The sequence below is a fragment of the Erigeron canadensis genome, chromosome 3 (assembly GCF_010389155.1).
Source record: "Erigeron canadensis isolate Cc75 chromosome 3, C_canadensis_v1, whole genome shotgun sequence".
In the NCBI taxonomy this organism is placed as follows: domain Eukaryota; kingdom Viridiplantae; phylum Streptophyta; class Magnoliopsida; order Asterales; family Asteraceae; genus Erigeron; species Erigeron canadensis.
This window is the reverse complement of record NC_057763.1, coordinates 305317-377015: the sequence shown is the minus strand read 5'-3', so window position 1 is coordinate 377015 and position 71699 is coordinate 305317. Positions and strand designations below refer to the sequence as shown.

Genomic DNA, 71699 nt, shown 5'->3' with positions numbered 1-71699 from the left:
CCCATTTGAACAAACTCTAAGAGAGGTATAAGCCGGAGTGCGTTAGCCTTCTAAAAGGACGGGTTTTTAATTGCGTCCATCACAAACCTTTGCCCTTGCACTCCTTTGTGCGTTCAAATGGAGCTACCGAGCTCTCTTGTGTTGTTAAGACTATACAAATGCTTTTATTAAATATTATGTTATGAAGATTTGCATGAGTCTTCGTACATAAACTTTTGATTTACATCAAATGCATTACCCATTCAAAGTTAAGTCATTGCCACCTACTTCGCTTAGAGCACTTGCCAGGTACTATTTGACCCTACGTGAGACCGTAGGCAGATGGTATCTCTTCAGGGTAAATTACCGACCCGTTGTGAGACCATAGGCGGACTATTTACATGTTCTAAATTGAGCGACTTAAAACGAGTTAAGACGGTGAGACCTTGACCCGTGGCATAAGATGGAACAAAACATGTTTACAAAACACTTAAACACCTCTAAGCGTTGTTGTAAGTTCCATAACTCTAAGAGTTGCATTAGATATGCAATTACTAATCGTTACTTACCATTTTGAATATCATCATTTCTAGCAGATCAACTGATGAAATGGTGGTATGTCATATTGGATCCTAGCCTTAATGAAATTAATTGTTAAAAGTATTTAACATGGGTAAATTACATTTCTTAAGGATTAATTATCGAAAATACCGATAATTGAACTTGAATCTGTTTTGTAAATGACAATAAATCTTTCACAAAACATACACCAATCGACTTTCAGGTCGATGCTAGAAAGGGAAAACTTTCTGAAACCAATTTCAATGGCTATTTTGTCAATAGAGAATTGTTCTAAGAGTTGAAAGGAAAACCGGTGTCATTGAAACTTAGATGCCGCTATACCTGATGCGAGTGCCACTGCTTAGCAGTTGGAAACATAAAATACTCGGTACAATAGACATATTGAGGTTGCTTATTTGATGCTAGAAGCATGACTCTCGAGCTTCAAAAAGCAATTCGAATTACACAATCCGTATGATGTGATCAGAGAACTCAAGTCTATGTACGAAAAATAAGTTGGAGTTGAATTACTTGAGTTAATTGAGTCACTCCATAATTTGAACACGAGTATGGGAAACCGGTGAGTGCTCATGTACTCAAGATGAAGAGTTACTTTGAGCATTTTGAAAGGTTAAACTATGCATATCTTCTGCCGATTGTTATTCGCATAAGGGACTTTGAGAAGTTTGTGCGCAATTACAATTTGCACAACATAGTTGAACTTCATATCATGTTGATTGAGTATGAGAAAAACCTTCCTAAGAAATCTGAGACACCCCAAGTTCTTACGATCAAGGGGGAATGGTTTAGAAAGCAAAACAACCGTAAGCTAAGGGTAAGAACTTTGGTAAGGGAAAACAAGGTGTTTTAGTCTCAAAACCTTAAAAGACCCTTCGGCAAAAGGAGCATACGGCTAAAGACCAAGCTTGTCATCACTATGCTAAAGTGAGACACTGGAAGAGGAATTGTCCTAATTATCTAGCTGAGTTGAACAAGAAGAAGAAGCAAGCTGGTTTAACCAGTTCTTTAAGTATCTTCTTAACTGAATTATAAGTATTGATGAGATTCAAATGATAATTCAATAGCAAAAGAGTCAAGTTTAACTTGGACTCTACCTATCTTTGACATTGTTATCTTGTTTAATTTTTGTCAAGAAACGCATTTAAAGACTTCAAAGTGAAGAGATCTTACAATAAAACGATGAATCATTTGATAAATGCGTGTTTTTGGCATTGTCGTTAGCAAGAAACGCATTGAAAGTCTTCAATGTGAAGAGATCTTACAATCAAATGATATATTATTTGATAAATGCGTGTCTTTCGAATTGTCGTTAGCAAGAAAAGCATGTCTTTTGTTTTCGGCAAGATAACAAGAATACTTCCGCATAAAACCGGAGAGGGCTAAAGAACTACTTGGACTAGTACATACCGATGTATATAGCTCTTTTAGACATATGTCAAGGAAAAGTGCTAGTTACTTCATTATTCTATGAATGATTTCAATCATTATGGTTATGTTTACTTGTTGAAACATAAACATGAAGTTTTTGAAATATTCAAAGAGTTTTAAAGTGAAGTAGGAAATCAACTCGGTAAAACCATCAAGATTCTTCGTTCGGATCGAGATGGAGAATACTTAAGCCAAAAGTTTAAGGATTATCTAAAAGCTTGTGGATTTATCCAAAAGCTTACTCCTATATAATGATATATTTGAGTGGAGAAATCGAACCTTGTTGTACATGGTGAGATTAAAGATAAACCTTGAGACTATCCCATTTCCATTTTGGGATTATGCTCTAGAGATTGTTGTATGCATTCTCAACATGGTTCCAACCAAGAAGGTTGACAAGACACCACATGAATTGTGGCATGAGAGTGTTCCCAAATTGTCTTACTTAAAGGTCTGGGGATGTGAGGCTCCTGTGAATAGAGATACGCCTGACAAACTTGAACCTAGATTTGTTTAGTGCATCTTTGTAAGATACCTAAAGGAAACCATGGGATACTACTTCTACTTTTCTACCGAAAACACTGTCAAAGTTTTCAGATTTTCTAAGTTTCTTGAAAACAAGCTCATATCTCAAGAAGACAGCGGGAGGATTGTTGAACTTGATGAGGTTCAAGAGCAAAATGTGTCAACTTCTGAAAAGACTAGCAATCATCAACTTAGGGGGGGGGATGTTCAAAGAGATGAATCTCTAGATGAACTACAAGTTGAAGATTATGATGAAGCGATTCCAATTTGTAGGTCCTCAAGGACAATACGTGCTTGTGAAAGATTAAATCTTATGATTGAGTATGAAGAACACGTATTAGGAGACTTAAATGAACCTCCTAATTTCAATGCTGCATTATCAGATCCGGAGTCTGACAAAATGGCTTGAAGCTGCGAATGTGGAAATGAAATCCATGAAAGATAATCAAGTTTGGAGCTTGGTTGGTCTTCTACCAAATGGTAGAACTGTTAGGTGTAAATGGATCTTCAAGAAGAAGACCGACATGGATGGAAATGTACACACCTATAAAGCCCGTCTTGTGGCGAAAGGCTATACTCAACTTTTCAGAGTTGACTATGAGGAGACCTTTTCTCCTGTTGCGGACATTAGAGCTATTAGGATCATCTTAGCCATAGTGGCGTACTATGACTTTGAGATATGGCAAATGGATGTCAAAACCACTTTCTTGAATGGCAATCTAGACAAGGAAGTCTATATGGTTCAAGCACAAGATTTTGTCGATCTATAATATCCCGGCAAAGTGTGCAAACTTCAAAGGTCCATTTATGGGTTGAAGCAAGCATCAAGAAGTTGGAACAAAAGGTTTGATGGGGAAATCAAGGAGTTTGATTTTGCTTAAAATCCTTATGAGCCATGTGTGTATATCGCAAGGCTAGTGGGAGTAATGTTACTTGGGTAAAGTAGCATTCATTCTTGGAATCAAAATCTATAGAGATAGAAGTAAACGGTTGTTTAGATTAAGTCAAAGTGCTTATATAGATAAGATCTTGAAGCGTTTCAAGATGGAGAATTCTAAGCGTGTTTTTATATCGAGAAGGACTTAAATTATCTAGCAAGAATGGTGCTTCTACACCTGAAGAGGTGGAGTGTATGCAAAGAGTTCCTTATGCTTCGGCTGTGGGATCTATCTTGTATGCGGAAAGATGCACTAGACCTGACATTGCGTTCACACAAAACATCGTCAGCCGATATTAACAGAATCCAAGTAAGGATCACTGGATTGCTGTGAAGAATATTCTTAAGTACAAGTGTGCTACTAAAGATTTTCTGGTGTATGGTTGAAATCCCGATATAGAATTCAAAGTGAATATATACTGTGATGTTGGATTTCAGACTGATAAATATGATTCAAAATCTCAGTTGGGATACATCTTCGTTCTAAATGAAGGCATGGTGGAATGCTATGAGCTAAAAGCAAACCATAGTTGCTATGTATATGACAGAGTCTGAGTATATTGTCGCCTCAAGGAGCCGCCATGAAAGTAGTTTGGATTAGAAAGTTTATTTTTGGGTTTTAACGTGATGCCCTCAAATAACACACCTATGGATCTGTACTGTGATAATACGAAAGCTATTATCATTGCCAATAAACTTGGAGTTCAGAAAGGTGCCATGCATTATCTTAGACGATATCACTTTGCACGTGAACAAATCGAACTAGGAGAAATTAAGATACTCAAAGTTCACACAGATTATAACTTAGCTAATCCTTTTACAAAGGCATTGGTAAAAGAAAGCTCTATAAGCATGCCGAGGGTAGAGGTCTTAAAATTAGCTAGTTATCTCATGTAAATCTGTGATTGGTATTTGGATAAGGGATGTTAATAAATGAGTGCTTTCATTTCATAATGATTGTGTCCTATATTTGCATGTTTAAATCCATGAATATTTTATATATAGTTAAACTAAGACATATCTGAGAGATTGGTAATATTCTGGTGAATATATGAAGATGGTCCTGCCAAACTCACATGGTATCCATAGAGATGCATATCAGACTTAACCCACTTAACGAATTATCATTTTATGGATCGACGCCATTAAGTGAAATTTGTGAAATGGTTACTTTAGTTATCCTTAGACTTGAGATGCCAGCAGGTTAAGTGTGTATGGATCACATTCTCTTGATTTAGTTCTACGTTATCCTGAATAAGGTAGTAATAAAGGGCTATTTCAGAATTCTTGAGAAATAGCATGACTTGACACTTGTAGTCAAAACAGGATTTGTTCCTTCAATTTGCAACTGAAGAATGATACCATTTAGCGTCCTCATTGATTAATTAAGATGTTTGTACGGCCGTACCCAAATGAACTCCAGAAGTTGTCTCGATTAATTTGATAATCTTGATTAATTGTTAAAATGAGAAACAAAATCGTTATATTATGGAATGACATTGATCCATATCCATAATTAACAAGGGTATCTGAAACAAAGGGATATTAAAGGCTAAATCATTTCAAATGATACTTTAAGAAACTATACTTAAATATTTTCGGGAGCATTGGCGTGTTGCTAGACGCTAACCAATGTTATTGCCTTTATAATAACATGCTCAAGTGGAAGCTGTTGGAATATGATCACGTTATAATAAACGCATGTCCGGAAATTATTTAAGCCTACGGGGTTACACAAAAAATGACACGTAAACTCTATGTAATTAGTTAATGTATTAAAGTAATATATTAATTAATTTGATCATGAAATAATTAATAAACTATTAAAAGATTAATAGTGTTTATTAATTAATTAAAAGAGGAGGTGTAAAAGTGAAATTAGGAATTAGTATTGTTTCCTAATTCCACAAAGAGGGCGAAAATTCTAGAGGCCTTTAGGCCTTAGGATTGCTTGTCCACCAAGGTAAAAACTGTAACATCCCGAACTTTTCATGTTTGACTATTTGACTTTCCGTTAGTTAACGTTAGGTTCGTCAAGTTATGTGTCATATATGTGATTATATGATTTAATGCTTATATGTTTAATGTGAAATGAGTAATATGATGTTTAATGAAAGTAATCAAAGTAAAATTATGTAATTAAGTGCTTGATAGCATGATAAGTCTCCCGGTAAGTGAATTTAAGCTAGAAAAGTTAAGTTTAGAAGTTGAGGGGCCCTAAGTGTAAGTTTAAGAAGTGATGGCCAAGGGTTTAACGGTTAATTAGGCTTCCCTAATTCCCCTACTCTGCATATTACGTGAGTAAGAAACCCCAAGCCGCTCCCTCTTCCCTCTCAAATCGATTCCCCATCCAAATAACTCCGTTTCTAGGTGTTTCGAGCAAGTTTTGTTAAGATCCCTCATCCTCTTGATCATCTACAGGTAATATGGATGATTTCCCTTTGATTTGTGATCATAGGAATCAATTATATTGATCTTATTCCTAGTCTTAGGGTTTGGGTTGGTTTATTTGTAATCCGATTATCGATTTCGAGTCTTTCACGTGATTAATTGAGTGGTTAATGTATGTAAGTAATCCAAGGATCAATTGAAGGTTTCATGGGGTTAATTAAGTCTTAAAAGATGCCTTGAAGTGATCTAGAAAGTTTCAGGTCATGAGGGTTTGAGATGGGTTCGAAACGAAAGAAACACAAAAATCCCGTTTTTGGAAAATCTGAAGCCAGTGAGGCCCACTGGAAGGTGGTGCGACCCACTAAGGGTCAGTTTGGGGTCAGAAAGTTTTCAGTGAGCCCCAGTAACTGTTCTTCACCATTTTCGCTTCGTTTAACTTATGTAATGTATGTTTAATGAATAATAGGTTGTCGAGGACACTTAGAAAGCACTATAAGATACTCTTAACTCGTTGGTAAGCTGTATCAAGGTAAAATACACTACTTTGACATGCTGAGGGTTCAACAAAAGCATGATCTTCATAATTTAACTTCCCTAACGATATCTTGTTGCTTATGGGTATTCGGGGTACACGAGAGGTTGTATGGGCTATGTAATTGACCATTGAGACCTGAAATGCAGTCCCAATGATATGTGATGTGATGTTATCTTATGAAATGTTGTGTAATATCTTCTGATGTAATGAATTATGACACTTGTTGATGATTATTGAAATGTGCATGATTGTATGGCTTGTTCATCTAGTTCACTAGACTCTTTAAGTTGCCATATCACGTGCACGTTTAAGGGCCCAAACGTTAATGTGAATTGATATGATGAGATATATGCTAATGCTTGAGCTATTTTACAGAGATGAAAGTGTTAAGCTTAACCCGTACATGCCTTTGCCAGGGTTGTGCATTTGATGTGGTTGCTTGGGTAGCTCCTTGCAACGAGGTACAACGTGGAGAGTAATACGGGAGGTCTTACCAACCCCACTTGTCTTGTACATACGGATTACTCAGGGATTGGCTTGCCATTCCTTAACGACATTGATGTACTACCGAAAGGTTGTTCATCTAGTCGGGTGTGACTTATGGCTCACTTATAATGATGTATGTGTTGTATGAAATGTAAAAGGTGATTAGGCACATGTAGGGTGATCCATCCTAATATGTTGATGATGATGCTATGATAGGTTTGTATGATAATATGTTGATGTTTGTGCCTTAACGATCGTAATAACTTTCCTATAATGTTTTAAATGGACAAATGCTTTCTAAACCTTGTGTATTCTTAGCTAATTCGTTAGCTAACACTTGTTTTCTTGAAATGTGTTGCTCCCTCAGGTTTAGCAAGCTTATGATCGTCGATGAATAGAGAGCAAGGCATGGGTAAATAGCATTTGAAGATGACTGTAGTTTACCCATAGTGGCTGCTTCTTTTAGACCTTTGAATTATGTTTTGATATTTAAGACTTGTAATGACTATGTGATCGGTTGTTTAATGTTGGGCAACCGATGGATTTCCATTTATAATTGTTTCAATGATATGGCAAGTAACACCCTTAATGAATAAACCAAACTGAATTTACTGGTTTGGACGTTTAAATGTTTGTTCCGCTTTATTTGACACCGTTAGGTGAAAATTTTTCAAAATCCTTATTTTTAAATGATGGGTGTTACAAGTTGGTATCAGAGCAATGGTTTAAGTGAACCAAGAACTATAGGTTTACCATAGAAATTGGACTTAAACCGATAGAGGACATGTAGGGCTTAAGTAGGTATGCTTAGCCATTGAAATGAAACGCTTTAAGACGGTTTTGGGAGTGAGTGAGAGAGTAGGTTAAGGCTTTGTGTATGTGATTTGCTGAAATTTGATGTTACATAGCCTTATTCTCTTTATTCTCGCTTTAACTCTTGCTAACCATCGCCATTGAATTGTAGACAACATGGTTAACACTCGTGCTAATAGTCAACGTGAGAGAGCTACTCCTAGCAATGCTCCAGCCGGTCAGAACGCGTCTGGAAATGGTGATAATCAAAGGCCTGCTCGAAGGCCACTTTCGGGTGTACAGCTCACAAGGTCATAAATTGATCGGGCAAACCGGGTGATTGAATGAGTTCTACCCGAGCTGAAATGCATGAAGAATTAAGGGCTATTCGGGCTCTTTTGTTAAGGAATGAAGAGGAGTTGGTACAAGTGAGAGCTGAAAGGGAAGCTAGCTTGCAGCGGAATGAGCATACTGATGGAAACTATTCCAACCGCTCAAACCGTGCTAAGCCATCTGTTGTAAGGTCGTTGGTTGCTCCTGATAATATGGTTGCTGATGTGAATGGTGTGGAAAATGTAGTGGAGCCTCGTGTTATGGTTACTCCTCGTGTCCATAACTTTAAATATGAAAGCATTAGGAAATGTGGTGCCAAGGAGTTTGATGGCACACTTGATGTAGTGGGTGCCATGGAATGGCTTGCTGATATTGAAATGGTGTTTGCTTTATGCTACTGTCCGGATGATATGAAGGTGTTATGTGCTACTCGTGTGTTAACGAAGAATGCTCACAACTGGTGGAGATCAGCTACTGTTTCATTGACTCCCGAGCTACTTGCTGATGTGCCTTAGGGTACATTCAGGGAAAAGTTTTTGGAAGAATATGTGGGTACTCATGAGTTGAGATTGATTGAGAATGAATTTAGAGCTTTGACCGCTAAGCCTGGTGCCATAGGTGAGTATGCTCGATCATTTACGGAAAAGTTCCAGTTTGTAGGCCGTATGGTACCTAGAGAGATAGATCAGATTGAAGCTTACTGTGATGGTCTTCCTGCTAGTTATCGTGGCCTTCGTAGGCAACATACTACATTGTCTGTTGTTATTAAGGAGTCCAAGAGGTTAGATGATGATTTCAAGTCTGAAAAAGTGGTTGATAAAGCTGATGATAAGAAGTCCGGGTTCAAGAGAAGGTTTAATGGGTCTTCAAATTCAGAAAAACGGTTTAAAGGAGGTTCTTCCTCCCATAAAGCTAAGGATGATAAAAAGATTGCTCCATGGTGTTCAACTTGCAAGACCCCACACAACGGGCCATGTTCTGAGAAGACAAAGAGATGTGACAAGTGTGGCATGACGGGACATGCTACCTTAGTTTGTAAGGATAAGACTCGTTGTTACAAGTGCCAGGAGATGGGTCATTTGATTGCAGAATGTCCCATGAAGAAGAAAGAAGATGAGAAGAAGAAAGACTAGCCCAAAGCTAAGTCTCGTGCCTTTCAGATGACTACCGACCTTGCAAAGGAAAATGATGAGGTGGTAAGCGGTACTTTTCTTGTTAATTCAAAACCTGCTTCTGTTCTTTTTGATTCGGGGGCAAATAGGTCTTTTGTGTCTATTTTCTTGTTTGCTCCTAAGCTTGAAAGAGTTACTACCCCCCTTGATTGTTCTATAGAGGTAGAAATTGCTAACGGTACTATTAGTGACATCCGTGTGGGTTATGATGATTGTTCTATTGAGATTGAAGGTCGTTCCTTTCCGGTCCATTTATTGCCTACTACTCTTGCTGGCTTTGATATAGTGATAGGTATTGACTAGTTGTCTCAAAATGATGCTACCATTATATGTTCTCAAAGGTCGTGCGTTTCTCTACTCCAGATAGTAAGGTCATTTCTGTATATGGAGATAAGAAGAAAGGGAACATAAAGATCATTAATTTGATGAAGGCCCTCAAATGCATTCGACATGATAAGAATCACTTCCTTGCCTATGTTATTGATGCATAAAAGGAGAAGTCTCCTATTTCTAATGTTGATGTGGTTTCTGAATTTTCTGATGTCTTTCCGGATGATCTCCCTGGTATTCCTCCTGACCGTGAGGTCACTTTTCAGATTGATCTTGTACCCGGTGCTACACCTGTTGCAAAAGCACCATATCGTTTGGCTCTTACAGAAATGAAAGAGCTAATTACTCAGCTTCAAGAGCTACTTGACAAAGGTTTTATTCAACCTAGTTCCTCGCCTTGGGGAGCTCCAGTTCTCTTTGTCAAAAAGAAAGATGGTTCCATGTGCATGTACATAGACTACCGTGAGCTGAACAAGCGAACGGTTAAGAATAAGTATCCTCTCCCACGCATTGATGATCTCTTTGATCAGCTCCATGGTGCTTCTTATTTCTCTAAGATTGATTTACGGTCCGGTTATCATCAATTAAAGGTCAAAAAGGAAGATGTAGCCAAAACAGCTTTTCGTACACGTTATGGGCACTATGAGTTTCTTGTCATGCCATTTGGGTTGACAAATGCTCCATCCGCTTTTATGGATTTAATGAATCGGGTATGTCGCCCATTCTTAGATCATTTTGTGATTATCTTCATTGATGATATCCTGATTTATTTTAAGTCTAAAGAAGAGCACCGTGAGCACTTAAGAGCCATTCTTGAGGCTTTAAGGGAAAAGAAGCTTTATGCAAAGTACTCCAAGTGTGAATTCTGGCTTCGAGAAGTTCAATTTCTCGGGCATGTCATCTCTTCTGAAGGTATTAAAGTTGATCCCACGAAGATTGAAGCTGTCTCTAAATGGGAACAACCAAAGACACCTACGCAGATCAAGAGTTTTCTTGGTTTAGCGGGCTATGATAGAAGGTTCATTCAAGATTTCTCCCGTATAGCCAAGCCTATGACCGAATTGACAAAGAAAGGGGTGAAGTTTGTATGGACTGATGCTCAAGAAAAGGCTTTTCAAACGCTAAAGACCAAGTTATGTGAAACCCCAATCCTTGCCTTACCCGAAGGTACCGATGATCTTGCTGTTTATAGTGATGCTTCTATTTCAGGTTTGGGTTGTGTTCTTATGCAAAGGGACAAGGTTATTGCCTATGCTTCACGTCAGTTGAAGCCTCATGAAAAGAACTACCCGACCCATGATCTAGAGTTGGTTGCCGTGGTGTTTGCTTTAAAGTTGTGGAGGCATTATTTATATGGCACAAAGTGTACCTTGTACACTGATCATAAAAGTTTGCAATATGTGTTCTCACAAAAGGAAATGAATGTAAGACAAAGGAGATGGATGGAACTTCTGAAGGATTATGATTGTGAAATTAAGTATCATCCCGGTAAAGCTAATGTGGTGGCGGATGCATTGAGTAGAAAGGTGCAGAATTTCTCTTGTAGATTGATGAGTATGGTTGTATAAGCTAAGTCGGGGTTACTTGATCGTATCAAGGAAGCTCAAGTGAAGGCTTTGATGAAGGATAATATTGACAAGGAAAGTATTGGAAAGAAGAAACGTCTTGCCATGGAAACGAACAGCCGTGGTTTCCGGACATATAAGGGTCGAATTTGGGTACCATTGCTTGATGATAACCGAGAATTGATCCTTGAAGAAGCTCATAGGTAGAGATATTTAATTCACCCCGGTGTTACAAAGATGTATGCAAATTTGAAACCTATTTATTGGTGGCCGGACATTAAAGGAGAAGTTGCACATGATGTATTTTTGGACGACATGTGAAACTTTTTAAAAAGACGACATGTGATGTATTTTTGGAAGAACTACCTGCTGGAATATGAACCAGGATCTACCTTGAAATCCCTTCGAATTAAGAGCTACTTAGTAGGAATGTTCTGAGTAGAAGAAGAAAAATCAGATACACTTTAATGGAGTTAGATATGCTAATGGAAGAAGTCAAGAAACAAATCGATCTCGGGGAAAAAGAACCATGACTTACATTTTGTGACAAATATATAATGACGGGCCCTTGCTATTATCTAGAATTTCAGTGTAACCCTTATACTTTTAAGATTAATGAAGTTAGTTTAATTTTAATTATTTATTTATACATCCTCTAAGGAATATGGTAAAACAATATCGAGTAGTCTATTGTCTACTACATCTAGCTATTTATAATGATACTTTCAACATTATCAAGTAGTTTTTTGTTAAGTTGTTCTACTATTATATAGTAATCAAATTCTCTTAAGGAGGTAATTAGTACTATAATTAAGCACGCTTAATGTTTCTGAATAATAACCAAACCACTCGCGTCCTAGGTATTGCTATTTTTCATTTTCTCATCCGAAGCTAAGTTAAGGACCTACCTTGTATGCAATGTTAGATTCGCCACTACAAACAAGGCTGTAAACGAACTAGTTCACAACAGTTCATGAACCGTTCGGCGGGATGTTCGTTTGAATGACCTCCTACCAAAGGAATTCAATTTAGTCATTGATGCGTGTAATGAGAGGGAAGGAGAGGAGAGAAGAGGGGGGGGGGGGGGGATAATGCAAAGGAGGGTGATAGTGTAGTTTTTTCTCTCCTATATAAATTCCAATGGCATGGAATAAAACTATATCATAACCGCTTATGACTAGTGTGTAGTTTGTAAATTATTAATTTAATAAAAGGTTATTAAAATTTTGAAGGAATATAGTAATGAAAGAAATTACAAATATTGGGATACGTGGTCCATCAATTTGAAGGTTACACTTTTTAGTCTAATTAAAATTATATATATTAAATAGTTTTTAAGAATAAATTTTGCAGTTAAAAAATTGAGGTGAACATTCTCCTTAATTTACTACTCCATCTGTTACATTTTCATTATTGTCCTATTTTGACTAATTAAGTTTTTTTTTTCAATTTTGACCGTAAATATCTTTATTTGTGCTATATATTAGTTTATGAAAGTTATATCAATGAAAAGTACATTTAAAACGCAATCAATTCAATTCATATATGTTATATAACATAAACAAAAATATTTACAGTCAAAATTAAAAGAAACTTAAAAAGTCAAACTAGATAGGAGAAGTTTTTGCCAGCTTCTATCGACATATACATGTAATTATACAATTCATCAATACATGCAGTGAATGTTTTGTGACTGCATGCGCGTTTCTTAATTCAAATTTTAATTACTGACTTGAAGTACTGGTTAACGTACTTACATGTACACGCGTTGAGTAATTAAAGGTCACTAATTGATTAAGTTAATAATAGTTTCATAACGTAGAGACGGCTCCTTGAGGAACACATAACTTATAGTTGCATATTTCCTTAATTAAATAGGGTTTGACATCAATCAAGTATTTAAACCCTAATTAAATATACTATAGCCTATAGCTATAGCTATAGCTATAGCTAGCTTCTTGAAGAACAATAATTAACTTATACATGCAACTTCCATGCATAATCCGGTTCAATAACCACTAAAAAAAGTGTACGTAGAATTTACTCTTCTCAATGGTATAGTAAATAATTATACACGCTGTTTCTTATTCAACTCACATGCCCTTCACCTGGATCCCCGCCGGTCAACCCATCACCATTTCCGGACACCCTATATATATACACACATATAACCCCGCCTTCAAAACTCTAACTACATCCGGCCTTATAATTAATTACATATATCTCTTCAATCAATCTCTTAACAAAAACAACAAGAGCTAGCTAATTATTAACCTCAATTTGGGTATACAATTTTGATCGATTTTTACCATTTAAGTCGCATTCATTAATTGTAAGGATGACCATGAATATAATCTTCATGATTGCGGCCACCATGGCCATCGCCCTAACCATCACCTTCACCTTCACAGATAACACTCATCAAGAAACAACGACGCTCACAGCTGGACCCCCTGGGCCACCAGATGTAGTACTGAACCCATGGCCTAAAAGGGTGAGTAGGTTCTTAGCCGAGAACAAGAACCCAAGAGCCGCGGATCATTGTAAGAAAGATGATGAGATTTGCTACATCCTAGAAGGCGGCAAAAACTTGACTTGTTGCAACAACAAGTGTATGGATTTAAGCGAGGATAAACACAACTGCGGAGCATGCAAGAACAAGTGCAAGTTTACGAGCTCGTGTTGCAGAGGGGAGTGTGTGAACTTGGCTTACGACAAGAGGCATTGTGGGGTGTGCGGTAACAAGTGTATGCCTGGTGGTTATTGCATTTACGGTCTCTGCAATTATGCTTAATCATATCTCTATTTCAGTTCGATCAATTTCATTGGATATATGGATGGATCATGGATGTGTGTTGAGAGGTTCTTAACTATATTAATTTCATGTTTGATATTATATGGATCATATATATACGTTCACTAATTGTTTATATATAGGCATGCATGCATTATGCTATCAATAATTATATATACCTGTTGTTAAGCTTGCAGGTCACACAATGCTGTACAACCTTTTATAATCTAAATTTCGATATGTTGCATATTACTAATTAATTACAATATATGAATCTAATTAATATACCCCGTTTTGAAGTGATCGATAGCGAGCACAGGATACTGTTAATTTCTTTACAATAAGTATTCGAACCGCAAAATAATTAACTACTTCTGGAGTCGATCTGCATGCATTAATTTCGTGTCAATTACTTGATTTATGTTATTTCATGTGTTATCATGCATGTTCTTTAATTCAGATTAATTAGTCGAAGTTTAAATGAAGGATGCACATGCATTTATAATCTAAACATTATTATCGATATATTGATCAATTACAAAACTCCTTATAATTTAAAAGGAAGCCGGCCAGCCTCTGTTATATATTATTGAAAATTACTACGTGTACTTATGAGATATCGATCGAGTGAAATACATGTAATTAACTACTACTCATATATACGTAATTGGTGATAAAATTACGTAGACCCAAGATGAAGGAAGATGTACATACATGTTTTACCTTTATTAATTTCCAGCTGCTAATTAATATTTATAATTAATTAATTAAGAATATCGATCAATCGTTTGCGTAGAAAGTATGGATGAGTAGAAAACTTTTTGTGTTTCAAATTCCAAGTTTCCTATAAAAAGTCGTCTATAAAACACATGCATATATGTGTAGGTAGTTATTTCTTGCAAACCACTTTACTTTTTCGTTTTTTTTTCTTCCTTTTTACTAATTTAAGTTTTATTTTCTTTTCTGTTTTGTACACGTTTTGATTGATTACGTACGTAGTATAATTAATTTCTCTTTGATTCTTTCAAAAGTTAGTTAATTACTTAATTAGCATATACTGTACATGATAAGGAGACCCTTTTGAAGTGTTCGGATCCTACTTTATACATATTTGAGAGTAACCATAAACATAATTTTCCCTTTCTAATTTGATAGGAGTTTAAATTTGACATCTATTTGGCGATTGGCTATCTAATGCGAACTAAGTTAAGATAACGTATAACCTCTTGATATTCGTTGAGTAATTCATATCTTTAAAAAACAAATAACATATACATGGAGCTATTGAAATTGTAATTCACACTTTGCTCGCACAGCTTCTATGTCCTCTTTTTTTTTTTAAATGGCATGTAACATGTTCTAGCAAGATTATAAAAAAATTTAAGTAATTAACACTACTACAAAACTGGACAATACCGACGGAAATTTATGTTGGAAATCCGTCTGGAAAGGCATTTCTGTCGGAAAATTCCGTCAGAAAATTTTATTTCCGACAGAAATTTTCGTCAGAATTGCGTCGGAAACTTTTTAAGAAAAAAATTAATTTCCGTCGGAAAACTAAAATTTAGCAACAAACTTACTGACAGAATATATTACAGTGATAAATTTTCAGACGGATATGTTAGCTACAGATTTTTGACAGATTCCAAAATAAATAATCAAAAAAATATATATATCGATTACAATCCCATTAAACAATAGAACAAAACAAAAATCAACATAAATAAATCTCATTTACAATAATATTCAACCAAATAAATTACATTTACATATAATATATTCATTTATACAATAATATTTACATCAAAACCCATTTATAACAATCTATAAACAATCAAAATTTTGCATCTCTTTTCTTCCATTTAAACCATTTAAATCTTGTAATCAAGGGATTCGGATCTGAAACAAAACAAAACAAAACAAAAAACATGAATTAGACATATTTTTAACACAAAACTAAAACAAATGTATAATAAAAACTTATATAAACAGAAACTAACAAAAAAACTTAAAACATTTTATTAAAAATAGAAATAAAACTAAAACATAATATATAAATATTTATACACATATGTATAGTTGAAAGAAACATAAAATTTGTAAATAAAGAAACAAAAACTAAAAAAAACAAAATCATACAAACAAACCATCTTAGATCTGTTTACCTTTTAGATCTAGATTTGAATCGCCAAGAAGACCAACAAGCAACCCAAGATTTGAACGAAATCTGAGTAGATGCAATGAAACACAAATAAGTCGGCCAAGAAATCGAAACCCTAACCCATTAAAAAACTGATTCGAGAGAAAGAAAAATCCGGCCAAAATCAAGTTTTATATGACAAACACACAAAAACCGAACGGATCTTACCCTTAACATACCCGATCTAGTGATTTTACATGTATATATTTCGGTTTCTTATCCAATTCGTGAAAACCATCACGGATTTCCTATTGTTTCGACGAATCCGTGTACATACATAGATATATATTGTGTTTTTCATAAAGATTTAGCTTTTAACAATCGTTTATTTGTATAGATCTAAGGTATTGCTTCAAAACTTAAAAATTAAAGAGAGAGGGTGGAGGTCGGTTCTAGAGGGAGAGAAGAGAGAGTGAGAGTTGAAGAAGTGTGGGAGAAAGAGTGGTAGGCTAGGGTTTTGTGTGACTAATTTATCCTTAACTTATCTAACCTTGGTCGGGTTTGACTCCGTTTGACTGCTCAAATACGAGAGACTCGAGACTAGTTAAAACGTTTCGTCGACACATTTGATTATATCTTTCAATTACCTTTCAAACGACTATAAATATGACAACATTAGTTAATTAATCATTCATATTGTCAAATTTTAAGTATTTTACAGTTTACTTGGCATTTCTATCGGACACTAGTTACTATCATTAAGCAAATATCAATAATTAAATCATTAGAAAAATCTAATAATAATAATAATAATAATGATAGCGGTAGCGGTAGCGGTAGCGGTAGCGGTAGCCGTAGCGGCCGTAGCGGTAGTAGTAGTAGTAGTAGTAGTAATAAATAATAACAGCTAGGCCTTGCTATCGATCATTCGATCACATCTATATGATACTCGTATGAAAAAAAATAAGATGTGAATGTCAACTTTAATTTTGTTAAAAAACATGCCAATTAGGTGGGCAATTAACTTTTGATCCACTTAAAAATAAGATGTGTCACTATATATGTTTGTTAAAGTATTGACATATAAAATAGATATATATTCAAATAAAATACCACAAAAACTATAGTTTTAATATACTATTAGAAAACCCAAAAGAATAAAAATATGTAACAAATCAAAAAATAACCCATAATTTTAAACTTGAAAGGGATCCAATGTGATAAAATATGAATATTGTTACAAAAAAATAAACATTTTCAATATAATTATTTGAAAACCCGAAAGGAAAAACATATGGAAAAACCAAAACGAATTGATTTAGTATAGTATATAATAATACCAAAACAAATGATTTGGCTAATAATTGGGCCTAATGATAAGCAAATTTCAAAAGCCTCATGTGTATAGTGTTTTTCTAATAATTGAGCCTAATGGGTCCAATATGTTTCTCAATGGTTTGTTTCAGATAACAAACAATCTTTTGGGGCCCAATAGGCCCAATCGAGAAAAAGACGAACACATATGGCTCATTTATGTAAGTAAACTTTGTAATACAAGAGAAAAGATTTCGGTTTAAGGCCCAATAGGCCCATTCGAATGAAAGGCGAATACACACCACCCGTTAGGCCCAAACAAATAATAGAAAAACAAAGTGGGTCCAAATAAGAGAGTTATATGTATACGTGACCCGTTAGGCCCAAACAAATAATAGAAAAACAAAGTGGGTCCGTTAGGCCCAATAATGAAATGAACACTATAAATGAAGCTTAAGAAAGTTAAGAGAGACATACATACATACATACATCCATAATACATACATACATATATATGTATATATATACACACACACATGCGATGACAACGATGCTTAAGGCCCGATAGGCCCATTCGAGTAAAAGACAAACACACGGCCAATAGGCCCAAATAGACGAGTTATATGCATACTAGTCCTGTTAGATCCAGACGAATGAAAGAAAAACATATTGGGCCCAATAGGCCCAATGATGAGAGAAACACTAGAAATGAAGCTGAAAAATATTAAAAGAGATATACATACATACATACATACACATGAGACAACAAACGAGGTATGAACGGGGTCGGGTCCAAAGCCGGGTACAAAACCATTTTTTTAAAGTTTTTTTTCTACGTAATTTGATTTTTGACCACCAAATTGCAAATGATTCAACCGTTGGCCCAAGTGTACCTCATAATTGGTAATTTGTACTGAATTGATAAAAAAATGTTCGACGTAATTGCTAATAAGTCAACTAAAATTGTCTAAAAATTCACTAAATTTTACATTTTACCACACAAATCAATTTTTGGCCACATTATTGCTAATGATTCAACCATTGGACATAATATACATCCGAATTGGTAATATGTAGTGAATTGACAACAACAAAAATCGATGTAATTGCATATAAATCACTTAAAAATAGTTAAAAATGTCAAAAAATTCACTAAAAATTCAATGTTTTACTACTTAATTTGATTTTTGGCCACATAATTGCTAAAGATTCAACATTTAACCCTAATATACCCCACAAATGGTAATATGTAGTGAATTAACAAAAAAAATCGATATAATTGTATACACATCACTTACAAATAGTTAAAAATGTCAAAAAAAAAGAATAAATATTTCCTACGGATTTCTGACAGATTCTTAAACTCCGTCGGAAATCTGTCAGAAATCTTGTTAATTTTCCGACAAATTTCCGACGAATAAAAGATAAATTTTAATTTTTTTAAACTGTAAATATTTCCTACGGCACTATTTTAGTTTTTCCGACAGATTACTTACGGATAGAATAATAAATTTTAAATGTTTTATAAAATAAGTATTTCCGACGGATTTCTGAAGCCTGTCGAACATCTGTCGGAAGTATTTTAGTTTTTCCGACGAAATAAACTGTCCGTCGAAAATCTGTCAAAATTTCCTAACTGAAAATTAAATTGCTTTCTGTTAGTAATTCGTCGGTAATCTGTCACAAAATTCCGAGTATTTTGCCATTTTGTAGTAGTGTAACTGATCTTTAAGAAGCAAAGGATTGAGTTAATTTTGGGTTGGGTTTGTGTCCGCAAATTAAAATAATAAGTACAAAACAAAACTACCTGAAAATAGCCCTAATAACAACAAATAAACTGTTAACCAACATTAGAAATAAAATTAAAAGCTCTAAACAGTCCTAAATATTCAATAAAACAGCATTTCAATAACAGCTAAGTTATAACTATATAATTATTTTGGAAAAAATGAATATAAGATTGTCTGACACCTAAGCTTAGGTGTGGAACGTACCACTCACATACTAATTTTTTAATATTTCATATTTAATGAATAAATGATTGGGTTCTATGACTTTTATTAATTAAAAAAAATTAATATGTGAGTATTCCACACCTAAACTTAGGTACCTAACAGCCTTATATAACCATCATTTACTTTTACCATAATATTCTTTTTCGTGAAAGAAGTTTATTTTGCTATTCCGTAACTATCATTTCTTTTGTTTTCTTGTAAACTAATGTGATACCCTGACGTTGCCAGGGTCCGAAATTTTGGTGTTCACTATGTTAGGTTGTTTCTAAAAACTTTAAACTTTAGTAAAATTATAGGAAAGGCATATTAATATAAACTGGTTGAAAGCACAAAACTTGATAAAAAAAATTTAGTCTAACCATGGCACAAACCGTTTTACGTGAATAAGTAGACTTTGGAGATAATATTGAAAATACTGATATCATAGTTTTACCTGCTGAGTTTAAATTAGCAAGTCTTATATGAAGATGATAAGCTTTAGTGGCTTGAAGTACACCATATGTTTCATAGAAGTTTAATGAGTAGCTTAGCGTACCTTATCATATAAATTTATCTAAAGCTCAACCTCAGAAAGAGTTTTCATAAATATCTAATAAACTTGGACATATGGAGTTATAATCTGGGTTGTCTTTGTACTGGTACAAATTCAGGGGCTCAATACACTTGAAATTAATTCCCCTGCCCAACTAATATCTTTGAAGCTCCCCTGTAAAGAACCAAATAATTTGATTCTATTTGCAAGCCACCATTACAATCTGTGAGTCCACCTACACAAGATGTTAGACGAGAACAAGATATAACAAAAGTATAATAATGATAACAATTATATCAAATAACCCGACTGGCAAGTAATTCTAATCTAGAAGAAGACTAGTTTAGAATTACGATCCAGATGATGGATATGAACAGTAAAGAACAAGTGCTTTAAACTATATAAATACTATGTATAATCAAGTATTATGGCAAAGAGTCAAGATGTATTTTTCCAAGTATTTTATTTATAGTTATAAACAAAATACAAAGGTTGTTGCGGAACAAAGATAATCACACTTGTGAAAATATCTAAACAACCTAGAAATACAAATGATCTAAACAACAAGGAAATACTCGTAAGAATACTTAGAGTATATATCACACGTTGCAATGCCAAAGTTCCAAGCAATTTTGCAAGTGTGAGAAGTCTTATATTTATAGGCAAACATGTCTTGATGACATGGCAAATGCCGTATAAATATGGTTGGGTGTATTTATGGATTTGTAGGGCAAATCCATAACATGTTTGTTTAAGGTAAAGTATGTAAGTTTCTTTGATGTGACTTGACATACTTTATTCTCAACCCTTTGCTAAAACTGTCCCAATCCCAGGTATAAAGTTATTAACCGGGTAAAGGTAGTTTAAAGCCTGTAAAAAGACTTCCTCGTAATCAATGAAAAAGTGTTGTAAATACTTTTTCACTGAGAGCCTTCAGATCTTTAATCAGATGGAATCTTCTCAGAGTTCTGCTTCTCAAAAGTTTCCCTTCTTCAGTTTTCAGTCTTCGACTTCTGAATGAACGTCTTCAGATGTGTTGATTTTGATCTGAGGTGAAGCTTCAGAGAACTAATTCTGAGGGTTGTCTCAGAATTTCTGTACAAGAATTTTCTCTGAGCTTCAATATTTCTGAACAAATTATACTTGGTCGATTTCTGACCTAACAAATTCCCCCTATTTGTTCTGAAATATTACATGCATTTTTAGACTTCTATCTATACATGTTTGTAAGTCTAAAATGCAAGTTTTTGTTTAAGTTATATGAAAATTTTCTAAGGACATCTTATAGATCATTGATGGCTTAGAAATTTAACTTGTGTAAGTTCTAACTTAAACCTATCATCTACTTGTTGTGAATGACTTGCAACATATATATACAGTACAGACTTTGAGAAATGTTACAAGTACATAAAATTAAAGAATATTTACAAGTACATGATATCTTCAGAGTAAAAACTACTTCTTTGTAGCCCTGGAGCCCTCAGGTGCATCAGCAGCTTTCCTCTTCAGAGGGGAATCTTTCTTCCCATACAATCGAACCTCCATCTCATTCTTGGCTTGCAACTTCTGTTGGATCTTCTTTAAGAAAGCACCAATTAAATGAGACTTTGGTTTTGCCCTCAGGATTGGAATCATTTCTTTATGCTCAGAAATCCCGAACTAGTGTACTGAAACCTGAGTGTATTCTGATGGTGCCCTTCCTTCCCTTGAAACCACCATATCAAAAAGCCTCAGACCATCCTCCTTGGTTATTTCAACATCAGTGATTTTGGCAGGATGAGAACGATGCTTCAGATAATGCTCATACTGAGCCATTTCTGCTTTCTTCTGGGCTGCAGCAGCATCTTCAGAAAGTGGTACTAAGGTTGAAAGATCGGCATCTCTAGAACTTTTTCTTGAACTCCTTGGTCCAGTCACCTTGGGCACAGATGGAGGCTTCAGCAATTGTTTCTCAACCTTCAGAACATCAGCCAGAATGTTTTTCTTTTTGTTTTCCATCTCCTTTGCTCTATTTTTCACCAAGTCCTCAATGGACATCTGAAAGGTGAGATGGTCCAGCTTCTGCTCCAAAGGTGAGTAATTTACCCCATACTCATATTCTGTCATATCAGCCAACGCCTTCTGCACTCTTGCATCTCTTTTAATTTTCTGATATCTTTCCAATGAGAGACCAAGAGCTGCAACATCAATATGGTCAAGAGTCCCCATCTTCTGATGTTGTTCTCTTTCTTTCAGCTTGTTTTCTCTGAAGGCAATGAACTGATTTGACACTTGTTTCTGCAAGGTTTTCAACTTGTTTTCATCAGCTTTAGGATCAGTAAGCAGAAAACCTTGCTCATCAACATTCTTTCCAATCACAAGTCCAGAACCCTTTCCCTTGGACTTGGGTTCTTCCACTACTTGAGCCTTGCCTTTCGCCTTGGCAATCTCAGAATCCTTTTTCTTCTAAAGTTCCCCCTCAGCTTCAGATTGCTTCTTGGTTGCTTCAATTAATTCTTGTGAGCTGACAAGCAAACCAATTGGCACTCCACTTCCCCCTTTGGAGATCTCTGCAGGCATCTTTGAGTATAATTCAATTGCCTTTTGCATGTCCTGCAGAGGTTCCCAACTTTGTTGTGTCATACTATCAGAAATCCCCTTCGTCATTGTTGAAAACTGAGCCCTTAACCTGAATGATGAGTTAAGGTTCAGCTTCTCATGCTCGAACACTTCCTTTAGCATTTTTCTGTCAGCTTCAGTAAAAGATGGGGGAGAAGGAGTGGGAGGAACAACAACTGCAGGCTCCTTTCTGAGGATGGTCAGAATGTTATCCAGTTTCTAAGACTGGTCTTGGACAGTTTTTTTGAGAGTGGACACAGAATTCTTAATTTCTTCAACAACCTTGTCCACTCTTTCATTGGCTTTGGTGGTGAAGTCCTCGACCATCTCTTTGACCCTGTCCTCAAATTTAGATGCAATGGCAGTTGTCAGCTGAGCAACCAAATTCTGAGACAACTCCAAATGCACCTTTTCAATCATATCATCAACACTTGGCTTCTTCACCAATTCAGACACCTCTTTTCCGACTGCCAGAACCTCTTGTTTCATAATTTCAACACTAGATGTCAAATTCCCAACAACTGAACTTTGCTCATCTCGTTTGGTCAGTCTGAAAGCTTCTCTGATGGCTGAACTGATCTTATTGCAAGCCATTACAAGTTCATTCAGCTTCCCACCCACCAGTCCTTCATTACCAGCTACCTTGGTGAACTCAGTTCCAAGAAATATCTGAGCACCCTTCAAATCATTCAAGGACCTGGTGTTGGCAGTTAGAGATTTAGACAAGTCCTCCACCTTGAGAAGTAGGCTTTGGACTTCGGTATTATTCTTCTCTAACTGTGCTTCCACACTCAAAGGAGGTGGTGGTTGTACAGAAGCGGAAGCAATAAAGGGCAAGGTACGAAGGCCAGCAAGAGTTCTTTCCAATTGAACATCAGTTGGACACTCAGATTTTGTTTCTAAGTCCAAGTCTTTATCTTGCTCTTCTGGCACATCGTAAGTCCTTTGGGGTGGAACATGTGAAATTTGTGGTGGGAGATATGTTTGTTCATCAAAAATATTTGGATTTTCTGGGGGAGGTTGGACGTTTGTGAGGTTGAAGGTTGGCTCAGAACCAGACGACTGGTTCTCCTCCAATAAGTCCTCATCAAACTCAAAGTCAGCAAGGGAATCAAGATTCCCCTGAAGTGGTTCATCTTCATCCCAGAATGAAGTCAAGACCTCACCCTGATCAGATATGCCCTTGACCTGACCACTGGTGCCAGTTCTAGATGCTGGTTCAACAACTACTTCAAGAGTAGATGCATCGTCACCAGTTATAGAGATAGGCTCTGCCGTAGCATCTTCGCCTGCAATAGTCGATACCGGGGTTGCCTCAGTAATTCTTGTGCTATCTCCAAGAATCCCTTCATCGGCCACAGAAGTTGAAACCTCAGTCTCTCTGGGTATCACCTGAGAAACATCAACAGTTTGTGCAATAGAAGAGTGTAAGATTTGTGAAGTTACAGGGAGTGCACATGTAGACTCAACTTCTAATGTGTGTTGGGCTGACACACTTTGTTCTTCACCATCTCCTCCTAAAGAAGTTTTGAAGATGGTTGCATGTAGGTTTTCACTTTGACTCTGCTCTTCTGGTTCCTTTTGGGAGGTACCAGAAGGGTGTGCTTCGGTGCTAATGTCCTTAGCCTGTGAGGACTTCTTAAATTTTCAACATTTCAACAAGCCCTTTGGAGATCCTGAGGAATCTTTTGGGAGATCCTCAGGTTGGTCATTGGATGGGGGTTGTGACTGGGTGGTTGAGGCTTGTTTGGGTTTAACCAACCTCAATGATTTGTCACCAGGTGCACCGGTGGGTCTCACATTCTTTTGCGACCCGCCCAGTGACCTTTCTGAGTCAGCCGGTCGTGCTGTGTCAGTTTTAGTAAATACCTGAAGCATTGCAGCAGAAAGTTCAGGTTCTGGATCAGATGTAGAAAGCCTTGATAGATCCTTGCAGAACTCTGTGGCTGACGAGAATCTCTGGATCTACAGTCAAGGCAAAAGAAAGAGGGCATTCCTCAAGAAATTTATTGATTCGACCCATGAGAGTTTTGTTTCTGCCATTAAGGGCGGCTTTAAAATTGTTCATACTAAAACGAATGGCCTTGGCTACAAATTTCTCTGGCCAATTTGAACTGGCCTTGACTGCAGGCTTTAGAGTATTATATTCGAAAGTAATGAGAGATTTTGCTTGAGATGGTTGTTTTGTCATGATGAATTGATTTTGGAAAGATGAAGATGAAATGAATGTGATTTAGGGTTAGAGTGTTTGAGAGAATAGAGAATGAGAGAGAATGAATGATTGGGGAGTAAATGAAAAATGAAGTAAATGAAGGAATGATTTCTGGAAAAAGATATTTATATTTTCGAAGGGAATACGAAGGATTTCCAAAGAAAATACAATGAAAATAGTTTTGAATTTTAAACACGATAAAATATAATGATATTTTATTAAAAGTAATTTTGATCGTGTTTGAAATCCGAAATAATTTTCAGTCACACGTCCGCATTTAATGCAACAACGGCTGTGACCCCACATTTTCCAAAAGTATTCAACCTTTTTAATGCAAAAGCAATGATCATTTTTCTTTACGGCGCAACTTGTGTGACACGTTGGCAAAAAGGTATCGTTATACAGTAAAATTACGTGTCCACACACTAACTAAGTATCAACTAAGTAATAAAAGATTCTGATTGACTTCAGATTTTGCTCAATAAATTCTGAGGATGGTCAAGAAGTGCAATCTGAGCCATCTCACTTACAAATATTCTGAAGTCTTTCAAATTCTAAGACATTTCAGACAAAATATTTTCTGAGGCAAAAATTCCCCCTCAGAGAAAAATTTCCTTTACTTGCAAAAATATTTTTGCCAATTCCCCCTGAAATGCTACACAGGATTTAGCATTCCTAACTCACTGATGAGATGTTTAAAAGTTTTTACATCTAAAGGTTTTTTAAACACATCAGCTAGTTGTTTATCAGTGGGAATGAAATGAATTCAATATCACCTTTTATAATATGATCACGAATGAAATAATACCTGAGGTCGATATGCTTGGTTTTGGAGTGCATGACAGGATTGTGAGATATTGTGATGGCACTTGTGTTATCACAAAAGATTGGAGTTCTTGTATACTTAACACCATAATCAGTTAGTTGGTTCTTCATCCATAAAATCTAAGAAAATGACAACCACCTGTGGTACTTTTCCTATCTATCTTACAACCTGCATGATCAGAATCTGAATAGCCCATGAGATCTAGACTTGAGCCTTTAGGATACCAAAGACCTAGTCTGGGGACACCTTTAAGGTATCTAAAAATTCTTTTTACAGCATTCTGATGTGCTTCCCTGGGATCAGATTGAAATCGTGCACAAAGACATGTTGCAAACATTATGTCTGGTCTACTTGCAGTTAAGTAAATTAATGATCCCACCATACCACGATATTTTGTGGGATCGATAGGTTTTCCATGAGGATCTGAGTCCAAAGTTAATGGTGCAGAAATTGGAGTATCTTTGGATGAAACTGAGTCAAATTGATATTTCTTTAATAAGTCTCTGACATATTTTTCTTGATTTATAAAAATACCATCATTGGTTTGTTTTACTTGAAGACCCAAGAAGTATGTCAATTCACCCATCATACTCATTTCATACTAAGAAGACATTATTTTTGAAAACTTGTCACACAATTTTTCATTTGTAGAACCAAACACAATATCATCAACATAAACATGTACAAGTAAGATATCACTTTTCTCATGAAAGATGAATAAAGTGTTATCTATTGCACCCCTTTTAAAACCATTATCTAAAAGATGTCGAGTTAGATTATCATACCAGGCTCTAGGTGCTTGTCTCAGACCATATAAAGCTTTGTTCAGCCTATACACCCAGTGAGGTTTTTCTTTGCTTTCAAATCCTGGTGGTTGATAAACATACACGACTTCTTCCAATTCTCCATTCAGAAATGCACTTTTAACATCCATCTGATAGACTTTGAACTCATGATGAGCTGCGAAAGCTAAGAAAATTCTGATAGCTTCAAGTCTAGCAATTGGTGCAAAAGTCTCATCAAAATCAACTCCTTCTTCTTGTGCATAACCCTTTGCAACAAGTCTTGCCTTGTTTCTGATTACATGGCCATCTTCATCTACCTTGTTACGAAAGACCCATCTTGTCCCAATTGGTTCTTTCTTCAGATTGCTGGGACATGGAACAAGCTCCCAAATATTGTTCCTTTCAAATTGGTTAAGCTCATCTTGCATGGCTTCAACCCAACTTGGATCTTTCAAAGCCTCGTCAATCTTCTTCGGTTCTATCAGTGATAAGAAGCTGACATATAAGCATTGATCGCTTGTGGCTCTTCTGGTCTGAACCCCTCTACTTGGATTGCCAATAACTTGATCAATTGGATGTGATCGTGTCCATTTAGAGTAATGACCAGGATGAACAATGATATCAGTGCAAGAACTCCTCTGGCTTACTTCAGGAGATGGTTCAGAATAAACTATTTCAGTTTCATCATTTTGTAAATCACGATTTGCATCATGAAATTCTTCATTCTGAGGCATTTCAGGGGAGACTGATATCTGAGGAGTAGCAGCACGCACATCTGATCCAATAGTCATTTCTGAAGGTAGTTTGAAAGTGACTGAAGGATAATATGGAGTGTTGCTTTGCTTATTATTAATTGGTTCTGAACTGAGATGATCAGAAACACGTTCAGGTGACTGATCAGATTTATCATTGTGATCAGATTCACCAAAACTGATTGGACATTCTGAGGGTGGTTCAGAGACTGGTTTATTAAAGATTGTAGAATTTGATTCATCAAAGGTAACATGAATTGACTCATCAACCTTTTCAAGTCTTTTGTTATAGACACTAAAGGATTAGCGAATTGTTGAATAACCTAAGAAGTAACCTTCATCAGCCTTGGCATCAAACTTGCCCAATTTGCTGGAATCATTCAGAATGTATATTGGACCTCCAAATACATGGAAATATCCAATATTCGGTTTTCTATTTCTGAGCACTTCATAGGCAGTCTTCTTATGTCTTTTGACATAGACTGAACGATTCTGGGTGTAGCAGGCAGTTGCAACAGCTTCAGCCCAAAAACATTTTGGAAAACCTGATTCATTCAACATACTTCTGGCAGCTTCTATCAGCGTTCGATTCTTTCTTTCTACAACACCATTCTGTTCCGGTGTGTGTGCTGAGGAGAAGTTCTGAGATATGCCAGTGTCAGTGCAGAAGGTTTCCAAAGTGGAATTTCTGAATTCAGTGCCATTGTCACTTCTGAGCTGACGAACTTTTCGCTTATGTTTGAGTTCAATTTATTTGATGAGGGAAATAATTTCAGCAGCAGCTTCACTTTTGGTTCTGAGGAAAATCACCCAACAATGTCTTGAGTATTCATCGATGACCACCAAGGTGTATCTCTTCCCAGCTCTTGTCTGTACGTTCACAGGACCAAATAGATCCATATGAAGCATATGAAGTGGTTCAGTGATGCTGAAATTTTGCTTGGTCTTGAAAGATGCTCTCTTTTTCTTTCCCATTTCACATCCTGGACATGGCTTGTCTTTATTGAAAGACATTGCAGGTATTCCATCAGCAAGTTGTTTTCTTGACAACTTATTTATATTTTTGAAATTGAGATGGGATAGCCTTTTGTGCCATAACCAGTTGGTGTCCTCATCTGCCTTTGTATAGAAACATTGTTCACTAGGTGAACTTTCCATATCAATGACATAAATGTTGCCTTTTCTTGGTGCAACCAGTACTACCTTCCAATCTCTGTTGAATATGGTGCCTTGACTTACATCAAATAAAACCTTAAAGCCATCATCACAAAGTTGGCTGACACTGATCAGGTTATATTTCAAACCATTCACATATGCAACTTTTGTAAATTTAACTTTTCCATTATTCAAAACACCATATCCCTCAGTTTGTCCATTACCATCATTCCCAAAAGTTATTGAGGGCCCCTCTTGTACCCTATATTCCTCCAGCAGGGTTTTGTTACCAGTCATGGTTCTACCAGCAGCACTGTCCAGATACCATATATGCTTCTTTCGGTCTCCCTGCACATACACAAAGATTAGTTCTTCTTGGGAACCCATCTTTTGATGGGTCCACTGGACTCTCCTTGAGAAGCCTCAGATTTCTTTGGTACATAAGGAACAGAAGGATCAAAGGGAATGTCAGTCATGATCTTAGATGAGATAAAAACAGTTGGTTTGATGGGTTCCTTAACCTTTTTCTTCTCAGATTTTTCTTTTACTTGTTTGATTTTCTTTGAAAAAGGTTTTGGGTTTTGTTTAGGATTCATAGGAGTGCTTTCAACATTTTTTAAGCGTGCATTACAACTTTGCACTTGTCTAGCAAATATTTGAAATTGACTTTCAATCCTTAACAAAAGGGATTCTTCTTTAGACATCTGAGCCCTACCAGAATCTGAGGTAGAAGGCTCAATAGGGGAGACATTTTTCTTCTTCTGATGGTTTTTAGAAACCTTAGATGAAGACTAAGGGGAAGGCTTCTTGGTCTCAGCTTTCCTTTCTGAAGCACTGGTCTGACGTGCTTCAGATTTACCCTCAAGTTGTTCCTGGGCTTGTTCAGTTACAATCTTTTGTTTACCAATTTCTTTGAAAGTAATTTCAGGCCTCATTTCTTTAGGAAGAGCATCTAAATCAGTGATAATGGATGCCAAATGGAGATCACTAGATTCATAAGCTACTCTTTGAGTTGCAAAAGTATTTTTGATGGCAGCTTCAGGAAATGGTGACTTCATCCAAGATTTGATTATTTTTTGTTCTTTTTCTAAAATAATCTTTAATTCTTCCTTTTCAAGTTCAAGTTTGGCAACCAGAGATTTGTAACTTTTCAAAGCCAGTTGGACATCTTTTAGTTCCTTAAGCCTAGCCTGACTGGCATTCAGTTCAGAAGTATTTATTTCAAACATTTTAATGCTTTCTGAACGCACAGTTTTAACATAAGAAATATCGGCCTCTATCAGAACTAAAAGGTCCAATTTTTGTTCTTCATCTTTCTCAAAACCAAAAGCACTAACCTTTTTCATGATGATATCCACCCAACGACCAGATTCCACATCAGCTTTCACAACATGACCTTGATCTTCACGAGCCATGAAACACATGTCCCTCACTTCTTCTTCATCATCAGAAGACACATCAGAATCCTCCCACTTTTCTGAGTCTGCCACCATGCAGCTATTCTTGTTGGATTCTTCTTGTGCCATCATTACGATGTGGGCTTTCAGCTTTTTGTACTTAGCTTTGTACCCATCATCATTTTTCTGAAAAATAGAATGGTTAGGGGCATTTTGTGATGAAGAGGGTTGTGATGATCTGCATTCCTTCATGAAATGTCCTTTCTTTCCACATTTAAAACATTTCAAATTGGACATATCAACAGAATTGTTTGAAGAAAATTGTTTGTCATTTCTTTTTGATTTGAATTTAAAACGATTTAACAGTTTTGGCAATCATTGCAACAAGATCATCATCATCATCCTCATCACATTCATGTGATGCATAATCAGAAATACCAATTTTCATTAATTCAACTACTATCTTCTTCACAAAGTCAGAATGATCACTCTCAGAAGATAGTAGGGCAGTGTCTTGGGGTTCAGAATAGTGAACCAAAGCAGAACTGGTAGAAACATGATTTTTGGTATCTTGCTCAGCCACGGCTCTCTCAGCTTTGTTTTCCTCAGTATATCTAAATGCACCATATAAAGAGGCTAAAGTGTGGCTGTGAAGGGTTTTTCCTTGTCTTAACACCATGATCAGATTTTCCCATTTAGAAGGTAAAATATCACAAAATTTTTCTAAAAAAATTTCTTTATCCTTTGAAACACCAAGAGCTTTCAGTTGATTAACCAAATTTGTAAATCTTAAATATGTGTTTGTTAAACTTTCATTTGGTAATGCAAAGAAGGCTTCATACTTTTTATTCAAAGAAACTTTTCTTGTGACAATGGTTTCCTTTGTACCTTCAAACTGAGTTAATAACTCTTCCCACATTAATTTTGAATTTTCAAGTACAACAAGAGTGGGTTTTAAACTTTCAGGGACAGCAAAGAGAATCATGTTTTGTAATTTAGAATCGAGATCAACCAATCTATGGTCTTCTTCTGACCAATGATCTTTCTCTTTGGGTGTTAGTCTAGGGGTCCCATCTTGGTTAAAAACAACAGTTGATGCATTCATGGGTACATATGGACCTTCTAAGAGAATAGAGGTCAAGTGTCTCTCAACCCCAGTGATGTATTTGAGCATGCATGCTTTCCATGTGATAAATGAATCACTATTCCCATTAAACTTAGGGACAGGGTTGTTAGGAAAGTGTACGTGAACACTGGGTTGTGCTGGTGGTGGTGGAGGTGGTGGATTTTGATTGATATTGACATTAGGGTTACCATTTGGGTTTGGTTGTTCGGTTCCAGACATCTTGTAGGAACAAACAGGTATAACAACTTAATGATTTAACCTGGGAGGCTCTGATACCAATTGTAAGTCCACCTACACAAGATGTTAGACGAGAACAAGATATAACAAAAGTATAATAATGATAACAATTATATCAAGTAACCCGACTGGCAAGTAATTCTAATCTAGAAGAAGACTAGTTTAGAATTATGATCCAGATGATGGATATGAACAGTAAAAAACAAGTGCTTTAAACTATATAAATACTATGTATAATCAAGTATTATGGCAAAGAGTCAAGATGTATTTTTCCAAGTATTTTATTTATAGTTATAAACAAAATACAAAGGTTGTTGCGGAACAAAGATAATCACACTTGTGAAAATATCTAAACAACCTAGAAATACAAATGATCTAAACAACAAGGAAATACTCGTAAGAATACTTAGAGTATATATCACACGTTGCAATGCCAAAGTTCCAAGCAATTTTGCAAGTGTGAGAAGTCTTATATTTATAGGCAAACATGTCTTGATGACATGGCAAATGCCGTATAAATATGATTGGGTGTATTTATGGATTTGTAGGGCAAATCCATAACATGTTTGTTTAAGGTAAAGTATGTAAGTTTCTTTGATGTGACTTGACATACTTTATTCCCAACCCTTTGCTAAAACTGTCTCAATCCCAGGTATAAAGTTATTAACCGGGTAAAGGTAGTTTAAAGCCTGTAAAAAGACTTCCTCGTAATCAGTGAAAAAAGTGTTGTAAATACTTTTTCACTGAGAGCCTTCAGATCTTTAATCAGATGGAATCTTCTCAGAGTTCTGCTTCTCAAAAGTTTCCCTTCTTCAGTTTTCAATCTTCGACTTCTGAATGAACATCTTCAGATGTGTTAATCTTGATCTGAGGTTAAGCTTCAGAGAACTAAGTCTGAGGGTTGTCTCAGAATTTCTGTACAAGAATTTTCTCTGAGCTTTAATATTTCTGAACAAATTATACTTGGTCGATTTCTGACCTAACACAATCACTCAACTTGCAAGCACACATCGTCTTTGTTCACGCTTTATTTGGATCCATTTTCAAGGGGATGTTTAACTGCCTCCGATTCGGCGATTTTTCAACTGCTTTGCATTTTTAGTGCCAGGAGCTTTCTTGTCCAAAAAAGTCAAATAAAAATTGGAAATTTGTAATCATAGACACACAAAAAATGGATAAAGAGTTGATGGTCAGTCCAACTAACCGATTTTGATCAATATTCAGATAAAACATCATCCAATCGAACTTGCAATAAGTATACATTTATCAATCTCTACATCAAGTTAAATCCATAAATAGTGGAAATTTGTAATGATATCACTTTTTTTTTCAACTGAAGTTACTGCTGTTTGGTCAACCCAAGCAACCCATTTTTATAAATACCCAAATGATCCATTACTAACTCATCCTGCACAACACACTCCCATTTTGATCATCACCCAAATGACCCATACCAACCAAGCCTGCACAATACACTCACTTATCCAACTGTATTAATAACACCCCATCCCAAATGGGTGAAATTAAAAAGACTAAAAAACGTCAAACAGCATCATTCATTGCCAAATATCTATATGTATACATAATACATTTGCCAAGTAGTTCTATCCATTAAAATTCCATAAAACTAACCTAGTGCATAACACTTAAAAACGTCATTTTGATGCATTAAAACTCTATAAAACTAAAATAGTGCATAACTAATTATCATTATCTAAGTGTTTAACAACACATCGATCCGTCAAAATCGAAAAAATCACGTTTTTTGTTGGATGCATAATTTTGATGAATATGCATACAAGATGGATGCACAAAACAAAAAATATGATTTTCTCGATTTTGATAGGCCAATATGTTGTTAAACACTTAAATAATGATAATTAGTTATACACTATGTTAGTTTTATATATTTTTAATACATCAAAATGTAGTTTTCAAGTGTTCTCACCGGTTCTTATTTTAAAACTGTTCTTATTTGATTGTCCCCCTATATCTATATATATATAGACACACACATAGGGGTGAGTTAAATAAGGAACAAGCAATCAAAAAAGTACAAGGGGATCAATCTGGACCGTTGGATCGGGATATTGGATGGAAAGAAAAGATGCATCTTCGGCAATATCTCCGGATATCTTCATCGGATCTAATCACCACTAATCATCTCCGGTCATCTTCATCTCCAGCAGCAGCGACGACATCTCCGGCAACATCTCAGGCAATCATCAGTTTCGTTTTTCGGTGGATACGGTACGGGTGTTGCTCTCATCCGTTCTAAAGTGGTTGTCACCGGAAACATATGGGAACCATATGGATTTGATGGGCGACGATCCAAGAGATGGTGGCGGTTTGATACGGTATGGGCTTCACCCTTGCTGCCGGCGTCGGCGCCGTGGTTGAGGTGGTCGGAGATGACGGTGGTGGCGGTGGTTGTCTCGCCGGAAAAGAAGGAAGAATAAGGAGGTGATATGAATACGGTATGGGCTTCGCCCTTGCTACCGGCGTCGGCGCCGTGGTTGAGGTGGTCGGAGATGACGGTGGTGGCGGTGGTTGTCTCGCCGGAAAAGAAGGAAGAATAAGGAGGTGATATGAATAAGGTGGCAGGTGATACTCATTCAGGTCGTTATTATGTAAGGCGCAAAAAGAAAAAAAATGGGTCGATGATCCAGGAAGTTTAACTTAAAGAATGGGATGGGTTTGGGCTGGTTATGTTTACTTTAGTTATTATTGTGTCGTATTATTATTACGTGGGTGTTAATTGTAAATTAGGTATGTCTCAATTCTATAAATAAAGCCTACAGGCTATTAGGTTAGGACATTGATTGATTTTGTTATAGCGTATCACGCAAGGGAGCTTTGTTGGGCTCATATACCAGCCAACTATCTATCTATAAATTGTTTAACCGATTTAGGTCGGATTTTGTCGTGAATTCAGTTTCTTTACTTCTGTTCTTATCAATTGGTATCAGAGACGTTCGATCTTCGGATACTGTTCGTAGTACTGTTCATTTGTAACTGTTCATCCATCACTGTTCATCGAGTTTACTGTTCATAAAAAAAACAAGAAATAAAAAAAATAAACAATGGCTCTAAGAAAAGATTATGAAGTTTCTGCAACTACTGAACCAATGAATTTCACCTGGCTACGGCGCAAAGTCAACTAGAAACAGAATCAAGGTTCGCTAGGATGGAGTCGAGTTCAGATGCTAGGTTTTCAAAACTGGAATTAATGTTTGCTGGTATTCAGCAACAATTAGCTGCTTTGGCACCACTGAAGTCTTCTTCTCAACCACCTGAAACTTCTGTAATTAAGCCGTCTGCACCTCCAGTTTTGGAAGCAGAACAACCTGTTTTGTCAGAAGGTGCCGTGTTGAATAGGGAACCGAAATTGGGTGATACTAGTGGATTAAAGGGAGGGTTTTCTGGGTATGAGTATTTTTGGCCAGCTAGAACAGAAGGTTTTCATGTAAGTGGGGATTCATCATTTAACTCTAAAGTGGCCGAGTCAGGGTTTAATTGGCAACGTCCTGAGAGGGTTATGAATGGGTCAGATTATAGGCTACGAAAGTTGAAGATGCCACTTTTTGACGGGAAAGATGTGTATGGTTGGATTTATAAGATGGAGCGATTTTTTGATGTTCAAGGTTTTATTACTCCTGAAGATCGTTTTAAGGTTGCATTACTATGTTTGGAAGGAGAGGCATTGTCTTGGTTTTGTTGGCGAGAAAAAGGTGATCTATTGGTCATTGGGATATGTTAAAGGCGGGTATTTTGGATCGTTTCCAACCTTCTAGGGCTGGTGATTTGTATGAACAACTTTTCAGCCTTCGACATACAGGAACGGCTAGAAGATATGTGGGTGAGTTTGAGCAGTTAGCAGCTCAGATAGATGGGATTGCAGAGCCGGCTTTATTAGGAGCGTTTGTACAAAATTTAAAACCAGAGTTGCGTACAGTGGTGCGGATGTTTCAACCTCGTAGTTTGTCACATGCCATGAAATTGTCAATTATGTATGACGAGGACCGATTAGGTAATGAAATTGTTTTGGGAAAAAGTGGGTTGGCGGCGGGACGGTTTGTCACATCGGGAAAAGTTGCAAGTGGGGGTTTTAAGGGAGGTACTACTGTGTCAACGGATGCTAAAGTTGTTGGTAAAAGTTTGGGTGAGACTAGGGTGCCATTTAAGCAACTTATAGATGTGGAAGTTGCCGATAAACGTGCTAAAGGATTGTGTTATCGATGTGATGGAAGGTTTGGACCAGGGCATCGATGTCCTGAAAAAGGGTTGCGCTGTTTACAAGTTATTATGGAACTAGAGGAGGAGGAATCTGAAGCAAAAGATGAAGAACATGTTCATTTAGATGCAATATCAGTTTTACCTACTTCAATTGTAGGGTTTACTTCGCCTCAAACTATGAAAGTCAAGGGAAAAATCGGTAATTTTGATGTAGTAGTACTAATCGACTGTGGAGCTACACATAACTTGTTATCCATTCGCTTGATTGGCCCGTTACACTTGAAAGTGAAAAAAGGGCGAATAACAGAAGTAGTTTTGGGTAATGGCCGGTCAGATACAAGTGTTGGTTATTGTAAGAGAGTGAGGTTATCTTTTCCAGAGCTTGATGTAGATGAGGATTTCTTTCCTTTAGAGTTGGGCAGTATGGACATAAGTTTGGGAATGAAGTGGTTACAAGGATCAGGTGAGATGAAAGTGAATTAGGGGGCGTTGACTATGTCTTTCCGACATGAAGGCCGTATTGTGACCCTAAGAGGGGAACCCGGATTACGCCGTGGCGAAACTACATTAAGTGCTTTGACTCGAGGAGGCGACGCACTTGCAGAAGGTTATTTAGTGTGTTTGGATGGATTAGAGGTGGCGACAGGTGCTGGTTCACAAGTGCATCCGACTGTAGATGATTTATTGGTTATGTATTCAGATGTTTTTGATATGCCTAATGGATTACCACCTTCACGTGATCATGAGCATGCGATTATTTTAAAGAGTGGATTAGAACCCATTAATGTTCGTCCTTACCGTTATCCTCGGTTTCAAAAGGATGAAATTGAAAAATTGGTGGGTGAGATGTTAGTATCCGGGGTAATTCGAGCTAGTAGTAGTCCTTTCTCTAGTCCGGTTTTATTGGTTAAGAAAAAAGATGGAAGTTGGAGATTTTGTGTGGATTATCGGGCTTTGAACAAAGCTACTGTGTTGGATAAATTTCCAATACCCATGGTTGACGAGTTATTGGATGAGTTACATGGAGCTACTGTCTTCTCTAAATTAGATTTGAAATCAGGCTACCATCAAATTCGTATGAAAGAGTCTGACATTCACAAGACGGCGTTTCGGACTCATGAAGGCCATTATGAGTTTTTAGTTATGCCGTTTGGTTTGACAAACGCGCCATCTACTTTTCAATCTCTCGTGAACAAGGTATTTCGTTCCTATTTACGCAAGTTTGTGTTAGTTTTCTTTGATGATATCTTAGTTTATAGTCACAATTTGAAAGATCATAAACAACATTTATCTCAAGTTTTTCAAAGTTTGCGAGCTGAGGGTTTATATTGTAATCGGAAAAAATGTGTTTTTGGGCAAGATTCGGTGGAATACTTGGGTCATATTGTTACTAATCAGGGAGTTAAAGCGGATCCGGCTAAAATTGAGGCCATGGTAAGTTGGCCAAAACCTTGGAATTTGCGAGAGCTTAGGGGATTTTTGGGTTTAACAGGTTATTATAGAAAGTTTGTGCAGGGTTATGGTAAATTGGCCCGACCACTTACTAATTTGTTGCAAAAAGATGCTTTTAAGTGGTCAGATGAAGCCACTTTGGCTTTTCAAGAATTAAAACGGGTTATGACTAATGTTCCAGTTTTGGCATTACCCGATTTTTCCAAGGAGTTTATAATTGAAACTGATGCATCGGGTAAGGGAATAGGCGCAGTTTTAATACAAGATGGGAGGCCAATTGCATTTTACAGCCATGTGTTGGGTCCTCGTGCTCAATTAAAATCGGTATATGAAAGGGAACTAATGGCAATAGTGTTGGCAATACAAAAGTGGCGACCTTATCTTTTGGGTCGAAAATTTAGTGTGTTAACTGATCAGAAAAGTTTAAAACATTTGTTAGAACAAAGGACTGTGTCGGGTGAACATCAAAAATGGATTGCCAAGTTATCTGGTTATGACTTTGAAATTAAATATAGACCGGGGAAGGAAAATGGAGTGGCGGATGCGTTATCAAGAAGAATAGAAGAAACAGGTTTGTGTATGTTGTCAATTAATACTACTGATTTGGATCCATCTTTGCTATTAATACTTAAGAGTGATCCAGGATTGTTGGATATTATGGACGAATTGAGTAAAGGAGCATCTGGGTATGAAGGTTATAAGGTAAAAGATGGTTTTTTATTTTATAAAGGACGATTGGTATTACCAAAAGGTACACCTTGGATTAAGGCTGGCAATTTTGACACAAACCTGTTAACACGACACGACACGACCTGTTTTTAACAGGTTTTGTGTTTGACCTTAACAGGTTTCGTGTCTTAACAGATCCGGATCTGTTAAGACCTGTTAAGATTCGTGTCTTAACAAGTCCGAACCTGTTAAGACCTGTTAAAACCTGTTAAGGTTTTTAATTAAATATATGTATATATATACATAGAATATAATAAGAATAAAAGGTAAAATAGTAAAATATGTAAAGATGGTACGAATTCAGTATCTTATCTCTCTCTCTCTTTCACTTTTACTTCTCAGTTATCATCCACACATTATTTTTCCATTCTCTCTGTTTTTTTCTTTCTTTTTTTTATCTCTAAAACAGTAAAACATGGTGTATATGTCTAAGAAGATATTTTCACCAAGTCTGATCTTAAGTCCTAACCATCATCCTCATCAGTGTAGATATCGCCACCATTGAAACCAGAGTTTTCTTGATTCATCAGACGACGGAGATACATCAACGTTTTGATTCCGATTGGGAACGACAACGTCAATCATCGCCTTCTACTTGACCGAATCGCTTTCTTTTTCTTTTTTTCTTTTTTGTAGATCTAGGGTTTGTTTCTTCTTTATCTTTATTTCTTTATAGATCTAAGGTTGATTAGTATAAAGCTCCATGTTTGTATAAATCTGTGTTTTCATTTCAAAATAAAAAGAAGTATAATATAGATATAGAGATTAATCGGTATAATATTGGATCTGTGTTTAAATCTCCAGAAAAAAGAAAAGAAAAAGTAAACAGGTCTTTTAACAGGTATTTATCGTGTGAACTGTTAATTTTCGTGTCGTGTTTGTGTTTGGAAAAAATGACACGATAATTTATCGTGTCGTGTTCGTGTTTAAGCCTAACAGGTGTCGTGTCTTAACAGGTCGTGTCGGACCTGTTATGTCAGCCTTACCTTGGATTCAACGTTTGTTCGATGTTGTACATAGGGGCGTAATGGGTGGTCATGAGGGAACTCAATAAATCATTTCAACGGATAGCTAGGGAATTTTATTAGGAAGGGATGAGACGGGATATAAGTCATATGGTAGCTGAATGTGGAATATGTCAGCGTAACAAGTACTCACATCTATCTCCAGCAGGTTTATTACAACCCTTGGCATTACCATTCCAAATTTGGGAAGATTTAACGATGGATTTTGTTGAAGGATTACCTAAGTCAGGAGGGTATAATGTGATTTTGGTGGTTGTCGACAGGTTAAGTAAGGGGGCACATTTTATTGCACTTAAGCATCCGTATACAGCTTCGTCGGTTGCAACAGTTTTCATTAAAGAAGTGATACGTTTGCATGGAATACCGAAGTCTATTATGTCCGATAGGGATAAGGTTTTTGTTAGTCATTTTTGGAGGGAAATTTTTAAACATATGGGTACGGATTTGAGAAGGAGTACGGCTTATCATCCGCAAACGGATGGTCAAACGGAGGTGGTGAATCGAAGCCTTGAAACTTATCTCCGATGTTTTGTCTCAACAAAACCGAAGGAATGGGTGAAATGGTTGCCTTGGTCGGAGTATTGGTATAATACTTCATATCATTCATCTATTGGAATGACTCCATTCAAGGTTATGTATGGTCGTGATCCTCCTAGCATGATACACTATGATAAGGGCAATGCGACAACTTTTGAGGTGGATCGGTTTTAATTGAACGTGATCAGATTCTAACTGATTTGAAATTTCATCTATCGAGAGCTCAGGACTTAATGAAAGCTCGGGTAGATGGAAAAAGGCGAGACTTGGAATTTTCAGTAGGTGAAATGGCATATCTTAAACTTCGGCCATATAGACAGTCATCTGTAGCGTTACGGGTTAATCAAAAGTTATCTCCAAGGTTTTATGGTCCATTTGAAGTGCTGGAAAAAATAGGGAGTGTCGCATATCGTTTAAAGTTACCAACAGATGCATCTATTCATAATGTTTTTCATGTTTCTCAGTTAAAAAAAGTTGTGGGTAATATCAAGGTGGACTCAGTTTTACCAGTCTATGATGGGATCAGCAATTTAGTAAAGCCAAGTGAAGTGTTAGGGGTGCGTATAAAGGAAGGGAATCAGGAGGTGCTGATTGCATGGAAAGGGATGCCTGAAGAAGAAGCCACATGGGAGAATTATGATCATATTTTAGGTCAGTTTCCAAGTTTCAACCTTGAGGACAAGGTAGTTGTTCAAGATGGGGGTAATGATATGAATCAGGTGGCAGGTGATACTCATTCAGGTCATTGTTATGTAAGGCGCAAAAAGAAAAAGAATGGGCCGATGGTCCAGGAAGTTTAAGTTAGAGAATGGGTTGGGTTTGGGTTGGTTATGTTTACTTTAGTTATTATTGTGTCGTATTATTATTACGTGGGCGTTAATTGTAAATTAGGTATGTCTCAATTCTATAAATAAAGCCTACAGGCTATTAGGTTAGGAAATTGATTGATTTTGTTATAGCGTATCACGCAAGGGAGCTTTGCTGGGCTCATATACTAGCCAACTATCTATCTATAAATTGTTTAACCGATTTAGGTCGGATTTTGTCGTGAATTCAGTTTCTTTACTTCTGTTCTTATCAGGAGGTGGTGACGGTCGCTGGAAAAGGAGGTGGTGGCAGCGGCTGTTGTCTCGCCGGAGAAGAAGGAAGAAGAAGGAGGAAGATACTTGATCTGAGCCATCAAAATGCTTGATCGGATGGCCCAGATCAGTCCCCTGGTACTTCCTTTTTTTTACCCCATCCTCAAATTATCTTTCCCCCATATACATATATATATATATACCTGCAATTGTTTATCAACTTTAGTATCAGGAGCATTCATATTCCTTCCATGTGTATTAAAAGCTAACGAACTATAAAAGGCACATAAATTCGCCAAATCCAGATCCAAAGCCCAATCGCTTCATCCGTGAAATCCTCACACAACAATCGTAGCGAAATACAATATTTTGAAAAAAAAAAAGACATACTACCTTACATATAGTATCCTGTTGAAAACTGGAAATACAATGCCATAAAATGCCAACCATAGATCAATGAGATGTGAAAGTTACAATTTCTAGATCAAAAGTTAGCAAGTACTTGTGTATTCGAACGTTAAAAATTAAGCGACCTGATCTAAACTAAATTATACGAACGATAGGGGTACTTTTCATCATCCTATAACTGACAACGTAAAAAATCAAACATCTGAAATAAACTTAGGGATACACATACGTGAAAACTATAAAAAATAAAAAAAAATAAAAAAAAAAGTTGACATACGCATTCAAATTGTAGCTAATGAGTATCGAAAAATCAAAATCCAAAACTTTTGAATGTTTAGAAATTCATTCCACCCATCATATAGTCTACTCATCTTGCTCAGCAAAGCATAAAAAGGACATATTGTTAAACAGTTTCTGTATATTCAAACAAATCTCTTTGAGACATTTCATCGAAAAATGTATCATACGCTGTAAAAAGAATAGCTAACTGAAGCATCTACAAAACACGAGCAGAGAACGCGTTTAGAAACAATTTATATAAGGAAAAAATTTTAATTATCCTAATAACTTACCTAAGTAAAAAGTTTATATATAACATAATTTATAACATCAAAATACTGTTAAAGAAGATATTAACTTACAAAAATAAAAACTCAAAGCAGCAACAGATTTGTTATTAGGAAAGACGCAACCAACAAACCAAGAAAAATAGATGCCCCCTTATATACCCCAAAGATTGATAATATTCAGAAAAAAAAAAAGAGTAAATAATTGAAAGAAATAAAACCTTGTCAAGATCACGATCTTCATCCCTAAAGATGAAAGTGGTGGATGAAGGCGATGACGATGGTGATGAATTTATATTTAGATATAAGAAAGTCGGTAAAAGGATATTTAGATATATGGGACTGAAACAAGAAGCAGATTCTATAAGGGGGAAAAGAAAGACAGTGATACGTGTGAGAGCGAAAAATAAACACACGTTATTAGACATAATTAAAAATTATTTTTTTGTTACAGTAACTATCGACACAAAACATAAAAATGGGAGAAAATGTCACAAATGGTCCCTGTGGTTTGTCACTTTAGCGTTTTGCCCCTTATGTTTTTTTCGTTGTTATTGATCCCTGTCTTTTTCGTTTTCGTTGCCAAAAGCCCCTGGCACTAACTTTCGTCCAAAATGGCCATTAAATCCTTCACGTGCATATCACGTGAGAGCATTCTGGTCCTTTTATCTCTAAAACACTCATCCTCTCTTTACCCTCTCCTTTTTCAGATCTAAACTCAACTTCTTCACCATCATCTCTAACAAACTTAAATATTTAGTTCCAGATCTTCATATCCATATCTAATATACGAAAATCCATATCTAATATACAAAAATCCAATATCTTCATCTTCTTTATTTCTTAAAATCTAATCTCACACACTATTTTATTTAACAGCTACAGTATTCCATATAAATAAACTTACTCACATTTATATATCTATATATATATTATATGAACGAAACCTACTCCAATCCAGACATTAATTTTGTAAAAACCCATTAATCAAAACCCCATTTTTGATATCCATGAGAACTTTGTAGAAGAACAAATTTATATAGAGATTTAAAAAAGAAAGTGTACTATTGGAAACCATTTTTCATAATTTTGTTAGCAGTCGAACTCATCGTATCCATCAGCCCATCAACCTTTGAAGGTCTCATCCCGTCAACCTTTGAAGGTCTCATCGGAAATAGTGAAGGTAACTCCGGCCACCAGTCACGGGATCTATATAAATACATATATAAGAAAAGCCTCTACTGGGTTTTTGATTGATATATAAGAAAAGGGGTATGGGGGATTTTCACAAAGAAAACAAGTGGGATTTTGACACCTTGTGTATGGATTGCAGTTGGCTCGTTCATATACATAAACATATATAGATGAACAATAATAAAATAAAGTTGAGTGAATTGATGCTTATGGAATATATGAATATGATAACTATTATATTAAATAGGGTATGTTTTATTAGATTTTGAGAAGACGAATACATTCGAATTATATATATCAGATTTGAGATTTTATATAGGATATTTGAGTTTTAAGAAATTAGTTTTCACTATTATTATTATTATTATTATTATTATTATTATTATTATTATTATTATTATTATTATTATTATTATTAGTTTATATGATATAAAAATCTGGAGATGGGGAGGAGGATTAGATCTAAAAAAAAGAAGCATTATGATAATGTTTGGCTGGATTTTGGTGGTGGTGGTGGGGGTGGTAGCCAGAAAAAAAGGAGGAGGAAGAGGAAGAAGAATGATGTTTTTTTTTCACAAATAGTCCCTGCAATTACAAAATGGACCAAAATGCCCTCACATGTTATGCACGTGAGTAAGGCTGGCAATTTTGACAAAAACCTGTTAACACGACACGACACGACCTGTTTTTAATAGGTTTTGTGTTTGACCTTAACAGGTTTCGTGTCTTAACAGATCCGGATCTGTTAAGACCTGTTAAGATTCGTGTCTTAACAGGTCCGAACCTGTTAAGACCTGTTAAAACCTGTTAAGGTTTTTAATTAAATATATGTATATATATACATAGATTATAATAAGAATAAAAGGTAAAATAGTAAAATATGTAAAGATGGTACGAATTCAGTATCTTATCCCTCTCTCTCTTTCACTTTTACTTCTCAGTTATCATCCACACATTATTTTTCCATTCCCTCTATTTTTTTCTTTCTTTTTTTTTTATCTCTAAAACAGTAAAACATGGTGTATATGTCTAAGAAGATATTTTCACCAAGTCTGATCTTAAGTCCTAACCATCATCCTCATCAGTGTAGATATCGCCACCATTGAAACCAGAGTTTGCTTGATTCATTAGACGACGGAGATACATCAACGTTTTGATTCCGACTGGGAACGACAACGTCAATCATCGCCTTCTACTTGACCGAATCGCTTTCTTTTTCTTTTTTTTCTTTTTTGTAGATCTAGGGTTTGTTTCTTCTTTATCTTTATTTCTTTATAGATCTAAGGTTGATTAGTATAGAGCTCCATGTTTGTATAAATCTGTGTTTTCATTTCAAAATAAAAAGAAGTATAATATAGATATAGAGATTAATCGGTATAATATTGGATCTGTGTTTAAATCTCTAGAAAAAAGAAAAGAAAAAGTAAACAGGGCTTTTAACAGGTATTTATCGTGTGAACTGTTAATTTTCATGTCGTGTTTGTGTTTGGAAAAAATGACACGATAATTTATCGTGTCGTGTTCGTGTTTAAGCCTAACAGGTGTCGTGTCTTATCGTGTCGTGTCTTAACAGGTCGTGTCGGACCTGTTATGCCAGCCTTACACATAAGGGATTTAACGGCCATTTTGGACGGAAGTTAGTGTCAGGGGCTTCTAGCAACGAAAACGAAAAAGACAGAGACCGGTAGCAATGGAAAAAAAAAAGCACAAGGGCAAAACACTAAAGTAACAAACCACAGGGACCATTTGTGACATTTTCTCTAGAAATAGGAAGGGATATTGGCACCATTTATTTTGATAGATATACCAAAACTACGCAATACCGACTTATATCGTCAGTCATACAATATATACTGTGCTTTGTTGTTATATAATGGTGCTCAAGGATAGATGTGGCACATATTAATAGGTGGAAAGGTATCATGAACATGTCTGAATAACAACCTCACACTCGTTTTTCAAATATATACAAAATACTCGTACAAAATAAATAGTAAAACAAAAAAGATATGATGACTACTATCCACCCAGGAGCAAAGAAGCATTATATTATCATCCACGCCACCACCTGATCGAATGGCAGCTCAAGCTGTGGAGGGTGCAGCAGTTACAGCTCTTCGATCCGTTTTTCACCGTGTTCGGCAAGCGGCAGAGAGGTCCGGGCGTCACGCTGAAGATGTTCGGGTGATAGCCGTTAGCAAGACCAAACCCCCGTCTCTTATCCGCCAAGTCTATGATGCTGGTCACCGCTGTTTTGGTGAAAACTATGTCCAAGAATTCATTGAAAAGGCCCCTCAGGTTTATTATTAGTCTTATATATACACAATTACACATACATACAGTATATATATTTTTGAATTTAAAGATTTGTTGAGATTTAAGAGGTAGTATATTTGGATTTGATATGTGCAGCTTCCAGAAGATATTGAGTGGCACTTTATTGGGCATTTACAGAGCAATAAGGCTAAATCTTTACTTGGTATATGTAATCTTCCATTATCTGGGTATTCATTGTATTTGGTAGATTGGTGGCACAATGGGTGGGGCGGATTGGGTGACGGATCAAAGTGGGTCTTTTTACGGAAAAATGGGCGTGGGTCGAAATGGGTAAGTGTAAAAAGAGAATGAGCCTAGTCTGTTTGGTCATACTGGTCGGATTTTGTCCATATCATTCTACCAGGACTTCATTGTATCCAATTTTTTTAGCTCAATAGACAGGTCTGGTTGGCTTGGATAATGGGGCACAATGGGTTTTGTCAAAACAGTCGGTTTAGGTCATTTTAGTCAGGTCGGCGTGTTAGTTCTTTCACTGAGTTTATGATTTTGTTTAATTGGTTGGATGAGTTGACAATTATCTCTACCGGAGGTGTTTATAAAGCACATATAATCGATTTCGATGCGTATTTCAGTCAAGTGAATAATGATAAAATTGAGCTTTTATGCTTCGTTTGTTGTACTACATAGATGATATTGTATGTTAAAGGTTTGTTTTCCTTGTATCCAGCTGCTGTACCAAATCTTTCAAGGGTACATGGTGTCGATAACTTGAAGGTAACTTTGAGTTTGCATTCTACTTTCTATTGTTCAAAGGTCACGCATGAATAAATCTTTACAGGGGATACTAACTTAGAAAAAGCAATGTGTTGCCATGGATTTTGGATTTACAGATAGCAAATCATCTTGATCGTGCGGTTTCAAGCATAGGAAGAAAGCCCTTGGCTGTTATGGTCCAAGTGAATACAAGTGGAGAAATATGTAGGTGAACAACAGCCGTGCCTCTTTTTTCTTTCTGGTTTTATATCTGCCATACTGCCATTTATCATATCAGGAGTTATGTTGTATATTTGTATTATGATTATGCCATAGGTTTTACAATTTCATAGGCCGCTTCTGTTATAGTTTTGCATATTATGTAGTTCTTTGGTCTTGATCGTCTTAATTTGTCCACTATAGCCTGTTTAAATACTTATCAGGCAACACAGAAACAACTAAAGATGCAAATTCAGGGTTCACCACTTTTAACAACTTCACTACCTTATTTGTAATAAGGGCTATGCTAAACGTGGATTCTAGGCTGTTAAATAAGAGGTGTCAATACATTTTACTTGTGAATGGGTCTGTTTATGTTCATCTGGAACCCATAAAATATATAAATAGCTAGCTCAAAGTGAAATTGGTAGAAAATGGGTAAAAATGTCCAGTGTGCAACTACAAGTACATAAACTTTGGAACTGCCCAATTTATCTAAGAAAGTTACAAACTAGATTATAATTATAATTACATAACTTTAAATCATATTTGACCCTAAAACGTTTCAAGCCATTGCCTAACTCATCCGACCTGTCCAATTTTCCACCTCAATGTTGTAGACAACCAATTACACTTGACTACTTGAGTTGATGATAGCGTTTATCTTACAACTATTGCAGCAAAATCTGGCATCGAGCCAGCAAGTTGTGTGGAGCTAGTGAAGCATGTTAAATTTAACTGCCCAAACCTTGTCTTTTCTGGTTTAATGACTATTGGAATGCCAGATTACACATCCACTCCAGAGAACTTTAAGGTAAGTATCTTAAGTTAGCTTCCATAATGAAATAAGCCATGCATATTCTTAGTTTTCAGGCCTTGTTTCATCTATCAATTCTATTGGTACTTCTTTATTACTCTGAGATTTCTTTCTTTGGATTGATTAGAGTCTATCGAGATGTAAGCTTGAGATCTGCAAGGAACTTGGGATGCCTGAAAACCAGTGTGAACTTTCAATGGGCATGTCTGGCGACTTTGAACTTGCGGTGAGGAAACATGCTAGGAGTTATATACTTATATGTATGAACGCCAGGGTCAACCCATTCATGTGAACATGGGTTGGTTTGGACTATATCTTAATGCTAATGGGTCAAATAGGTATCTTTAAAAACTTAACCCAATGGAAAATACAGTGAGTTGGTAATAAATAGCCCGTTACAAAATCAAATATTGTCTCCGTAATGATGGATTTGTTAATATAACGGGTCAAACAGGTACTTTCTAAATCTCTTGTCAAAAAGAATTTGGATCATTATTTTAATAAAAGCTTTTTTATCATAGTTTATAATTAAAGTATCTGTAGATTTCAGAAATGGATGCAAAAAAACTCATTACTTAACTTCATGTGTTGACCCATAGTTATCTCTGTACTCAACAATCTTGATCGCGATTCGGTTTGGCATCTCTTGTGATTTCATTTGTTAAACTGACAATTTTTTTTATTTTTTATTTTTATTTTTTTGATCTTTCATTATATAACTGCATGTACTTTAACCCTTGTTGTATCTTTTATACTTTATGCGTCATATGCGTGCCATACTAGTAAGTGAACTTTTGCATTTACCATGGCGAGTTTGATAAAGGTCTCAACTAAGGTGCCTAATCCATGGTTTTACTTCCAGTAGTTATTCAATTAAGATCATGACTTCACATTTTCCAAGTGGTCTTTGGCCAACAACCTGGTTTTAGGCCTTAAAAATACACTTTGGCCTAGTTAAAAACACCAGCTTTGGCCCTTAGATGAAATCCTAACCTGAAATTAGGCATTCATAAGTAAATGGATTTAGATACCATGTCTAGTTTAGTGGATTGCTCCAAATCTTAGGTTGCAAGTTAAGTCTTCATCTTGTCATGCAAAGCCACTATTATTTATCATCATATATACGAGTAACTTTTAAGCTTATCAAATTTGTGGTAATCTATAGCATAACTGTTATTTTCAGATCGAAATGGGAAGTACAAATGTAAGGATTGGATCAACTATTTTTGGACCAAGGGATTATTCAAAGAAACAGCAGCAGCAATAAGTTTGTCATTGAAAGTGCATCAGCTGGATTAGTCATGTTCATGTTCTAGTTTACATGTTCCACTTAACATTGAACATAACTTACATGTTCCAGTTTACATGCTATACCGTTATACGCATGTTACCAAATGCGTTGGATATCTTTATTTGTAACATTGAATACTAGAAGTCCAAAAAAATCACAAAGTTCAACATCTTAAATCTCATCCTCACCTTTTTTCACTACCACATTAGTACCACATTATCTGATCTTCATATTCCTGCCAACAACAAATGTAAGTATTGACTTAAATCAAATGTGAATAGTCTGTTAGGGCAAACCTTGCCCCTTAGACTTGAGCATATGTTTATCCAAACCTTCACATAGAGACTTTTTTACCATGGGCTATTAATCCTTGAATTTTTAGAAAAGTTTACTTATTTATAAAAACAAAATATTTAAGAATATGATGTCACGGCTATGCTATATTGTTAGAGAAATGATAATTGTACATCTACATTTGATTAATTCACCACAATGTACTACTTTTATAACATACAGTACAAGTCAGTAATGCGTATATGTGGTAAATGTATCACTTGTTGTGATACAAATATCACTACCTATATCGTTAATTAAGTATGTTAACATAATAAAATGAGAAAGAAAAAAGAATTGCTTACTGTCGTAATTTATGAGTTTTGGACCTTAATATTCACCAGTATATATGTAGGTTATTAAGATGTAGACAAATCTTTATAAATTTTATATGAGTATTTATTAACATATTAGTAATATTTATTTTTATTTAAAGGGTGTTAAGTGATTATTTGATATTCATTTGTAAAACATAACTAATATAAAAAATGTTTGGATTAAAAATTTTGTATATGATATGAAAACACAGATTCAAAGAATACATATACTTTTTTTTTAAAACCTAAAATATATTTTAAAAATTCAAAATTTATTTTGAAAAGACAATGCCAATATTACTCGGTATTTATTTATACCCCAAACAAACCAGACGTACACCCATGTGAGTTACTTTTATAAACTGATAAATCTTAGATGATGTTCTCAAAGTATTCGTTTCGGAAACCGAGAGTAAAGTAAAAAGGGTGGTTGACTGGTTTCAGCGTTTTGAGAAAGAAACATGTGGTCACCAGATAGTAGTTCATCACCACCGGAAAAGACATACGGCGTGGAGATCATCGGAAAAGATGAATCGGCGGCGGATGAAGGAGGCATGATGGAAGATTCGGTGAGAGCTGTAGAAAGAATACTGAAATACAAATTCGCAAAAAAAGAATTGTTAGAACAAGCCCTGACGCATTCTTCTTCTTCTTCAAGTAGTTATGAAAGGCTTGAGTTTATGGGGGATGCGGCTCTTTGTCTCGCTATATCCAACATGTTTTACTTGACATACCCGGATCTTGACCCTGGCCAACTCTCCATCCTCCGTGCTGCTAATCTTAGCACCGAAAAACTCGCACGTGTTGCTGTCAAGCATCACTTTTATAAGTACATCAAACATAATGCAATTGATGTTCTCAATCATATGGTATTATTGTCCCCACCACATTACAACAATAATAATATGTAGATATTATTTGAGTTTTTTGGAGTTCAAACTCTGCATAATGCCCAACTGAATGTCACTCCTAATAACTCGTTGTAGGTATAGATGATGATATTTCGTATCAAAAATTGATTTTGAAATCGGTTGGTTGTTGTAGGTATGGGATTTTGTCAAAGTGGTTCAAGAAGAAGAAGACAGGATGGTGGTGCACGGTGGGCAAATGAAAGCACCCAAAGTTCTTGCCGATATCGTTGAATCAATCGCTGGAGCCATATACGAAGATTGCGGATGGGACTTGAATTTCATGTGGAAGGTGCGTCCGTCTTTTACTTGCCTAACATATATCATCTCTGGAGCTTTTGTTGATGAACATATTTGAATTTGAATATATATTGAATGTGTATGATTTAGTCGTATTATTCAGTACTATAATATATTTGTACATTTAAGGCCCTGGCATCCTGAACTAAAAACAGTGAAGATGTAGATCGTGAGACATAGATTATAGACACTTTTCCTGGACGATCTTTGCGAATATCGGCCATATCTTGGTATCGTATCAGGATCAGCTATTAAAGGAGACGAAATGGGTGGGATTAGCTCAAATATTTGCTAACGTTAGTCAACCATGAAATATCGGCCAAGTATCGGGAATCTCTGTCAAATATCGGTCGGGATCAGTCAAACTTGGTCAAGGTCAAAAGTCAACTTTTTATATACTATAGTGACAAACAAATATTTACTAACAAAGTTTAGTAACACATGTGTCATCAATAAACACCGATAGAGTCATTTATCTATTCTCTTTATTCATTCCCTCTCCTTGATTTATTGGTCCACATGATTTAGTAATCTTTATTGGTAAAAGTTTGTTTGTCACTAAACCATTTCTCCTTTTTTTATTGGGATAAGTATTTTGGAATGTAACAAACTTTGAACGAATGTCTATAGTAGGAAATAACTAAAGTTGTGTGTATTGTAGGTAAACAACTCTAAAATAATGTTTATTGTATGTAAGAAAATGTATTCAACCAATTAAAATAAGACAAGTGGCACCTCTATATGGTTGCCACGTATGTTTTCTTACATACAATAAACATTTTTTAAAGTTGTTTACATACAATACACACAACTTTAGTTATTTCCTACTATAGACATTCGTTCAAAGTTTGTTACATTCCAGGATACTTATCCCTTTTTTATTTTCACAAGTATTTTCAAGAAACCATATTCCAATTAAACAAACCCTCTATGTTTAAGTTTGAAATTTATATAATGTTTTCAGACAATTATGTTTTAGTTTAAATTATGTTTAAGTTTGAAATTTATATAATGTTTTCAGCCAATTATGTTTAAGTTTAAATTTTTTAAGATATTTTTAACATTCTATTATATAAAATTTAATTAATTACTATTCTTCTATATAACTTCCCAACCCTATATCTCCCTGATATTTCAAAAAATCATATCTCCGCACCTCGCCGATCCAATCCCAATCCACGAGTTCTACAACCTTGGCGACCCGTGAGGGGAAGTTATAAACGATATACTAATAACAAGAAAAATATTGGGGGATCTATTTATTAAAAGAATGACAGATGCAATTGCAACATCTGAGTAGAGTTTAACCAGATCTTCTTAAAGAAAGGGAGAGTTAAATTGTTGGAATAAACATGGTTTGATTCAAGGGAAAATACTCACCAGATGATCCTGTGGAACCTGTAAAGGCATTAAACATGTTTGCCATTGATTTCGGGTTCCCAAAACAAGATGATTGAGTTAGGATGAGATGGGTAATTCGGCTGTGATGTTATGCACGAATTAGAGAGGAGTAAACACACGAATTTGTGTGGGATTATGTGTGTGTAATTAACCTTAACTTAGGGTTAGTTACCCTCTATTTATAATGACAGTAATTACACTTACCACCCTTTAGTAATTACACATTCAACCCCTGTGGTGTTTAATGTGTATACCATTAGTCCTCTTATTTACAATTACCTAATGGGAAACCCTATTCTACGTCTCTAAGAGTAAATACGCTCATCATATATTTACCTAGACATAGGGATTTCATTATCGTCAATTATCATATAGGAATGATACATGATCAGTGACGGTCACACTAACGTGGTTCCAACATAAATAACTATCAAATCAATCATATATAAATTTATACATAACAAAAAATTAAATAAACCTTTAGAATCTAAGGAAAACATATTTCTATCAAGCTCATAGGCAATGGATTTACTGATAGATAGATAGATCCTACCAGTGATACATAGCTTCTGCTGCTTGCAAAGTCGTATTTTCCATCAAGACAAAGAATTAGGTAAAATGAATGAATTGGAAATTATTTGAATATTGAATGTGCATGGCTTAGTCGTGAACTGAATTAGTGATGGATGTGTGATGTTATTGGTTTGTTGTTTGTTTTTAATATTTATTTTATATTTGTGTTCTAGGTAATGAGAGAGTTACTTGAACCGTTAGTGATGTTAAAAGTCCTGGAGAAACAACCACAACCTATTACAATGCTGTTTGAGCTGTGTAACAAGGATGGGAAGCAAGTTGAAATAAAACACGAGAAGAACGGTAAGAACAAGTGTTTAAAGGGAAGTGTTTTTTCTTTTAAATACATTTGTCCATTTTAAAGACATCAGGGATGCATTAAGTAGCATGCCATTAGGAACTGTGCTGTTTGGGTACTAGTTGAAATAGTTTTTTAAGTTTACAAATATGATGCAATTGCCATTTAGAATTCAAATGCAGATTCTCTTTTGGATGGTTTTTCCGTAAAGGAGAGGTAAATCAGAATCTACAAATAGTAGCTATCACCAAAGTGACCTAATGACTAGTTTGGGATTCACTGGTAGAAATTGTTGTATTAACATAGGCATTATATGCTGGTGTTTTAAGTTTAGCACGGTTCTCGCAAAGCAAACCCTGATTTCCAATATTATTGGTGCTTTTACTTGAATTTTATATATAATTAGTAGAAAATATGTCTGCTATGCAACATAACGTTTGCCTTTTTTCCAAATGTTAGGTGACAAAATCATTGCCACTGTGTATGTGAATGGAGGGTCTGTTGCCTCTGCCTCTTCAGATAATAAAGTGAATGCAAAACTTCATGCTGCCGAGGCCGCATTGTGTATATTAACGCGGCCAAACACCAACGAACATATTTATGGTGATTATAATGAAGACACTGAGATTGAAGGCGCCAAGCAAAAAATATATGGACTTTGCAACAAAAGAAAGTGGCCAAAGCCGAGTTACAGGTATTGTCCGGTGTTCTATGACATGATATCTTTTAACAATAGCAATTTTGTTTTTGGTTATCATTTATTATGCCGCGTTTTTGTTGCTTACTTGTTTTTTCTATTAAGATACAAGAAAAAAAGAGGTTCTTGGAATCTGCACCTTTACAAGTGTTTGCAATTGCTTGTAAGGTTTTGCCATATGTGTTCATATTGAGGGATCATCTTTTAAGAATGTAAACAGTAAAACATGTTACAACTTACAAGCCAGTATATGTTTAGTCAAAAACTTTCGATATGAATCTTACAAATGTTCAGAGTAATGTGATTTTTTACTAATGGTTTTGTATGAATGATTATTGAATTAGTCAACTACTTTAAGCAAAAGTGCATGTAGACATGATGTTGCCCGGACAATAATATGTTGAAAGATTGTGCATCTGAGTTGTTTTACATGGGTGGTTGTTTGGTGGTCTGACATAAAATAGTTATAAATCCAATCACTACCATCAATTACATGCTTGCAAATACATTAATTACACTGTTTTGGTTTCTCTTTCAGGGTTGAACAAGAGGGTCCTGCGCATGCTAGAATATACATATCATCTGTGCAAGTTCATGCTTCCGATGGTGAACTTCTAGTGAAGGGTAATAAGAGGTCTAGAGTAAAAGATGCAGAGAACTCTGCTGCCTCAAAGATGTATTACCGTTTGCAAAAATCTGGACATATATGAGAGTGTTGACTTAAATGAACTAACATGTCGATTGAGATTGTAGCACGCATGCAGTAACATTAGATAACTTTGTTCCTAGTAGTTTGCTTGTGAATCTGTAATATCTTTCTTTTGTTAAGCAGAAGTGATGCACATTCTCAATTTGGAGGATATGGATGTCCAAGATGTACAAGGGCTTCAACTAATGTGGCCCGAAATCTTGAAAGATTAATCGTCATATTCTGCCCATCAACATAAATAGCGCGTACGACTTGATAACCTTTTGAGTATAAAGATTGAGGATCAGTAATTACAGGATCATTTGGTCCATATGAACCAATCAAGGAGCTCTCCTCTGCTACAGTCTTGTATTCCAAGTACTTTAACCCCATTTTTGGTGCTGGTTGGCCAAAGTAGGTTTCAGAGGCCCATGTGAGTGCATAAGGCACAACCTGGATGAGCACCGCCCCTTGAGGTAAGAAAACTCCATTTGTTAGACCTGCACCATGTGCACCAACCATAACCTTGCATGAGTTGACCACCCTTGCGAACTTATCCAGATTAAACATATCTTTGATCTCTGTGACGATCACTTGAAACCCCGTATCTTCCATCATTTGAACCATTTCGTTTTCGTTTACAAATGTTCTTGATGTTTTTCTAGAAATAAGAAGCAAAATCGGCTTCTGGATTTCATTTGCGTTTTTGACTTTCAGACTGTATGCGTCTCTTAAGAATTGCTTGAAATCTAGCATTGTGTAGCCTCCTGGAATAGAGTTGGGATTCACTGCCAAGTTGTCATGGAATCTAAGCCCGATTACTGCTCCTGGAAAGCAATGATCACTTGTATTTGAACCTGTCCTTATCACTTGATAACGTGACAATTGTGTGAGAACACTGTTATATTTTTGGACAAACCAGGGCTGGTAATCAGTAACCATGAATTGTACATTGGATTGAAAATGGCGAGTAGTGATGAATAATGGGATGATGATCTCACTGAATTCATGAAAGAGGTTTCCGATAAGCCCAGATGAGAAAACTATAACAGGGACTTTATGGGTGTAATAGCAATATTTGGGTGTTACCGTGGTCTTCTCCCGTAATATATGAACAGGTGTTATGTACCTCATGAGTTCTTTATCTTCTTGCCTTGCATACGGTTGAACCAGAGTCTCAGTTTGATTGTAAGAACGCATATGAACTTCTAAGTTAGCCGTTTCAATTCTTACTTGTTGATTTGCCACACAGACAACTGAGTGAGGTGCACGATCACATGCAAACCTGGTAGTTTCTAGCTTGTTTCGATCATTTCCTAGGAAACAGAAAAATTAATCTGTTTTAACGCATTTTTGTTAACGAAGGAAAAAAATGAGTGGAAATGAGAGACCATGGTTGCAAGTGAGTAGAGCCTTTATCAAGTTATTTGAAGCTTTGTGAAGTTTTGAGTACCAATAAACGAACTTGAAACATTTAATCAGTTGATCAGCTCAAGATCAATAGGGTTGGAGTCGAATTCTTTCAAGCATTTCAAGCTCTATGTATACATCATGCAAGTGCTAGGATATACAGTATAAGTGTGTATAACGTAACTAGTGTTGTTAAAGATTTAAGCTTTTTTTTTAAGTCGACTTATTTAGGTACTACTCGAAGCAGGTTTGTTGGAGTATTATTTGAAACCTCAAGCTTAGCTTGCTTAATAATGAAGCATGACTTTTAATGAATACTTTGGAGGTGTTGGTCTTACAAACCAAACTCAAATATTTTCTTGAGCCGGACCCAATCGTGGATCATGAAAACTTTTTGAACTAACGAATTGAGTTCTAAGTCTGCTAGTTTGCAATTATACAAGAGATTACCTCTTACGAGTCTCCCGAGAAGATGCTTTAGAGAATCTTGTTCTCCATTGGGCAAAAGACGGTTCGGAAACCATATCTTCCCTACAAATATTAGAACATTTAAAAAACTCGAACCAAGACTATAACTAAAGTTGATCAGTTCATATGCTAATGCTATATATACTTACATTGATCGGAGGGTGTCTTATAGGTTGCCAAAAATGCAAGAGGGATAAGTAATAAGCAGAAGCAGATTGTTATGACTTGTATCATCAAGGGAGTTGATCTAAGTTGTTTCTCCATAGTATGTAACCAGTTAAGATTATTGTTTAATCAATTTCTAAATCTTCAATGTTTAATGATATTTAAAGATTAATATATTGTTGACCATACGAAGATTGCGGAGATTCATTTTTAGTATTAGAAACGTGCTACCAATCATATATACAGTAGTTGACATAATTTTATAAAAACCCTTTATCTATAATCCCTTTTAAAACATATTGGACTCCCTATTTTAGGAAATTCAGCAAACTTTTCAATATCCCCATATTGTCCCTAATTCACACCACCTCTAATTCTATATCTCTAAACACAATCAGACAAACATTTTACCAAGATCTAACACACAGCCACTTCTTCCTCTCCTTCCTATTTACACACACGCATATCGATTCTTTCACTTCCGTTTTGTAATATCATCACCGTTTAACCGCCACAACGTGCGTGCACATTGGTTAAAATGTTAATCAAAGAATCCGATATCCATCTCTTACAGAAGTTATGCTTAAAAATTTCTGGACCATAGCTGCACTACAGCCCTTTGTGACGAAAAACACTTTGTTATATTTTAATCCATACATAGACATATGAGAGCAGCAATTTAGGCAGTGGCGGATCGCGGATCAAAATTCTTGTCGATGAAATCATACGACTCATCCAAAGATCTATTGGGAAGGGTTTTATAATGTGGATGACATATATATTTAACTCACTCAACTTTTATGATTATTGGATTGGTTTATGATTATTGGGCTGTTAAGTGTTATCTTGGGTAATTATTTTTTTATGTAAATAAAAAGTAGTACGTATGCTATGTATCATTAATTATTAATTTATTTTTTTTTCCTAATAACATGGGTATAGTAAGTAAGTTGATAAGGTTTCAAGTACGGTTGATAACTAAACAATTACTTTTGGATTGGTTTTGTTTTGTAAGCAGCATGTGATGGCATAGAATATGTGGTCCAGTCACTAAAAAGTTGATGTGCTTGTTTGTGGCTTATATGTTTTATTTTTATTTTTGTAACCATTTTATCCCTCTTGTGATAGGAGCTCGACAGCTCGTAATGTGTTATCAAATACGGAGTACCAGCTTATCAAAAATACTTATATGTTGACATCATGCACTCATTGCTAACTAACACAAAATACATTATACAAGTCCAAATAAGTTTGATTAATAATGTGCGAAATTAGATAGTGTATATGTCTCTACCCAGTGCCGGCTTAACCTTTTTGGTGGCATTAAGCGGTACTAATTAATATAAGAGGCCTTTTTTAAAAAAATTTAACGAAGCCCTTTTATTTTATCCGGACATGAAATCAACAAAAAGAAATTAAAAACTTATTAATAACGAAATTAATTGAATAAAACAAATTTTTTAACAACACTATGTGTCTATATATATGCAAGTATATATAAAGTTATACTATAACATCATTAAAAAGAAAAGATACGATTATTAGTATTAAAATTGTAAATTTCCACTCCATTACATAAACTATTATGGTGTGTCTAAATTGGTAAAAATGAAAGTAGAGGTGACTAAGTTAAATTTAGATATAGTAAAAGGACATTAAATAATGTAATCTAAGTACAAATGTATAACTAGTCAACTATACTGTATTGGGTCATCTTCAACCTCTATAATTTTTCTCCATTAAAACAAGATCTAAGTTTTTCATTTTTCTTCTATTTTGATTTCAGTAATCAACTTTTTAGCATAAAATACTTAGTTTATCTATCGAAAACATAATATACTAGTATCAAATTTTCGAAATGTAACATACCTATGCTCGAAAGCTAATAAAAGTTGGGGCCTTTAATATGTGGAGGCCTTAAACGATCGCATAACCTTAATCTACTGTAGAGACGACTCTGTCTCTACCCATCATAAGTTCATAACACTTAGAGTGCATTCTTAAGTTTTATTTTTAAGGGATAGGGAAAAAAAAGATAAGAAAATTTTTAGGGCGCGTTTAGTTGAAGAAAATATTTTTAAGTTTTTCATTTTTAGTTTTCTAGAAAATGAAAAGGTTTTTCATTTCTAAAAAACCCTTGAAAATTTTGAAAACGCGTTCAAAATAAAAGATGGAGTTTTCATTTTTTCATTTTAGAAAACTGGAAAACATGTTCAAATTCACTTGTTTTCTAATTTTAGGTTTAGAAAATAGAAAAGTGAAAACAAAAACTGAAAAAAACAGTTTTCTAATTCTAGTGCAAAAGTTGGAAAAGATAATTTTCATTTTCTAGGAAAACTTTTCTAAAAAATTACAATTTGAACGTGTTTTCTGTTTTCCATGTTTTCTTGGAAAATGAAAATGGAAAACAAAAGAGTTTTCTTGAACTAAACGCACCCTTAATTTTTCTATTCTTGAGTTTTGCACCAAAACTTTCCAGCCAAAAATGGCCTGATTGTGAAGGAAAGGATAACTCTTTCAAAGGACACATTTGGTTCATAGAATATTTTGAGAAGGAATGAAATCTTTCAAAGGAATTGGAATTTGAATGAATGGAATTTGACAGAATGTTTTTAATTTTTTGAAAATTCAGGTGATGGAAGGAATGAAATTCCTTCCTCCATCCCCAAGGAATGGAGATTCCATCAAATGATGGAATGTTTACATTCCTATGGAATGAGATTCTCTTTTCTTTGTGAAACCAAACGCACTAAGAAATGGAATTCAATTCCAATTCCATCAAATTCTGTGAACCAAATGCGACTAGTTTTTTTTTTCAACTCAAGAATGCATTTTTTGCATATAATTTTCTATCATTTCCTCCCATATCCAATCTTCTCCTTTTTTTTCTTATAATAAAAACTCGAGAATGATCTATTATGGTATAGACCCGACCAAATTTATTGTTTTGTATCATAGGATAACCTCCAGTAAAAACACCCTTAAAATATATACATGGTGAGAACACTTAAAAAACATCATTTTTTTTTTGACAAGTGAATTTAAAAACATCATTTAGATGCATTAAAAGTCCATAAAACTAACATGTATAACTAATTATCATTATTTATAGTGTTTAACAAATCCGTCAAAATCGAAAAAATCACGTTTTTTGTTGGATACATTCATTTTGATGAATATGCATCGAAGTTGGATGCACAAAACAAAAAACATGTTTTTTTAAATTTTGACAGATCAATGTGTTGTTAAACACTTAAATAATGATAATTAATTATATACTATGTTAGTTTATGGACTTTTAATGAATCAAAATGAAGTTTTTTAGTGTTCTCATTGTGTTCTTATTTTAAGGGTGTTCTTATTTGATTGACATATAGATATATACTTGATTAATTGTTCAAATACATTACCAAGAGATAAATATGATTCAAAAATAAGTTTAAATATCAGTTGCATCACACAAATGAAGGTTTGCCTCTCCTGGACTCAAAAATTCATTTTGATGTTCTGTGAATAATTATGTCGCGCCTAGAAAATAAATATAAAGCCTTAAAAATTTAAGGGAAAAAAGTCTTTTTTATTCATTTTACCCTCGAGTCATTATCGTCATGAACATGTCGTAAAGTTGAAGGACCGATTTGAATAAAGTTGAGACTTTTGAAAACTTTTCTTCGTAAAGGTAAACAAAAAACTCCACATATTAGATTTACCTTCGGATATTCGCAAATGACAATAATAATATTTGAGATGATCTGGTAGTTAAAGTTGTAGACTTTAGTTCCATTATTAATTATTTGAGTTAAAAGAAACAAATATATAGTTTGTGCAAACCGAAATAACACTTTGGTCTTGGTCCATACAATCCCAAACCAAAAGTAAAGCCCTATAAAATAATTAACAAGTAATTGCTAACAACTAACTCGATATTTAAAAAAAGAAAAAGAGGTAATTAACAGTTTTTTTGTTCAATAAAGAGTTATATTTTGGAAAAAATTAAACACTTAACACTTTAACAAGTTCTCATGAAAGGCGAGTCATAAATATTCCACAAAAAAGTATTGTAATGCATGTTACATCAATTGTTAAAATATTTTTACTGGAAAAGCTTCTTATTAAGAAAATAAATAAATAAATAAAAACTATTAGCAAATATTTTACTTCAACTCAAAAAGTCATTAAAAACCAATATATATAAACCCATAAACTATTAAAATTGGAAAATAATTAATCTTTCTAAAAATCCTTTTAAAATTTCCAAAACTTAAAATGTGATTTTTATTAGTAGTTTTATTTTTATTTTTTTTATCTATTTTCATCCATTGTTAACGATCCTTTTAAAATTTCCAAAACTTATAACCAATTGCCATGCAAACCCCAAATGGAGAAGACATAGCTTCGCCGGAAATAGAAGCCAAGAGAACATAATGTTAAGCCCTTAAAGTCGAAAACCCCTTATTTACAAATTAGGTTTCCGGTGATGAAAATAATTGGGCACTACAACCGATAAAAAAATGTTCATATATCACGCTCCTAACGTTCACAAAGATCGACCAAATATAACTGATATATATAACTAATGTTACTTGTCGATTTAAGCTGGAGGAGATGGTACAAAGGAACCAATTTACCGATTCTAACCGATGGAAAACAATGTTTTAAAAACCGGTATTTTAGTTATACCGGCGTGGAAAAATTTTCCGGTATTATCGGTAATACCGGAAATACCGGCCGGTACGACTATTTTTAATTTATTATATTTTTTGTGTAAAAATCTTACAAAACTTGTTACAATTTAACAAAATAGTCAAAATGCAATTATAATTTACTCAAAAATAATATCAAATATGTATTTCATAATAAAATATAGGTTTTAAAGTTCACAAATAACAAAAATTAACATTAAAGTATCATAAAAATAATTTTTTAAAAAAATCAAAATTTATTTTTTGAAAATACCGGAAAATACCGGGAATACCAGAAATACCGGCCGGTATTGAATAGTGAAAATACCGGACTTAAACTACCGGCGTAATCTCCGGTACCAATAATACTGGTAATACCGGCCGGTATTTACCGGTATTTAAAACATTGATGGAAAGAATCAAAAGAAATTGTCGAATACATTCTTGTCGTAAAGTATTATAAAAATAATAACTAATTCTGTCGTGTGTCACGTGTGAATGGTTCCCCTATGGCAAATAGTCTCTTGAATATCAAATAGAAAATACATTTACTTTTATTTTTGTTGTGGAGTTGTGACACTGGTCCCTTCCGCGATCCTTGAGATCCTTTTATCTGTTTATGCCGTCTTTATGCTTTTTTTTATTGTTATTATTATTTTCAGATGGGATATACCATAAATTTATTTTTTAATTAAAGAAGAATATACCACGCAAAAATCTTAATCATGCTGATTCAAATTCATATTAGGTGGGTATATACTGAGACGTCATTCATATTCTATGGGCCAATATATTAATAATTGAGTACTGGTAAAAATCATGTGATTAAACTAGTCTAATTTGGTTATACAATTAGACAATTGAATTTAGTTTCTACGCTAATCACACTGTATTAACACAAGTAATACAACACAATATATTTATACTATATACGCTCACACTTTTTTTTTTTAAACAATACTGTACAGTTACACTTACGTACCCTTAAATCACATAAACGACTTCCTTCTAAATTTCCTAACTCTTTAGGTTATAAGTTATAGGACTTGATAATCATCATAAGTGATTCCTTGCACTCATAATGTATGTGAATTACGACACTCTTTATGTGAAGACGAGTCAATTAATTGCATAGAGTAATACATTCGTAAAGATACATTTCAGGACATGGTGTATATTGGAATTTCGAATATACAAATATAGATAGATAATAAAAAGGTAGTGTAGTTGGAAAATGAAAAAGGGAGGTCCATCGGGTCACAAGAGAACCACAGCCACAGATAGAGATAGTAAAACTCTATAACTCGCTCACAATCACATGACCAATCAACCCAACCACTAAAAATCTTATCTCACCATAGATATATACATACGTACAAAAAATACCTTCACTTTTTCAACTTTTATTTATGAATAAAAAAAAGTGTTAGTATTAATTCATTGAACTTGTTGACCATATAATCAAATCCCTCTCTCAAAATTCCACCAACCAGGTCTTCACATACATTATTATTATTGCCTATAGATCCATTCATATAATAAAATAAATCTTAAAAAAATAATAATTAGGTTGAATTCTTGTGTCGGAGGCGAGAGAAAGAGGCGGGGTTGGGGTAAGACCCGGGAAAGACAAGTTGTAGACATCACGGCTATACACGGCGGAGCAGCGCGGGACGTCGCACATGTCCACCGATCAACCAAGGGTCATGATGGTATAGGAGCAGCTGCCAACAACCCTTGTACCCACGGTGGTCGTGGTGCTTTGCCCTCTGAAGGCGGCAGCCCCTCCGACCTCCTCTTTCTCGCCGGCGGCGGTTCTCCTTCCTCCTTCTCCTTTTCCCTTTCTTAGCTTAGGTTTTTATTAAATATAGATATTATATATAATTTTCCATCATCTCTCCTTTTGCTGTTTGTTTGTTAAAAATAAAAAATAAAAAAAATTACTGTTTCAAAATTTTATTAAATCAACGAATTTAACAAGAAGAAGATGCTGAGGATTAAAAGGGTTCCCACCATTCTTTCCAACTACCAAAAAGATGACTCTGAAGAAGGAGGCGGCGGCGGTGGTGGTTGTGGTCGTAATTGTCTTAGAAAATGCTGCCTTCCAGGTATTCCCTTGAATTTCTCTCTCTCTCTTTTTTTTATTCAATGATTATAATAATTTGGAATTTGGGGAAAGAGTTTAAAGAGAGGTTTTTTTTTTTCAAAAAAAAAAAATCAAATGCAGGAGCTAAGCTACCGTTGTATGCTTTTCCAAAATCCAACAAGGATGCCAATGATCAGCTCCCCTTTGCTTTCTTGGACTCTCTTCTTCTAGGAGAGGTTGGTTGATGTTTCTTGATATATATATATATATATATATATTATATGCTATGATTGGTTACTTTTTTAGGCTGAAAGATTTGTTTTATAATCGCAGTGGGAGGATCGAATGCAGAGGGGGCTTTTTCGCTACGATGTTACTGCCTGCGAAACCAAGGTATTAATCATTATTCTAGCTACCTACTTATTTTAATAACTAGAATGTTAAAAATAATGTGAAATTACATTATAGAATGTAATTATCTTTTTTTGCAGGTGATTCCAGGCAAACACGGGTTTATTGCTCAGCTGAACGAGGGCCGTCACCTCAAGAAACGTCCCACCGAGTTCCAAGTCGATAAGGTTCTGCAGCCCTTTGATGAGAACAAGTTCAACTTTACCAAAGTAGGCCAGGAGGAGGTGCTCTTCCAGTTTGAACCAAGCGGTGACAGTCAAGTTCACTTCTATCCAAACGCACTGATCGATGTGGACAAATCACCAAGTGTTGTTGCTATCAATGTATGTTGTCTTCACTCTTGAACCTTTTTTATTGTCTATATCTCTTGTACAAAGGAAGATCATTACAATCAAGAAATTTGTTGTTTTATTTCAAATCAATAGGTTAGCCCCATTGAATATGGGCATGTGCTTCTGATTCCTCGAATTCTTGAGTGCTTACCTCAAAGGATTGATCACGATAGTTTAGAGCTTGCTCTGTACATGGCACGTGAGGCTGGAAGTCCGTACTTTCGTCTTGGATACAATAGCTTGGGCGCATTTGCTACTATCAATCACCTACACTTCCAGGTAACAAAAAATATATCGTTCTTTGTATTAGATGATGGAAATTTTGTTTACAGTTGCCATTTAGGATATAATATACATTCATCAATAGAAGTAGCATGTTTTTATACCCAAACTTTTTGTACACCTTTGCCTTCCAAATCTTTTACTACCTGACTAGATGTATGTATATGGATGTCTAACTTCAGGCTTACTACTTGGCTGTGCCATTTCCGATTGAGAAGGCAGCAACTAAAAAGATTACCGCTTTTAGCGGTGGGGTCGAGATCTCTGAAATTCTTAACTATCCTGTAAGAGGTCTCGTCTTTGAGGGTGGAAATTCTGTTGAAGAACTATCCAAGGGTGTGACTGACACCTGCATATGCCTTCAAGATAACAACATACCTTACAATGTACTCATCTCAGAATGTGGTAGACGCATCTTTGTTCTTCCACAGGTACAAATAACCACTAAACTGTTCATATTGAGATATGAATTTTCATAATGTAGAGTTAACCTGCGAACCGAATGCAAAAACAGTGTTATGCAGAGAAGCAGGCTTTGGGAGAAGTGAATGCTGAGCTTCTAGATACTCAGGTGAACCCTGCTGTGTGGGAAATCAGTGGACACATGGTGTTGAAAAGGAAGGAGGACTATGAAGGGGCATCTGAGCAAAAAGCTTGGAGACTTCTTGCAGAGGTTTCTTTATCTGAAGAAAGGTTTCAAGAAGTGATAGCCATCATCTTTGAGGCCATTTCATGTGCTGTTATTGAGAAGAAATTGGCGGAGGATGAGGCGCAAAATGCTGATGAAAGTGGTGTTCTTAACAGCAACCCCCAAGCAGGTATTGTGACTGGGAAGCATGAATGCCTAGTTCAATACTAGGGATGGCTATCATATGATTATTCAAAAACATGTTATTATTAGTATTATAATTGTGTATTGTATGGGAAGTTCCTGTGGTTTTGATGTGCTAACCACGGGGACTGACCTGATCATCCCTTAAATAAAGAACACATATATGGGATTGTGTTTGTTAATTAATGTCTCTGGATATCAGATTGTATGAGTGCTATATATGTTTGCATGTAAAGATTTCATTTCAGCATATGCTGCTTGCTCTTTGAGCTAATGGCTACTGTTAATTTGTGTGCTTAACATTGTTCAATGTTGGTACCTTTCTGTAGTGCAATTTACAAATGACATCTAGTGTTTCTGGAGTGAGGTTCTCTCGAATTTTTTTATCAAGACCCTTATCTTTCTTTGATACCCTATGTAACAGATTGATATTTGATAGTATTAAACTATTTTTCAATGTAGACAAATGAATATAGCCTTACATTCAACGTGGCAAACGGTTTGCTTTTCACACGATGTTTAAAACAATGGTAGAAATATGTGTACGAATTGTATAGGGAATGGAATTGAATCCTTGTTGAAGACAATTAATCTTTACAGTGGTGACGGGCTTTTAGTTGAACTGGTTCAAAGTCGAGTTTGACCGGTGGCTGGAAATGTAGAGGATTGAAACGATCTCTTGATTGGTCACCAATTGAACTGGTTCTCGGGTTTTAATCGTTATATTTAAGTGGTTGATCACTTGAATTAAAATAAAACACTGTAATATGTTATATGTATACATAGAAGATACAAGAGGTAAAATATGGGCCTAGACAATTAACCCATATGAATAGGAATATGAATGAAGAAGCACAGGCCCAAGACTATACGTTAGGGTTACTCCTCGTCCAGTCGTCCGTGGCTCTCCCTCAGTCCCTCTCTCCAGTCTCCCGGTTCCTTTTCAAAATTATACAAAAAAAAAAGTTATCATTGATTTATATTAATAATTAATAATAAAAATAAAGCTGCCGGCAAGCGGCTGTCTTTTCGCATTCCGGCCAGAAAACTTCTTCTTCGACTCTTCCGAGGTTGTTTTTTTTCTTTCCTATTCGTCTGTGTTTGTTGTTTTTTGTTGGTACAACATTATTACATACGGAGTACATGTTATCTATACTATATTACAGTAAGTTAAGTTTAGCCAATAAAGGCGGTAAATGCTTAAATTTATTAAAACGGAGTACTTATTAATTTCTTTGTGATGAATATTTTATACACAACAATGAATCACATATATAGTATGATAAATTAGATGATATAATTGTGATACCTGATTGACTGTTTGGTGGTTTCGATGTTTGCCTCACCTCACCTCACCTCATGTTTTATATATAATACAGTATATGTCTTGAATATAAAGTAACTAAATTTACAATTGGAATTTTGAAATGAAAAGATTTTTCCATTTTTGTGACATAGGTGGTATCTACTTGAGACAATGTCTTCTGCGATGTATTCTACCTTGCGTGGCACCACACTTGCTCTTAATTATAGCAAGAACTCTGCTGATGATTCCATTAAGTCCGGTTTCTTGAGTAAAAAGCAGACACTGCATTTTAAGAACTATCTGTCAGCTAATACTCAAAGGCTGGATAGAATTCAATGTAGGGCGTTAGAGGTGGAAACTGTCCGAACCTTTTTGAAGGGAGACAAATTTGAACTACATGATGTTATTGAAGCACAACAATTTGATAGAGATATACTCAGTGCAGTATTTGAAGTCGCACGTGAAATGGAAACCATTGAGAAGAAGTCACGTGGAAGCCAGATTCTCAATGGTTTCTTAATGTCTACTCTCTTTTACGAGCCTTCTACTAGGACTAGACTTTCATTTGAGTCGGCGATGAAAAGGTTAGGTGGTGAAGTGTTGACAACGGAAAACGCACGAGAGTTCTCTTCTGCTGCAAAAGGAGAAACACTGGAAGGTAGATTTGGGTGTTCTTTGATGTGCTTTATTCTTCTTCTATCATTCACTCATGGGTTTGATTTGACCTTGTTCTTTAGATACGATTAGAACCGTGGAAGGGTATTCAGATATAATCGTGATGAGGCACTTTGAAAGTGGTGCTGCTAGAAGAGCAGCACTGACAGCTAATATTCCTGTTATTAATGCTGGTGATGGGCCAGGTCAGCATCCTACTCAGGTATGCTCTTGTTATTATCAACCAGTATTGTAGGTGGAATCCTTTTGTAATCTCATCGTTTGTTCATCCATATTTTACTTCGGAAGTACGTTGTTGAGAATTGAGACATTGAGTTCTGTTATTTTAATAATAATATTCTGTAAAAACAGGCTCTTCTTGATGTGTACACTATTGAAAGAGAGATAGGAAAGCTGGATGGGATTAAGGTTGCACTTGTTGGGGATCTTGCTAACGGCCGAACAGTTCGCTCCCTTGCATATCTTCTAGCCAAGTATAATAACGTGAAAATTTACTTTGTTTCACCTGAGGTTGTAAAGATGAAGGTATGCATTGAAATAGATGATGCACACTATAAGAGAATCTATATTTGTAATCAACGAAGTTGATTAGTTGGTTTACTCGTATTAGGAGGACATTAAAGAGTACTTAACATCAAAGGGAGTGGAATGGGAAGAAAGTGCAGATCTAAAGGAAGTAGCATTGAAGTGTGACGTGGTGTATCAAACGCGCATACAGAGAGAGCGTTTTGGTGAGAGAACTGATCTCTATGATGCAGCCCGTGGCAAATACATTATTGATCGTGATGTCTTGGCTGTCATGCAGAAGCATGCTATTGTCATGCATCCTCTCCCAAGGCTTGATGAGGTGTCTCCAAACTTCTTATCGTTTTTATATTTGTTTGTCAAGTGGTTTTAGTAATTCAGGCCTAACTTCCTGTGTTGATGCAGATAACGGTGGATGTCGATGACGATCCTAGGGCTGCCTACTTTAGACAAGCAAAAAATGGACTCTTCATTAGAATGGCTTTGTTGAAGCTCTTACTTCTTGGTTGGTGAAGTTGATGTAGGAAACTGCAGGGTAGTCTTGGTTTGAAAGATGAGATGAAAGTGAGACTTGTTTGAGTTTTTTTGCACTAGAGATGTTTCAATTAGTGTGTTTATAAAATGAATTTTTGGAACAAGGATAACCATGAGTCCTGTATAAGGCAACATACTGCCAACAATTTTCGGCCACCCTGCAGCTTTTGCTTTGTTTGATGAAGAGGTGTGGGAATATATACCCGCTCTTCGTGTTTCTATCTGAAATACTGAAATCAGAGCAAATTTCATGTGAGACATTGCGTCTAAAGATTGCTACTTGTTAGGTCATGTTCAAATTTAGGGATTTGGGTGTGTGAATTTATGATGTCCTCGTGAATTTTGACACTGGGTTAGCATCCTACTTATTGGTTAAAATAAAGAGTAATGTAACATGCTATGCAAAAGGAAGACTCCCTGGCTCCCAGTGCTTTCTTTGCAAACTGTTGTAGGAGTAATGAAGGAAGATCATCACTTGAAAATGCTAACTAGACATGTACATAATTGCTGAGTCCTAGTATTTCGGACGATTCTCCACTGACTTTTGTTTCTCTACACTTGGATAGTGCCTATGGGCATCATACAATGTTTACCTCCAGATTGATCTATTTACCGACTAAGCCTGCAATCGTTACCTCTAGAATTCTGGACTCAGGAAAGGATATATATTTCCAACTGCAGCAACTGATTCTAAAAGATTGGCACCTTTATATCCACCTATATAACAAAAAGGCAGCAATTTGTTGATAGCGACAGCTTCTATGTGCAAATAAATGAATTTCAAGGGGAACAGAAATCAGACTTAATTTTGTATTTTTAGGTGAGATCATGACTTGTTAGAATGGTCACTATTGTCCTTCAAACAATTACTTGGTCGGATCCTGTTGCATCAGCAATCTAGTAATGAAGGATGGCATCCACGATGCCAAAGGTACTGGCTGAAAGTCATGACAAGTTATCTACTTATGCGATTAGTTTGCATGATGGGATAATTGTCACCAAAAAAGGGATGGTCTGGTGATTACATTCTAAGGTCACACACCATGATGCCAGTGGGATTCCAATTAATGAGTTTGTCATCAACACAATGAGATTATTTTCATGCCACATCAGCGTCACCAGATTATTTTCATCCCACATCAGTGTCACATATGTCTGCAACATCGTTGCTTCTTTGTAAAGGACTCTTTATCCTTCACATACAAAATCAATCAAGTTCATTAATATTATCACTTATCTTTTGAATCATAATAGCTAACATGGTCGATTGATACAATTAAATTTACATGTCATCTTTATTCCTTAATCCAAGTTATCTATAGTTTTGGTTAACTATAGTGAAGTTTACAAATTAGTAAACGCTATACTATTTATACCAAAAACTACTAAAACAATGGACTCTTCATTAGGATGCCTTCGTTGAATCTCATTCTTGGTGATGCCACAAAATGGTAAAGGTAGTTACTCGTTTATAGTAAGATGAGGGTGATTTGTTTGAGTTCTTTGGCAATGTGAAAGTTCATCAATGTCTTCCAGTTTTGTTGGCTGAGTAAGTGTTGTCATAGCTCATATCAAGTCTAGCCAAAAGTGCTACAAATTGTATGTAATCTATAATTTGAAGATTGCAATGCTTTTAGGGTTATAAGCTGATGGATTTAGGCACATGAAATTCTCTTGCATAGGACATGAACTCTCCCTCTTCAAAAATTGCAACCCATCCTATTGCTGAATCAATCAGCTACTTTGACATTGTGCCATTGTGGATGATGGGGTTAGTGGAAGGCAGTGAAATTGTTTAAGATCAAGTATTTTAAGGGCTGAAGAGCTAATCGACATAAGGATCCGCAGATGCAAATCTATCCAATGGGATAGTCGGAAATCGAATTGTACCTCAAGATAAACCGATTTCCAGAGAAGTAACAACTTCAAGAAATTACCAAATTTCACAAAAACAATCACCAACTCTATCATGGTTTGAAAAGGAAAAGAAAGATATGTAGCAAAACAAAATAAAGCGAAAAGCAAGGAATCATCACCAGTACATGCATCATCCTACCGTTTATTAACTAGGTGAAAGGGGTTTATGCCATACATAGAAAAATGTATTCAACAACATACACGAACCACATACTAGATAATCACCGAATTCAACAAACTTGCAGCATAGCCCCATGAGCCTCAACAAATCAGAAGTCAACACCACCCCCTGTCTGGTGCAGCATAGCATCTATCTCATCACCCTCCTCCATTTCCAACTGTGACAACAAGTTATCAAAGATCAGTACCTCCTTAAGACAAACGGATAGAAGCAAAACAACAAGAAAAGGTCTATTCCAACAAGTTTTAGTCAGGTTAAACCATCAAAAGAGGGGTTAAGCAAATGTCATACAAACATGGGTCTAGCATGTGCGTACGTATATAGTTTTTAAAAGCACGTGAGAGAAAGAAGAGAGGACCTCATCAGGAGTCTGCTCAGCGCGAAGGCGACGGCCATCAAATAAGAAAGCAATGGAGTTGAGCTCCACAGATTGACGATCACAGTATGCGTTCATTAACTTCTTAAGCTGGGTGCTACGCTTAATCCTGAAAAATACTTCATTCCCATCCTATAAAAGAATACAAAGTGCCCGCCTAATAAGTTTTCTGTCAGAAAAAAAATAGTAAAGTTGGAAAACATATATTGACACATTAGTTTTCGTGTCTATATGTTGTATAATTGATTCAATAACAGATATATTTATTGGATTAAAGAAAGAGTAGCCCTAACCCTAAAAAGCACTGTAATAATACAAGTCGTAGTATAAAGATTAAACAACAACAACGGGGTAAATAGAATTTAAAAGATGCATTAAATTAAATTAAATCAAATTATATTATTAAACTAATACGTACGTAGAAAATTAAATTAATTAAAGATTAAAAATAAAAGGGAAGGAAAAAAGTAAAAAAGAGAAATCGGGGGAAACCTGGCCTTTAACTTTGAGATTGATGTGTTCGCCTCCAGCGGCGGCGGCTGGCTTCTTGTCTTCTTCGTTTCCAGACATCTTCTTTCTTTATTATTATTATTATTATTATTATATATTTTTTGAAATTTCTTCTGCCAAATCGATTGATGGATCGATCGATTGATGACTGCCGCTGCAAATCTACGCCTTTCCTCTGTCTCTCTCTAGGAAGGAGTAATTAATTGTGTTTTTGTTTGTGTTTGCCAATATACATATATGTTGTCCCACAGATCCAACGGTTTGGATTAATCACCATCCCACGGACCATATCTAACCTAACTACCCTTCCACTTTCTAATTTTTTTTTATAAAATTGATAAATTTTGCTATTCAAGAGATCCGAAGATAAAGTTCTAGCCCGGAGGTCCTTCTAGAATTCTGAAAACAGTCTTTCTATTATTGAATAAGGGTTTAACTGTTTACATCATACTTTCTGCATTCGCCATTTGCCGAGAGTAGATATCATTGTCGTTGTGTTTACTATTAATAACCCTGAAATTATACATTGTAAGACGTTATATATAGCACGATATATAATACTTAATTCCATTTAACACGCATAGTAATGAAAAATTGAAAACTACGAATAGCAAAACTCAAATAATAATAATATACATCTGAAACGCATGTTCTATTTCTTTTTCTTTTTTTAATCGATAATAAATATACAAACAAACATAATGCATGTGGTAAATAACTTAGAAGTCTCAATAATAACTAGAACTTTTAGGGAAGTACTCGAAGTTGTCAACAATCTAATAAAGACAACTTAAATAAATGTTTTGGGCATGTCAAAAAGAGATTAGGAACAACACATGTTAGTAGAGTGAATCCTACACAACTGAACACTTGACCTAAATGACACACCAAAATTTCAGTACTTAACCTTGACTTTAAGGGATTTTACATGTTCGCTGATATAGTCTCATAAAAGAACGCTTGGAAGATTGAAGTTATGATAGATGAGGAAGTTTGTGTCGGTGATTCACATTTGCGTCCTAGTTGCTAAGGCTAAAAGGAGTGAAGCATATTTAGGGGTGGGGGGATATCCTCCATTTGGCATCCATGTTTCTCCCACCATTTTTTTTATTTTACTTTTTACTTATTTCTTTTACCTTTTTTACTTCAAAACTATTATATATATATATATATATATATTATAAAACACATCCATAATTAAAATATCTCACATAATTTATAAATAAAGTCCATTACATAATTTAAACAAACCAAATTAAACATAAGTCCAACACACAAATACTTAAACAAACCGAATTAAACATATAAAAGTCCAACACATAAATAAACTAGGTATCACGATACTTCTCCCTAACTTCTTCTTTCGCCCTCTCCATGATTGATCTGTCGGGTTCATCAAGATGACTTTAGTCGGTGATCAACACTTTGAACTCCGCTAGCTTGATTTGGGTATTCTTTGATTGAAGTTTCTTTTTTCCAATCTCCATCTTTTGTTTGCCCATATCGATCCGCTCCCTACTCGCCTCAAACAACCCATCCAACTTCATCGAGAGATTATCAAATGTCTCCGAGTACCTAGCCACCCCTTTTCCCTTGCGGGACGAACTCGACGGCCCTCCATGAGCGGCTTTCTTAGCCGCGTCTCTCCTGGACTGGCGCTCCGGGAACGCCGACTCATCCTCAGTAATGTCATTTAGATCAAAGTTGACTCGTGCATCCGAACCTTTTTATACGAAACAACAAACATAAAACATAAAAAAAGGACCGAAATTAAAAATTTTTGTTTAAAAAAAAATCGAATTAAAAAGATGATATTTATACCTTGACTTTTTGGTTTGTTGGATGATGACGTTTTCGACCTTTTTGTAGTCGGTTCTCCACGAGTTGCCTTAACATTAGTCTCGGTCACATAATGAAACTTCGACGACCATCTTATCTTATCCCAAATATCCAAATACTTGAAAGCCGCCT

At 35.5% G+C, this 71699-nt stretch overlaps 7 protein-coding genes across 7 annotated transcripts; 5 read left to right on the top strand and 2 right to left on the bottom strand.

The window, feature by feature from the left end:
* Positions 1-13393: 13393 nt before the first annotated feature.
* Positions 13394-13874, top strand: LOC122590703 (stigma-specific STIG1-like protein 1). Its single transcript, XM_043762882.1, has one exon. It carries the CDS (start codon positions 13394-13396, stop codon positions 13847-13849), a length of 456 nt encoding a protein of 151 aa, XP_043618817.1. The 3' UTR covers positions 13850-13874.
* A 30247-nt stretch (positions 13875-44121) lies between these two features.
* Positions 44122-47690, top strand: LOC122591822 (pyridoxal phosphate homeostasis protein-like). Its single transcript, XM_043764054.1, has 7 exons — positions 44122-44462; positions 44577-44643; positions 45169-45215; positions 45332-45419; positions 46094-46227; positions 46358-46456; positions 47414-47690. The coding sequence occupies exons 1-7, from the start codon at positions 44241-44243 to the stop codon at positions 47495-47497; spliced, it is 741 nt and encodes a 246-aa protein (XP_043619989.1). The 5' UTR covers positions 44122-44240; the 3' UTR covers positions 47498-47690.
* An 835-nt stretch (positions 47691-48525) lies between these two features.
* On the top strand, positions 48526-53136 carry LOC122590651 (ribonuclease 3-like protein 2). Its single transcript, XM_043762829.1, has 5 exons — positions 48526-49040; positions 49216-49371; positions 51527-51656; positions 52111-52345; positions 52887-53136. Exons 1-5 carry the CDS (start codon positions 48633-48635, stop codon positions 53056-53058), a joined length of 1101 nt encoding a protein of 366 aa, XP_043618764.1. The 5' UTR covers positions 48526-48632; the 3' UTR covers positions 53059-53136.
* A 59-nt stretch (positions 53137-53195) lies between these two features.
* Positions 53196-55160, bottom strand: LOC122590650 (alpha-1,3-arabinosyltransferase XAT3-like). The gene is made up of 3 exons (XM_043762828.1): positions 55064-55160; positions 54897-54977; positions 53196-54352 (listed from the first exon to the last, which is right to left on the bottom strand). The coding sequence occupies exons 1-3, from the start codon at positions 55146-55148 to the stop codon at positions 53196-53198; spliced, it is 1323 nt and encodes a 440-aa protein (XP_043618763.1). The 5' UTR covers positions 55149-55160.
* A 6055-nt stretch (positions 55161-61215) lies between these two features.
* On the top strand, positions 61216-64004 carry LOC122590672 (GDP-L-galactose phosphorylase 1-like). The gene is made up of 7 exons (XM_043762844.1): positions 61216-61869; positions 61989-62083; positions 62181-62240; positions 62339-62581; positions 62684-62869; positions 63055-63303; positions 63387-64004. The coding sequence occupies exons 1-7, from the start codon at positions 61749-61751 to the stop codon at positions 63729-63731; spliced, it is 1299 nt and encodes a 432-aa protein (XP_043618779.1). The 5' UTR covers positions 61216-61748; the 3' UTR covers positions 63732-64004.
* A 653-nt stretch (positions 64005-64657) lies between these two features.
* LOC122593573 (aspartate carbamoyltransferase, chloroplastic-like) lies at positions 64658-67000 on the top strand. Its single transcript, XM_043766000.1, has 6 exons — positions 64658-64774; positions 65163-65668; positions 65748-65887; positions 66037-66210; positions 66296-66532; positions 66616-67000. The coding sequence occupies exons 2-6, from the start codon at positions 65182-65184 to the stop codon at positions 66721-66723; spliced, it is 1146 nt and encodes a 381-aa protein (XP_043621935.1). The 5' UTR covers positions 64658-64774; positions 65163-65181; the 3' UTR covers positions 66724-67000.
* A 1685-nt stretch (positions 67001-68685) lies between these two features.
* On the bottom strand, positions 68686-69935 carry LOC122592395 (small ubiquitin-related modifier 1-like). The gene is made up of 3 exons (XM_043764607.1): positions 69711-69935; positions 69201-69350; positions 68686-68999 (listed from the first exon to the last, which is right to left on the bottom strand). The coding sequence occupies exons 1-3, from the start codon at positions 69786-69788 to the stop codon at positions 68931-68933; spliced, it is 297 nt and encodes a 98-aa protein (XP_043620542.1). The 5' UTR covers positions 69789-69935; the 3' UTR covers positions 68686-68930.
* Positions 69936-71699: the final 1764 nt, after the last annotated feature.

Bases quoted from the DNA above. Each gene is read 5' to 3' on its own strand.
- LOC122591822 (XM_043764054.1), top strand. From the start codon at position 44,241: ATGGCAGCTCAAGCTGTGGAGGGTGCAGCAGTTACAGCTCTTCGATCC. The intron at 44,644-45,168 runs GTATATGTAATC...CCTTGTATCCAG, and splicing joins TAAGGCTAAATCTTTACTTG to CTGCTGTACCAAATCTTTCA. The intron at 46,457-47,413 runs GTGAGGAAACAT...TGTTATTTTCAG, and splicing joins CTGGCGACTTTGAACTTGCG to ATCGAAATGGGAAGTACAAA.
- LOC122592395 (XM_043764607.1), bottom strand. From the start codon at position 69,788: ATGTCTGGAAACGAAGAAGACAAGAAGCCAGCCGCCGCCGCTGGAGGC. The intron at 69,351-69,710 runs GTTTCCCCCGAT...ATTCTTTTATAG, and splicing joins ATCTCAAAGTTAAAGGCCAG to GATGGGAATGAAGTATTTTT. The intron at 69,000-69,200 runs GTCCTCTCTTCT...TTGTTGTCACAG, and splicing joins CTGAGCAGACTCCTGATGAG to TTGGAAATGGAGGAGGGTGA.
- LOC122593573 (XM_043766000.1), top strand. From the start codon at position 65,182: ATGTCTTCTGCGATGTATTCTACCTTGCGTGGCACCACACTTGCTCTT. The intron at 66,211-66,295 runs GTATGCATTGAA...TACTCGTATTAG, and splicing joins CTGAGGTTGTAAAGATGAAG to GAGGACATTAAAGAGTACTT. The intron at 66,533-66,615 runs GTGTCTCCAAAC...GTGTTGATGCAG, and splicing joins CTCTCCCAAGGCTTGATGAG to ATAACGGTGGATGTCGATGA.
- LOC122590672 (XM_043762844.1), top strand. From the start codon at position 61,749: ATGCTGAGGATTAAAAGGGTTCCCACCATTCTTTCCAACTACCAAAAA. The intron at 61,870-61,988 runs GTATTCCCTTGA...AATCAAATGCAG, and splicing joins TAGAAAATGCTGCCTTCCAG to GAGCTAAGCTACCGTTGTAT. The intron at 62,084-62,180 runs GTTGGTTGATGT...TTATAATCGCAG, and splicing joins ACTCTCTTCTTCTAGGAGAG to TGGGAGGATCGAATGCAGAG.
- LOC122590650 (XM_043762828.1), bottom strand. From the start codon at position 55,148: ATGATACAAGTCATAACAATCTGCTTCTGCTTATTACTTATCCCTCTT. The intron at 54,978-55,063 runs GTAAGTATATAT...TAATATTTGTAG, and splicing joins TAAGACACCCTCCGATCAAT to GGAAGATATGGTTTCCGAAC. The intron at 54,353-54,896 runs GTAATCTCTTGT...TCTGTTTCCTAG, and splicing joins TCTCGGGAGACTCGTAAGAG to GAAATGATCGAAACAAGCTA.
- LOC122590703 (XM_043762882.1), top strand. From the start codon at position 13,394: ATGACCATGAATATAATCTTCATGATTGCGGCCACCATGGCCATCGCC.
- LOC122590651 (XM_043762829.1), top strand. From the start codon at position 48,633: ATGTGGTCACCAGATAGTAGTTCATCACCACCGGAAAAGACATACGGC. The intron at 49,041-49,215 runs GTATTATTGTCC...TGGTTGTTGTAG, and splicing joins TTGATGTTCTCAATCATATG to GTATGGGATTTTGTCAAAGT. The intron at 49,372-51,526 runs GTGCGTCCGTCT...TTTGTGTTCTAG, and splicing joins ACTTGAATTTCATGTGGAAG to GTAATGAGAGAGTTACTTGA.